Source organism: Schistocerca gregaria, chromosome 1 (assembly GCF_023897955.1).
Source record: "Schistocerca gregaria isolate iqSchGreg1 chromosome 1, iqSchGreg1.2, whole genome shotgun sequence".
Lineage (NCBI taxonomy): Eukaryota > Metazoa > Arthropoda > Insecta > Orthoptera > Acrididae > Schistocerca > Schistocerca gregaria.
In genome coordinates this window covers 1,069,751,726-1,069,823,814 of record NC_064920.1, presented here as the reverse complement: position 1 = coordinate 1,069,823,814, position 72,089 = coordinate 1,069,751,726, and the positions used below count along the sequence as shown (strand labels likewise).

The following is a 72,089-nucleotide window of genomic DNA, read 5'->3' as shown; positions in this document are numbered from 1 at the left end:
AAGACTCTGGTCTAACTTTACAATATTTTTACCTTATTTTCAAACCAAGTCATATTTTTATAATTTCATTTATCCTTGTAAGACCACATCTTCCTGCTTTGTACTCAAGTAGCAAACTGAAGATTCTATTGTGAAGTTAAATTTAGATCACAGGGCCAAAATTCAGCAAATATGTGTGTGTGCAAAAAGTATGACAAAATTAAAATGGATGATCCTACATGTTTTATCACCACATCATCATAGATCATTCTTGATGTTCGTTATTTCCACTGCATTATACACATGATCATTTCCTCCACTGATTTCATTAAAGTATCTTTCTTAGCATGATTGCAACTTAAGGACTTATAACTGCAAGCAATGAAAATCTGCTATATCTACTGTTTCAAAGGACTAGAATGACATTTGAATTGCAAATAATAACCAAAGAAGATTAAGAACAAACATAAGATCCCTTTTACTCATTGACTTCTTAATCCTCAATACTAACTACTACTCTCAAAGGTAATATGTGGTTAACCAGCTACCAGCTGTCCATTGCAAACTTATCTGCACAAATACACTAGACAATTGATACAAAACCGTTAATGAATAATGCAGTTATCAATGAGAACTTACAACTTCAATCAAATGATGAAGATTCATTGAATACTTGTGTACTAAAACATAAAAAGAGTGTAAATTTTCTATATGTACTGTACAAAATACATTTATATACATTGTAAGATCCTTATATGGATAGAAGCCCTTTATGTTACCTGTCTCCACATTTGTCAACACATAGCTACAGTTGTGTGGCATATCTACAATTTTGTAAGGTCCTGCATACAGCATTTGCCACTTCTTATTTCTCTTATTTGTTAAGAACGACATAGGGTGGTTTCTAAATAAGAATAAGTCATCTACTTGGTAGTTAATTGTCTTTTCCACAGTCTTTTATCATATCTTGCTTTCCTCTGTTGAGCACAACTAGTCAAACTGACTAGAGCTTCTCTCACTTTTTCTTCTCTTGATTAGTTTGGCCTTGGTAATTTTGGCAATAGCATTAGACACTCATTGGATTCAATTACATGGATGTGGTAAGTTATTGTACATGCTTTCAAATACAGGTACCAATTCAGACCACCTCATATGTTGTTTAGAAGCATGTTGTTGTTGTTGTTGTTATTGCGGTCTTCAGTCCTGAGACTAGTTTGATGCAGCTCTCCATGCTACTCTATCCTGTGCAAGCTTCTTCATCTCCCAATACCTACTGCAACCTACATCCTTCTGAATCTGCTTAGTGTATTCATCTCTTGGTTTCCCTCTACGATTTTTACCCTCCACGCTGCCCTCCAATACTAAATTGGTGATCCCTTGATGCTTCAGAATATGTCCTACCAACTGTCCCTTCTTCTTGTCAAGTTGTGCCACAAACTCCTCTTCCCCCCAATTCTATTCAATACCTCCTAATTAGTTATGTGATCTACCCTCTAATCTTCAGCATTCTTCTGTAGCACCACATTTCGAAAGCTTCTTGTCTAAACTAGTTATCGTCCACGTTTCACTTCCGTACATGTCTACTCTCCATACACGTACTTTCAGAAACTACTTCCTGACACTTAAATCTATACTCGATGTTAACAAATTTATCTTCTTCAGAAACGCTTGCCTTGCCATTTCCAGTCTACATTTTATATCCTCTCTACTTTGACCATCAGTTATTTTGCTCCCCAAATAGCAAAACTCCTTTACTACTTTAAGTGTCTCATTTCCTAATCTAATTCCCTCAGCATCACCCGACTTAATTCGACTACATTCCATTATCCTCAGTTTGCTTTTGTTGATGTTCATCTTATATCCTCCTTTTAGGACACTGTCCATTCCATTCAACTGCTCTTCCAAGTCCTTTGCTGTCTCTGACAGAATTACGATGTCATCGGCGAACCTCAAAGTTTTTATTTCTTCTCCAAATTTTTCTTTTGTTTCCTTTACTGCTTGCTCAATATACAGATTGAATAACATCGGGGAGAGGCTACAATCCTGTCTCACACTCTTCCCAATCACTGCTTCCCTTTTGTGTCCCTCGACTCTTATAACTGCCATCTGGTTTCGGTACAAATTGTAAATAGCCTTTCCCTCCCCGTATTTTACCCCTGCCACCTTCAGAATTTGAAAGAGAGTATTCCAGTCAACATTGTCAAAAGCTTTCTCTAAGTCTACAAATGCTAGAAACGTAGGTTTGCCCTTCCTTAATCTAGCTTCTAAGATAAGTCGTAGAGTCAGTATTGCCTCACGTGTTATAACATTTCTACGGAATCCAACCTGATCTTCCCCAAGGTCGCTTCTACAAGTTTTTTCCATTCATCTGCAAAGAATTCGCGTTAGTATTTTGCAGCTGTGACTTATTAAACTGATAGTTCGGTAATTTTCACACCTGTCAACACCTGCTTTCTTTGGGATTGGAATTATTATATTGTTCTTGAAGTCTGAGGGTATTTCGCCTGTCTCATACATCTTGCTCACCAGATGGTAGAGTTTTGTCATGACTGGCTCTCCCAAGGCTGTCAGTAGTTCCAATGGAATGTTGTCTATTCCGGGGGCCTTGTTTCGACACAGGTCTTTCAGTGCTCTGTCAAACTCTTCACGCAGTATCGTATCTCCCATTTCATCTTGATCTACATCCTCTTCCATTTCTATAATATTGTCCTCAAGTACATCGCCCTTGTATAGACCTTCTATATACTCCTTCCACCTTTCTGCTTTCCCTTCTTTGCTTAGAACTGTGTTTCCATCTGAGCTCTTGATGTTCATAGCATAGTTTAGAAGCATAAGTGTGCACAAAGCAATGTGTTCCACTGTGCTTGCTTCTGGGTGGAATCTAGCAACTAGAATGTACAAACTTGGATTTTTCTAGATTGGCTGTTTACTCAGCATCATCAAATTTTCTAAATACTCTAAGATGTCAACATGTTCTTCACACATAGAGATGGCCACTAATAGATCGTCAATGTACAAAGTCATTCTGTCAAGTAGATCTGGTCCTAACATTATATCCAAAGGGGTTATAACTATTCCCACACTCACATTGGGGCCAAAGGGAAGTACTTTTAACTGATAATGTCTACCTTCAAAAATAAAGGCAGAAAGTGTGACCTGCCAGTAACTGGATTTTAAATCCAAATCAAGGTTATATACTTAACTACATAGAATTTATGTACAGGTACGGTTCATTGGTTGATTTAGGGGAGGGGACCAAATAGTGGGGCCATCAGTCCCATCGGATTAGGGAAAGATGGAGAAGGAAGTCAGCCGTGCCCTTTCAAAAGAACTATCCTGTCATTTGCCTGAAGTGACTTAGGGAAATCACATATGGCAACAAAGATGGTTCTATTATACCGAGTCTTATAATTTTTCTTGTTTCTTTGGTAACTGCATCTTTTTTCCATGAGTCAGAGGACATAACCTTTAATTACACCAGGCTTCTCAAAAGGGGGGAAAAAATTAAAAACATCTAAATGATTGTTTAATAGCTGAGTGAATTGCTTTTCTTGCTCCATATCTAAATAATCCGATTGTTGCACCTTGGACTTAATCAGATGTATCCCACCAAGAGCATCATCTTCCATTGTGTCAGAGTAGTAAAATTCCTAACTGTTAAGTCGGTGCTAATCCGTAGTATTTGCAGCCCCCTGCACTGTACTTGGATAATCTGACAGTATTTGCCGCGTGTCTCCTTGGTTCGCACAAAAAGCTAACAATTCTCCTACCTTCATTCACTATGCTGAATTGTCCATTGTGCCTTCCTCTCACGCAAGAAGCCACACCCCAGGGTACAGGTCACCATTAATCACTTAACCACAAGAAATGAGCATTTTGTCGCTTCTTTTCCAAATTCCTGCACCTGCTACTTAGTAGTTTGTGCCTGTGCACAAATGGCTCTAGTCAGCTTACAGTCGCGCACTGGATACGTGGGCAATTTTTCTGATTACTTATGGCTTTAAAAAAATGATAGCTCAGTACACTGGTCGTTGCTCCTGTGTCAATATATTCGTCCACAGGTATGCTGCCAATACGTGCTTTGACTATTGCTTGCTTTATCTCAGCTCCAGTGCTCTTGCACCTACGTGGTTCCATTAGTACATCTTTCTGCATATCAGTACCATCATTGTACCTCAGCATTTGTATATTCTCATTATTGTCAAGAGGTGTGCCCTCTCTCTGCCCATCGACCAACAATGGGGAGCTTATTGCAGTCAATTCTAGTTTGATGACCACAAGGGGTCCAAACAACTTTCATTCTTCATCTTGACAATTCTTACATTATGATTCACATCAGGCCATGGTGGTTGGTTGAGGTTTGCGTTCTGGCCTGATTTCCTACTGTCGATACACATATTATTATTCTTGGTGATAGTCCTGTGCTCTAGATCCACTGTACTGGATAATTACTGTTATTGTTGTTATTATTATTCCACTGATTTCTGTTATTTCTCTTCCACTGTTTACTATTGTTATTGTTATAACCTGGATTAAATCTCTCAGTACAGCACTATTTTCTGTTGACGATGTACATGACCATTTCCATTTTGCCATCCACCATTACCTTGTTGTTGCTCATATTACTCTCATTACCATTTCCTTGGTTAGAATGAGCATTTTGGTTTTCCTGTTTGCTCAGAGACAACTGATTATTCCCATGCTCTCTGTTTGCTTTTGCCTCTTCCTGTGTCATGTCAATGACGTCTAACATAGGAAGATACATTTCTAGATCATCTTCCAGTACATTTATTAATTTATTTTCGATGTGGCTTGGTAGTCTTAAATCCAATATCCTAATCACACCTCGATTCGAAATTGGTTCGTCCCAGTACCAGTCTTATTTATACATTTCTCAAAATACTTTTCGTAAAATTCCCTGCTTGGGATCATATATCTCAGGGCTGTAGACTTCCATTCTAAGTCTTTCTAATATTGAATGTGACCAGTACTTCGCTAAAAATGCTCTTTCAAATTGGTCAACAGTATGACACCTATCTATCATCTCGTTTTCCCATAGTACTCCATCACCTTTTATATGGGAAACAATGAACTGGATTTTTTGTTTCTCTAGCAGAGCATTAGGTAGTATATTCCTAAATCCATTGATAAATATAACACGATGCACAGACTTCCTTTCTGTATTGATCATTTGAAATTGTCCATGCTTGATGAGGCTTTCTTCTATCACCATGTTAGGTACAGACGAAGCCCCCATAACATTAGCAGTTATTTGTGGTTCTCTTTGTGGGCTAAAACTCCCTGTAGTATTTTCATATGGCAGTTCATGAGTGAGTGCCAAAAACAGTTGCTGAATTGCCGTAGGTATTGCTACCATTGCAGTGCTACTTTCAGGTTTCATTTCAAATTGGTAATATGCTGTACCACGTCACATTATTAGTGTGTTCTACATCAGTTTTGCTCACTTCAGCTTCATTGTTGTTACTGAAAGCTGTACCATTACTTGCTTGCTGTATAGCATCTTTTAACTTACTGTCAATCTGTTCCACAACTTTGTTATCATTAAATTCCGTTTCTACCTTGTTTGCTTGTTGAGAAAGGTGGTTTCCTTCTCCACAAGCTCTAGATTTTCTAAACGATTAGTCAACATTTCCATGTCATCTTTAATAACTGCATGGACAGTCTACAAATTTTGTACATCATTCACAAGGTTACTGACCAAATTTGGTAGCTCACAATACACTTTTTTTCATTTCAGATACATCTATTTGAGCTTATTCAAACTACTTGTTAATCTGTTCGGCAAGTTCCTTATCCCTTCCAGCATGTCACAGTTCTTGCATGTCGCAGTTCTTGCAGCCTGCTACTCATTAGTATATGTGCCGGCTGACTTATCTGATCTACATTCTTACTAGTCATCGGTAGAATGAATTGTAACTGATTATTGTCACTAGCTCTCCGCAAAGTACTAGCTGCAGTAGTGACTAAACTTCTGTTTGCTACATTGCTTATTTCTTGCATGTTTTCATTCACCCCTAAATCTGAAGTAAACTGTGAACCCATATTCTGTCCAACTCTAACCATAACTGATCAGACTTCTGTAGGCAAGCCAATGAGATAAGAATATATAAAGAGAATAAAATACTGGCTTTGCATTTACTTTTTGTTGGTGGGCTCACTTTTATCATACAAGGCACCTAACAACTTATATATTTTAAGATTCTTTACAAAATAGTTAAGGGTTTTGTGGCCACTTATTGACAAACTGCCTATTGGCTTCTGTCTCGGGTTCTTAGGCCAACATTCATCTAATGATTTTAATGACATTTCACCAACACAAGTGGCTGGCATTGTGAAAGCTTCATCCTCCATTGCTGGTGGTGAACTGGAGCCGAGCTTGTGGCCTCAGACTATTAAGTCCCAGGTTTTAGCCATCCCTTGTGATGTGATGGTCACAAGGGATGGCAAAAACCTGGGACACAGTGTGTATCGAAAGCCAATACACACGGACCAATACCTGCCCAAACTATCAAACCACCACCTGAGCCAGAGGCATGATTAATACTCTCGTAATGCGAGCAGGACAAATATGTGAGCCGCAGCACCTCAAATGCGAAATGCAACACCTTGAAAGTGTTCTGGGGAGCAACGGGTACTCCACAAATTATATTAAAAGTGTAACAGAGCCAAAAACTTGCCAAAGTAAGCAGTCAGAAAAAGAAATGTCATGTATGGCCTTTCTGCCATACATCCCCAGAGTGACGGCCTTATATTGCGCAAACACAGCATAAAGACGATTTTCAAACTGACAAGGAAGATCAAAGAGTGTCTTAGATCAGCAAAGGCATGTCGGGAATATCCCACATACCATGCACATGCAGAAAAGTTTATGTCAGTATGACTGGATGATCAAACAACATAAGCGACATTGCAGGTTGGGGCACATGGAGAAATCGGCTGTGGCAGATCACGCACTGAGTGAGACCGACCACATAATAAAATTCGTCAACACTGAAGTTCTGGTTGTAGAGAAGCACTATCACACCCACTTGTTCAGAGAAGCAGTAGAAATACAAAAACACGTGAATAGCTTCAACAAGAAATAGGAAAGCCTTAAGATAAACAGATCCTGGCTTCCCATGCTGCAGCGAACGGCCGTCGCAGGTAGCAAGAGGAGAACCACACGAAATGACTGCGGAGAAGCCCTCGGATGTTGGCGCACCAGATGCATATAGTCTGCGGCCGCGAGCTCGGCTCCAGTTCACCAGCAGCAATGGAGGGTTAAGCTTTGACAATGCCAGCCATTCATGCTGATGAAACGTTAGTAAAATCATCACATGAATGTTGGCCGAAGAACCCGAGACAGAAGCCAATAGGCAGTTTGTTAAGGTTCTTTCCTTCCTAGTCAAGGCCAAAGCTGCTGTATCTAACTTGCATCTAAAATATTGTAAATACTGACAATGTAATAAAATAAACTCTTCGCTATGCACGCTATGATTAAGTTAAATTCTTTAAACTGCTTTGTGGCTGCTGCTGTGGAAAAAAAGACGTGAAATATTTCATAATATTTTAAACTGCTGCGTAACAGTGGTTGATTGTTGCACACCAGTGGTGCTCTGAATCCTGGCGGCAGTGTGGGGAAGCTGGGGGGAAAAACATTGGGACAATTTCTGTCTTTAAAGTAAATTCTTTAAAACTTCTCTTACAGAATATGTGACACACACACACACACACACACACACACACACACACACACAGAGAGAGAGAGAGAGAGAGAGAGAGAGAGAGAGAGAGAGAGAGGAGGGGAGGGGAGGGGAGGGGAGGGGGCAATCAATGTCCCTCCCCCCACCCTCAATAAAGTGCAGATACTCTCCTATGTGGAACTAAAGACAAAAACAACATAGACTCCGACAGAATTCCACTACAGTCGAACAAAAGAATATGATTACCTAACCCTTTTAATTAATGTGGATATGCAACACACAAATGGTTACTTTAGAATAAATGCAAAATGAGCTTAACTGATAACACAAGATTTGATTAGTTTAGGCATTGTAAGGGAAGTAAGTGTGTTATGTGCTAAAAGGACAAGAAAACAAAGTAATATTAATTTGTTGTGATGTTATTTCAGAGCGACATTTTTCAACTGAACAAATTTTTAATAATTGAAAGGTAGAAGAGAGACATGTTCATACTAGGTACATAGGTTTATTTCATAACAAGGCATGTTCTCTATGTAAAGCTCCCATACTCGAGTCCAATAGCTGCAAAGTTAATTAAAACAGCCGAAAAGAGGAGCTTTACATCTGTTACCATGATGGGACAGTAATTTTATAATCTCATCATTTTTCCGGCTAACTGCAACACACTGGAATTATCATGTAGTAGGACACTTATGGAAATGTTAAAAGCCACCAGCACCTATATTTTTAACTTCTGTCACGTTGGGTTTTACATATGAGTGCAGATGGTCAGTTATTGATGATGAGAACGCTCACAATTCCACTATGGAGAGCCAGAACTACTTACCATGTCCTGACAGTACAGTGGCTGCAGACAACACTGGAAGAAAAACTAAACTAAATTATAAGGACCTTAGGGCATTAAAAATGACTGTGATCTTGAATAAGATGCTGTCTGCCATGAAATACACTGTTGAAATTCATGTGAACAGAGAACATAGAGGCAACAAAACCATGTCTTAGGGACAATGTAAATAAAACATTCGCAGTCCAGCTGCTATTTCCACATTCCTTGTAATACTTGAGAACGCCAGGATAAAATACAAGGGGTAAAAAACCTGAAGTACTGCCAGTCAAAGACCGACCAATTCATTTACTTTCACACAGTTGCTTATTTCAGAACGTTTTGTGTGTAGTAGTACATAGTGGCAATATACAACTGAGAATGACTTTTTCCAGCAGTGGAAATGGAGCAACTTTGGTATATTTTGGGTCGTCATAAGAGGTTTTCAGTGGATCCTGCAGTTGTATTGAAATGAATGGTAATTGGTAACATCTGCAAAACTGTTTTAGATGAAAATGTTTATTAAACAGCGCCATCAATATTTCTGCCAGGGAGTTGCTTCACCTAATATGATAATGTCCCAAAACTTGTGGCTGAAAATGTCGTGGATTGGTTTGCTGAATGTAATGATCAGATGACTTGTACTTCCTGACCTGTACCATCACCTTATATTATATCACTGTAGTTTGCACTTGTGCAGGGAAAAAAATTTCTCAAGAAATCATAAGTTAAAGAGGGATTTATCCCATTAACCACCGTTAAATTTCTACATATACATCAAACTCCAGTTTATGGTGAGTTGTAAGTGAACAGTGATACTCATTACATACATTTAAGCTTATATCTTGTCTGTCTGAAAAACTTTTAATCATTGCCACCTAAGTGTACTACTGTTAAAGTGCATTTTAACCAGTGCCTGTATTTTCAGTCTTGGATGCTTAAAGGATAACTGGTGCTGCTGAGGATAACAGCTGTTGTCCTTAACCCTCTGGGTTCAAATCTCAAATATAATTGGAACAAAGCACTTTGAAACTGTGAATTACACATCACATCAAATTTCTGTGTTTATATGTTGTGTGAAAAAAAAAGTGAGAATAATTTATGGCAAATTAAACACTGCATTGATAACTTAATGTTAATATTCCTACTAGAGTTCATGTGGGCTTTATTAAAGCCTTGCACAGGAAACTAATTCTTAAGCCTCATTTACACCAGAGTGACAACAATTTGCCAATCTCGGTAATCATTCAGTTGTATGCCTCCACCCCTAATAACCATCATACTGATTTAACTCAGTATAACACTAGTCATAGCCACAATACAAAACTGAGATATTCAGACAGGATTATTGTACGTGGTGAGTGCACAGTACCTGGAGACAAAAAAAACACGAACAAAATGTCAAAGTAAAAGAAAAAAAGCAGTTGTTTGAATTTGTATGTTAGCACGAAATGCATGCAGCTTTCCTTAATTCATTCTGAAACTTTAGACACATGTCAGTTGATGCTTTTTGCTGGCTTCTCATTGCAACTGACAAGGAAAATGTAAAAGTGGAACATCAATTACCAGTGAGCAACATAACCTGAAGAAAGGCTAGTTAGCATTTACACTATTAGCAACTGGAGACATCTATGTTAGTGATTGTTTTGCATATCACTAGTGATAACAGATATGTATTCATACTTGTTTAATTTCAATGAAATTCATTGTGTTTATTTTTATAAAAATGGAAAAACACAAGGTTTGCACAGATTTAGTCAGTTCCTGCCTGTAGGAGCATCTCATGAATTTATTTCTTTTCATTCAGCATGTTGCTGTGGATCTCTTCAGCCTCACAAGCTCTCAATATATCTGTATTATTCTGTCACCAACATAACATTCCCTTCAAACCACTCCACCACTCACGCTACACATGTCAACAATAGTAGTTCATGCAAAAAACAGTAGTGTAGGTGCCCCGGTGACCTACGGTGGACTGGAAGCCGAGTGGTGACCTCTCCAGTTGACAGGATGCTAGGAAATGACTGTGGACGCATCAGAAACACCAAAGAAACATTATTAATTAATGACACATTTATTCCTGCTCAGTACAGTGTGGCCCACGTAACACAGGCTGGCTATGAGAGCCGTTCTCGTAGTGTACTCTATCCCACCCCGTCTTCTTCCCTGCTCCTCCTGGTGGCTCGTCCGCGATGGACAAGCGGAACGGGCTGCAATCCCCCGGCATCGTAGGCTCACCCGGTTGTGACGGCGGATGCACAGGGCCTAGGCCAGGCCGCACAATCTCGACGGCGGCTCACTGATGTGGTCAGCATTGGTGGCGAGCAAGTCTGCCGCAATGTCTGCTAATCCTGGGTTGATGATTGACAGTGGCAGCAGAGAGGATCAGAGCTGAAACTGTCCCCTCACGTCTGCTGCTGGATGGGCCGCCCATACTGCAACATCTCCTTAATAAAGATTAACATGTCGGTCACCGAGCTGAGTGCTACGCAACGTCCCAGTACACATCTAAATGCAAGTCTAACTGCAAGTGCTTTATTGTTATCAAAGCTGGCATATTTAAAGGAAGCACGAGCGACGTCCTGACGTCATGCTCGTTTGTAATGAACGCATTCGTTCCACTTATGCTGCTGATTTATCTGTCATACTCGCCCCTTAGGTGCTCTTGTGACAGAGTTACATGTTGTTACGGCCGACTAACGCGATGTTATGAAATGCAGTACAGCTGATGCTATACCTCTGTCTTACACTCTACGGAAGTCTAACACAAACCGCGTGCTAAGCAATTCTCTCTTGCCTGTTGTGTGTAACCAGGCCACTGCCCCTGCGTGACGACACATTCCGATACATGTGCAATCCTCTTACCTCTTGGCTAACCTAATGCCTCTGGCTCTTGGCATAGGCCACGAAACTTTGAAAATATTCCACGTTTCCAACTATTTACTATTCCGCGACACTACAGTAGACTAATGTTCTGCATGCTGTTAGCACTGATGCGCAGAGGATGTGAACTTCCTTTGATAGTGGAACATCAGTGAGAAACAGTTGATGCAAACTCAATACAGCTGAATGCTGTTTGTTCGCCTACAGTTTACACCAGGTAAAATGCTCATTTGCTGACGCTCCTTAGTCTGTGTTTACTTCAGTGCAAACTAGGCTTTAATAACACCTACTGACAAAGCAAAGAACACATCAGTTGCCTCATATATCAAGTAGTACATAAGCATTTTTCTTACTATTTAGTAACTCAATGGAGAATGCGCACTTTCACATGTTAAAAATAAATGACCTCTACAATTACTATCTCCGCCCCCCTCTCCCCGCCCCACACATGCCTTTGAGCACCAGTATAAAATATAATTGTTTTTGACAAAAGACAAAATTAAAATTGGCACACTAAAGCCCGTTAATGAATTATTTGAGTTAGCAAGCTGCAAAACTTACTCAGCACAAAGTTTTTTTAAATTTTTTTTATGGATAATGTTTATATTTCTGTACTTAATTTAAATGAGAATTATGATATGTTGTATGGTATTGTTTGAGTTATTAATCAGTTTGAGACCATAGCACATGAACTAAAATGTAATGTATAAAGCGGATCTCAACATACACATCTACATACATATATAGCAAGCCACCATAGAGCGCATGGCAGAGAGTACTCTATACCACTAGTCATTTCCTTTCCTCTTCCACCAACAAATACTGCGAGGGAAAAGTGACTATCTACAGGCCTCTGTATGAGCCCTAATTTCTCGTATCTTATCTTCGCAGTCCTTATGTGAAATGTATGTCGGTGGCAGTAAAATCATTCTGCAGTCAGCTTCAAATGCCGTCTCTCTGAATTTTCTCAATAGTACTCCTCGAAAAGAATGTTGCCTTTATTCTAGGAATTTTCATTTGAGTTCCCGAAGCATCTCATATTACTAGTGTGTTGATCAACTTCTGGTAATAAATCTAGCACCCAGCCTCTAAATTGGTTCAATGTCTTCCTTTACTCTGACCTGGTGCAGATCACAAACACTCAAGAAGTACTCAAGAACGCATCGCAGTAGTTACCTATGTGTTGTCTCCCTTACAGATGAACCACACCTTCCCAAAATTTTTCCAATAAACTGAAGCTGACTGTTCACCTTCCCTATCACAATCCTCACATGCTTGTTCCATTTTCTATTTCTCTGCAATGTTATGCCCAGATATTTAAACGACATGACTGTCAAGCAGGATACTACTAATGCTGTTTCCAAAAATTACAGAATTGTTTTTCCCACTCATCTTCATTAACAATTTTTTCTACATTTACAGATACCTGCCCTTCTTCAAACCAACTAGAAATTTTGTCTAGGTCATCTTGTTCCTCCTATAGCCACTCAACTCTGACATCTACATGAACATCTATATTCATACTCCGCAAGCCACCTGGTTGTGTATTCAATGGACTGTAAGGAGTTATGTGCAGAACTGTATGATGAAAGTCAGTGTCACACTGGAAAAAAGTGTAATATTTGAAAATTCAAGAGTTGAAAGTTGAGATGTGTATCCTATGGTGAAGCTAAAGAAGCTTTCTACACGTACATCTACATCCATACTCCCCAAGCCACCTGACGGAATGTGGTGGAGGGTACCTTGAGTACCTCTATCGGTTCTCCCTTCTATTCCAGTCTTGTATTATTCGTGAAAAGAAGGATTGTCGGTATGCCTCTGTGTGGGCGCTAATCTCTCTGATTTTATCCTCATGGTCTCTTCGCGAGATATACATAGGAAGGAGCAATATACTGCTTGACTCCTCAGTGAAGGTATGTTCTCGAAACTTAAACAAAAGCCCGTACCGAGCTACTGAGTGTCTCTCCTGCAGAGTCTTCCACTGGAGTTTATCCATCATCTCCGTAACGCTTTCGCGATTACTAAATGATCCTGTAACGAAGTGCGCTGCTCTCTGTTGGATCTTCTCTATCTCTTCTATCAACCCTATCTGGTACGGATCGCACACTGGTGAGCAGTATTCAAGCCTACTCCCAGATAATTTATGGAATTAACTGCTTCCAGTTGCTGACCTGCTATATTGTAGCTAAATGATAACGGATCTTTCTTTCTATGTATTCGCAGCACATTACGCTTGTCTACATTGAAGATTCAATTGCCATTCCCTGCACCATGCGTCAATTCGCTGCAGATCCTCCTGCATGTCAGTACAATTTTCCATTGTTACAACTTTTCGATATACGACACCATCACCCGCAAAAAGCCTCAGTGAACTTCCGATGTTACGCACATTGTTACAACCTCTCGATATACGACACCATCTCCCGCAAAAAGCCTCAATGAACTTCCGATGTTGTGCACAAGGTTATTTATGTATGTTGTGAATAGCAATGGTCCTATGACACTGCCCTGCGGCGTACCTGTAATCACTTTTACTTCGGAAGACTTCTCTCCATTGAGAATGACATGTTGTGTTCTGTTATCTAGGAACTCTTCAATCCAATCACACAACTGGTCTGATATCTTGCCATACACCACAGTATCATCAGCAAACAACTGCAGATTGCTGTCCACTCCGTCCGTCATATCATTTATGTATACAGAAAATAACAGTGGTCTATTACATTTGCCTGGGAATGTATATAAGACATGAATCATTTTATATAATGTTTTTCAATCATAATCAGTGTATTTGCAAAAGCCTTCAATTTTATGACTATAGAGGAAAAAGTAAATAAAAGTTCAATGATCAGTGCTTACAAACACACAAAGACTGGCTGCTAAATAGTCGTCACTTGTAACATTTGAAAACTTTGTGTTCAAGCTCCTTAATATAACTTCCTTCCGTACACATGGTCCACATTTTGTACACTAAGAATACACACTGACTTCAGATCATAAGATTTTCTTTTACAATTGTACTGAAATGAAAGGCTGCAATAGATATTTAAAAAAATGTTTTATATGTATGCTGCAGTAAGTAGTATAAATATAACTTGATCATTTCATTTTATGAGATTTCTAGACCATTCGTAGAATTCTTCTACTGTTACATGAGCCTCTTCACACTGATTTGTTCTACAAGAATAAATAGCGTTTTTCATTATATACTGTATGTGTGTCCCTAAAGCACTGCTTTTTACCAATGCATCTGATAAATTAGTGGAATATTTAACTTTACTTAGCCCCATACCTTTAGTCATAACACATTCATGTCACTAAGTATATGTGTCTGAACCAGTTTTTTATTCCACTAATTAATAATAATAATAATAATAATAATCATAATCATAATCATAACACCATCACCATTTATAATGGAAAAATCATTCACTAAATACTCATGAGGTGTTAATGGTATGATTCTGATAGAATATTAATGATATCATTGTTAACATTGTCAGTTTTAGATACTTAACCAGTGTGATTTGGTATGTAAATCAAACATAAGCTCACCAGACAAAAAAATTAATCACTCCAACACACAGACACAGACGGATCGTCACGCCTTTACAGGTGGTGCAGTGATTGAGTCATGCACTCAACAGTGCAAGCACTGCCTCTCAGTGAGCATGAGGCAGTAGTGATCAGTGAGACATTTATGTCTGAAGTGGACACTGTACATAAACATGGGTAAATGTAAGGGTATGACACAGTGGCAAAAAGAGGCAATTGTGTTTGGCGATGCCCATGGTCATGTCGTGAGTGAAGTTACTGAATTTGTTTGTATTTCACAGCAGATTGTTGAACATGCCTACAGGCAGTGGTGTAACACCTGTGGTCACAAAACACAATATCAGAGTTGTGGTCACAGAACAATCCTGACTGAGAGGGATCATAGACCTGTTTCAAAGCTTGTGAATGAAAATTGCTCCCAAACCCAGCAGGAATTGCCTCAGGCAGTGAATGAAGGTCCATCCTAGACTGTCAGTGAGAGAACCTTCTGACAAGAACTGTAAGAAATCAACATTCAGGGTCTATCACCTCACAAGATGCAACTGCTCACGCTGGCACATAATAATAGCAACAGCACAGCCCATCAGGCTGAAAGTGTGTGCCACTGGTTTTATGAACACTCCCCACATTATTACATCTTGCCTGTCCTGTAAAGTCACCTAACCTGCATCCCATTCAAAATCTGTGGGATATAGAACAGCACGTAAAATCCCAACATCAGCATCCCCACATCTGGTGGAATTGCAAGATCAAATCCTCGGGAAGTGGCTTAACATGGATGCTCTGTACCCGCACAACCAGGTGGTCTCACTTTCTAATCAAATCCAGATAGTTTTCAAGTCCAGACATGGTATTAGATGGTATTACATTTTGCTTCTTTTGTCCAGTGAACTTGGTAATCTGCAGATTTCTCCTGTGGCATAAACTGCTCAAAGAAGAAAAATTTCATAACTGATAGTAGCTTTCTTTCACACACACCTTTCAGTGTAAATGGACATATGTTAAAGAAAAGAGCTAAAATGAAACTACTATAAATAAAGGTAGAAAAACGAAATTGCTTTAACATGGCAGCAGACAAAAGTATCACAAAAATTTGGTGCAAATTCCTTGTAAGAGAAAACTTGCACATCATTCCAAAGTAACTGCTGTTATTTACACTTCAACTGTACACTTGAATTATATGAGTAAATATCAACTTTGAAGCGATCTTGTAACAGAAAAAGTGTCACACAGTAAGTTTATACAAACACATATCTTATTTTGCTGGTAGAAAATGCTGATAATAATTTCGTGTAAATTCTATCATTAGATCCTGTGTACATTCTGGCAATTCACCAACACAGACACCAGGGGATCCAGAGTAGCGCGTAAATGATGGAACAACTGTTTCTGGCGGTAGTACGGTGTCATCTTCAATCATGCAGCAGTCTTTGAGAACACACCGTCTGCCCTGTAGAACACAAACATGAACTTACTTTTCTGTCTTTCGAATTACATTTACAAGTGAAATGATATACAGAAAAAGCATACGTGTGATAGATCATATGAAAAAAAAATGCAGACCATTGTCACTTTAAAGATAATTGGACAGATGTACAGAGCTATAAGCCTAGACTTGAAAAAAGATGCAGACCATTGTCAAAAGATCATTGGACAGATGTACAGAGCTATAAGCCTAGACTTAGTATGTCAGTGTTATGTAGAACTATGGGATCGCATATTATGACCTTTTTGACCTGCCAGGGTAGCCAAGAGCGCTAACGTGCTACTTCCTGGACTTGGGTAGGCTCACCATCCCCAGATCGAATCTGGCCGGTGAGGGCCGGTGTGCTGGCCAGCCTGGATGTGGTTTTTAGGCAGTTTTACATATCCCGCTAGGTGAATACCGGACTGGTCCCCACATTCCGCCTAAGTTCCACAGCTCACAGACATCTGCACACCTTCAGACTATTCCGTGGATACACTGGACACAGACAGATGGGGTACACTACTTCCGTCGGGGGGAGGGGGGGGGGGGGTACCGGGCGGTGGCAGAAAGGGCATCCAGCCACTCCTTAAAATTAATATGCCAAATCTGATTAACCATGGCCAACCCTGCTTAACCACAGAACAAGGCTCAAGCGATAGATACATAAATATTACGACCTTTTTGGAGACTAGAAATCTCATCTGTGAGAATCAGCATGTAGCTATCTTCTGAAACTTGGAAAGCTATTTTCAAGGGATCCAACAATCCAATGGATAGTGGTGCCCAGGCTAATATCATGTTCCTTGACTTCTTAAAGATGTTCCACACAGTTCTAGTGAACAACATATTATAGAACACTGGATCAACTTCATCACTGGACTGCAGAGTTCCTGACAGATAGAACTCAGCACATTGTTCTTAAGGGGTAACTCATTTTATGTGAAACTAGCTCTGCTTTTACCCAATGGGCAGTTTAAAGTTTTTATTGTACAGAATATATGTAAGTCACCTGGTGAACACAATCAGGAACTCTGTGAGGTCGTTCATGGATGGTGCTGTTGTACAGACACTAGAAGACATGCAGAGAACAAACACTTCGTGAATGGATTGGCACTTGACCTTGAATATTCACAAATGTAACATACCACACACAAATAGATGCAAAGACTCATTATTATCTGATTACGTTGCTTGAGACAGTTACAATGGCACAATGCATCTTGAGCAATTTAAACAGCTGTAGAAATATTAAACCAGTTGTAGGAAAAGCACATGACAGACTGAAATTCAGATGGATTCTAAGGAAAGGTAATTCATATATCTTACAGTGCCCTTGTTTAATCAAATCTTGAATACTGCACATCACTCCGGGACCTTTACTGGGTTGGATTAACAGCAGAGAAAAGAAATATTTGGAAAAAAATCAACAGATTTAATCACGGGTTTATTTAGGAAATGTGTTATCATTGCAAAGACACTGAAGTGGCTGGTTCTGCAAGAGAGGCACTGTGCTGCTAAAATTCTGAGAATGCATATTACAACCAAGTAACACATTACTTTCTCCTGCCTGTCTCTCACAGAAGGATCACATCAGTACCTACAGAGAAATTAGTCCTCAGCTGTCTATCACAGTGACTTAGAAACAGTATGGTCAAGGCTTTGAACTGTACTTCTTCAGTATTTTAACCATAATATGTCTTGATATGGTACGTAATTTAACCATAGGAAGAGCAGTGAAATGAGATATAAGGAATTGGTACTGATACCTGTAAGTACAACAAACTAAAAGTATGTTGGCAATGTAAGACTTGGCTACCATGCCTTAGTTGTTACATTGCCGTGCCTCTCTCTATGCAATGGGTGCTGAATATGAAAAGAAACTCAACATTTGCAGATTTAATTTTATTTTATTATTTTGTTTCTTATGGATGGACACTTTTTACTGCAGTCTACAACACCAATACAGCAAAGTGTGAATATGTGTAATCAACAGAAATCATTTGATTAAAACATTATCTATTGTACTTATAACAAACTAAAAAGTGAGGTGAAATGCTGCCTTAAGTGCCGACATTGAACTCTCAATGAAATCATTTACTGACAACTGTAATGGCATAGGTTAGGTTTACAGTAAATTATATATATCAGTGTTAATTAGTCATCCACAGCACTGACATAGATCTGACAACAAAATCACTTTCAAAGGCCATCTTTAGGTTCACACCAAATGATGTGGTGCAGTGGGAGTTCACTAATAGAACTGCATTCAAACTGACCTTGTATTCTGCCACAGCTAATAGGTAAACATGCAAACGTCTTACAACTTCAACAGCTGTCAACCAGACTATGGGCAAGACAGTGCTGAGCTGTTCTAACACTCAACATCACTCAGGACACAGAAAGCTTAGACTACTATGGGAGTCCACTGCATTAAAACGGAACTAATTTGCAGCATTTGTATTGAACACATACAGCTTGAATGAGGATCTAAGCAAATAGAGATAGGTACAAAATTCATTTAGTGTTGCTCTCTGAGTTTCTTGTGGCTGTGTGCATTACAATCTCTTCTTGGATTACGAGTTGTGTCACTTTAATTTTAAAAAAAAAAAACCTGATGATTTATTCAAAATGACACAGTCTGTAGAGCAAGAAGAGTGTTGAAATAATTCTGGTGAAACACACTAATTTTGTGTAATGTAGGTAACACAGTCTGTATTCGTTTTGTTAAGCCATAAGAGAGTGGGTTGCTGGGAGTAGAAGAAACAAGTTCTGTTCTGCACACAAACTGGCACAGGAAGAGAAATGGTTCCTGTCTCCCTCAGACAATGCCTGTACTTTAGTCTTGTACAAAACATCTCCTATCACTTTTCGAAAAAGAGTTGCAGGTAATGCGCTCAATGGGGTAGGTACTGCTTCAGCACTCATTCTGGTAGGAAACACATTACTCCACCCGAACAGGCCTTGGAGAAGGTCGAATGATACTGACCAATCACAATCACCAAGTCACCCTCAGCCAACAGGCATCAGTGGATGCAGATATGGAAGGGCATGTGGTCAGGACACTGTCCTCCCTACTGTTGTCACTTTTCTTGACAAGAGTAACTACTTCTCAATCAAGCAGTTATTCAATCGGCCTCACAAGGTCTAAATGCACCCTTCTTGCCAAAAGTGCTTGGCAGATTTGGACTGTCACCCATCCAAGTGCTGGTCAAGTTAACAGCACAGAGCTACCACTACAGTCCTCATCATGAACATCGATATGGCAATTTTTAAAATCAATGCATTGCCTCACTCAGCTTTCACTCTTTATTCCTTTTCTACACACGGCACAAAGGACCTGATACATTTCAATTGGTTTGCAGTTTTTTGCCAACAAAAATAGGATCACAGAACACACCTCACAAAGGGCAGGATTTTCTATTGCAGCGCATATTTAACACATCACAAGTAGCAGAGACACAGACCACATGCTACCCCCACTAGATGTGTACTGAGTGTAGGAACATTACGGCATCAACATGGCGGCTGTAGCTCTGACCAATGCCACACTTGACCATACCGTCTGTTACTTTATGGATAGCCCTCATATTATTCTTCCATGGAACTATGTTAAAGACAGAATTATAAATTTCAGCACACACTGGTCATGGTCTGTTTTCGTACATGTAATGTGTACAAGAAGATGTTTTTGCCCTGTTAATTAACTTTAAATAACAGCCACAATTGTTGGGAAATTTTGAGAATTCAATTCTGCTCTAGTGCACCAAGTACAACTTTCATGCTATATTTGTGCCCCATTTACCTATTTAGACCTAGTTTCTTGACAAAACTTTGGTTTCCTTTCAGTTTGTGTTCATAGTAACTTTCTGATACTACCATTAAGCTTTCACTACAACAATTTTGTGATTGTCATTTAACCGAGTTGGGCACTAGTGACCAGCTACACACCATTCATAGTTGTTCCTCAGCCGCCACATGCTTACTATGTTTTGCATGTGCATGCAGAGCCTTGTCAAGTGTGACTGCCTGCATACTGGCAACACCGTCTCCAATTACTGCAGTCTGTCAGTCACAAACATATTTTATTCAAGATATAATTTGCAGTGAATCTTTCTGATTCAGCATTGCCTTTTGTAACATACATCTGAAAGTTGGGCCCTTCACGTTTTCAGTCCCATAGTTGAAAGCTTGCTTTTGGTTGTATATTTACTAATAAGTTACTTGTTACATTGGATAAACAAAGCTATGTTCTGTACCCATTAGATATCTTTTAATCAAATTTACATTGAGAATAATAATCAAAATGATGAAATTAGAAAAATTCAGACCCAGAGTTCTATAGATGGTATTTCATCTGTAGCACCATGCACAAGTTGAACAAGAAGAGTAAATGACAACAGTACACTGTACTTCCTGCATCACAGCCATTTGCTGACTTGCAGAACACAGGTGAAGGTGTAGGTTAGCCTGTAAAGTTTTTATTGAATGCTCCACTCCCAAATTCTAAATCTATAGAAGTTGGGAGACTTTGGTCACATAATGTTTTGTATCTAGCCCCTGCCAGCATTAGCGATCAGGCAATGCTGTGTACAGCAGCACTGTAATAGCCACTGTTGAAGGCCATTTTACAGTTTGCTGTGCTGTAATGAGTTTGGGCTGTTAGTACTGGAATAGGTGATGAAGTAGTATCAGTCCAATGTAGGTATTGCCTACAACACTTTTTGGAAAAGAAAGCTCATTATCCACAGTGAGGACAGAGGCTCAGTACAAAGTCAAACTACAGGCATTGCCTGAGACAGACAGGAGACGCTATCTCTGCACTATACCTCTGCCTTGTGCAAGTCCTGTGTGTAGGATAGGACATGTTTTTCCACTCCCCTCCCTCTAATAGTATTCAACTAAAAATTACATACTGTATTTCCTGTCCTCCTTTGGGGACACCACCTCAATGTAGCACTGTCTGTTCTCTAGATCCGGAGGGCTATCCAGCCTTAGCTTAGCTACCAGAAGGGTCACCCAAACCGGACAGGCCAAAGGGGAGGAGCCAGACAAAGTGTGTCCCACAACGGCCTATTGCTCCCCCTTTCCTATCCCAAACCTGTCCTCACCATGTCCTTCTCCTGTCATTTCCTGTTATATGTATAAGACATCAACAGCAGCAACAGCGGAGAAAAGAGTCTTTCCGAACGGTGAAGCTGCCGGAAGAGGCACCTGTTCTCTTTAGGTACAAATACAGTACAAGTAGTGACTGTACCCCAGAGGTGTGGCTACAGACAGCATCTGACTCATAGTTCGTGGCTGATTTTATGCTAGGCAACCTACTGCCTATGTGGAAAGAAATGAGAAACTACCACATTACATTCCCAAGCAGTACATGGTATGGCTCTCCATGTGAAAGATTGCGGATTTAAAACTTCCCTCATTTGGATCCCCTCGAGGGGAACACATTGAGAGTAGACATATTGAAAGGGAGAAAGGGACAATGAAGGAAGGAAAGATAAGGATTGGTACGTGGAATGTGAGGACACCACTGCAAGCAGGAAAGCTAGAGAATGCAAAACAGGAGATGAAAAGGAACAGATTAGATGCCATTGGTTTGTGTGAAATGAGATGGGGATAGAATGGGGAGACAGAAAGTCGAGATTATAAACTCTTTTACTCAGGAGAAATCAAGAGTGGTGAAAACGGAGTAGGAATATTGATAGGGCAAAAGCTGAAAAATAAGGTAATGAAGGTACAATGTATTGATGGAAGACTGATGATGATACGACTGAAGGGTAGTTCAAAAGATTTGGTGTTAATACAGGTATATATGCCAACCAGACAGCATAGAGATGAGGAAGTGGAAGAATATTACGAGAAAATACAAGAACTCACTGAAAAAGAAAATAGAAATGCCTGCATTATCATCAAGGGGGACTGGAGTGCAGTGGTGGGTGAAGGAAGAGATGAAGATACAGTAAGAAAATTTGGATTAGGAATAAGAAATGAGAAAGGTGAATGACTAATTAGTTTCTGTAAAGAAAATTCATTAGCTGTGGGTAACGCATTATTTGAACACTACAAAAGGAGACGTTACACATGGATATCAAATTTGAATAGGGAAAGATTTCAGATGGACTACATCCTGACACAAAAAAGGTTTAGGAACTGTTTGAAGAATGCCAAAGCTTATTCAGAAGCGGACATAAATTCAGACCACAACCTAGTAGTGGAGAAATAAAAGTGAAGTTGAAAAAAGTCTGGAGAGGTAAAGCAAAATAAAGGCTAAACACAGAAAGACTCAAAGAGGTAGGAAAGGCATCAGATTCAGAAAACAGATTTATGGAAAAATGGGACAGAGGTAGTGTTGATCAGTCGCGTAGCGTGGTTGAAAAGGTTGGGGAGACTCTGCGGTGAATATAGGGACACACAATGGTACAATAAACAATAATTTAAACAAATGAAACAAAATGCATCAAATAAAACAATAACAATTACTACTACTACTAATACTACTACTACCACCACCACCAGTACCACCGCCACTAATAATAATAATAATAATAATAATAATAACTTGTTCAAAAAACGATGACACATTTGTAGAACTCCAGCAGCAAGAGAAGAAGCACTTATATTTTCTTGTACACAAGTGCAATGCACCTGTCTATTCTTTCCACGAATAAGTCTATAACTCGGTCTACAAAGATCTAATCACAGGATAGTTCTCCAAAAAGTGTCTTTTCTATTGCTAACATGCTCAAACACGACAGCCGGATGTTGGACATTGAATTCCTTAAATAATTCTTCACTCGTTTAAGAGTACTCATGCTTCATTTACTGCTTGTTGTAGTTATGGGTAGGGTCAAAACCAAACACAGGAACTTTGTTGTCTCTTCATAAACGGAGTCTAAATAATTGTTGACAATGTACTTTAAGAGGATTCTTGGAGATAATGTTTTTCCCCATCAGCGTACGTGTTACACAGTTTATTTTCAAGTTGTTCTTGTTTGAAGAAAGGATACTGTTCTAATAATTGAAGCAGTTTCAACCTTGGGAATTCTTTTTGATAGTTCAGGAAACACTTTTCATTCAAAAGTTCAACAAACTCAATTTGAGGAAAGTCTTGAAACCTTCTTTCCATCTGAACAATTTGCAAATCCAGTATCTCGTAACTTAGTGTCCTGAGAGATGTTTTTTGACTGTCGCAGAATGATAAGTTACAATTCAAACACAAGCTGCATTTAATGCATTCATCAACGAATGTTTCCATTCTTAATTGTCGTAAGTTTCTCAAAACAATTCTTATTTTTGTCATGGCAAGCAGTTATACTAACAGATTTTGACTGAATAACATTAAAGAGATGATCAACATAAACAAAGAACCCTCGGTAGAAGCAAAGCAAGTAGACAAACGTAGGATCATCCATCCGTAATTTCATTCTCACAGCAAAGCTCAAAGATTCTGGGTCCCACTGAGAGTCTGTATCATCAAATATATAATTAAAAACACTACATAGCCCTGAGAAATGACTAGATGTTGTTGAAACTGCCCTAGAATGAAAGTTCCAGCGAGTGTTGCTCGCATGTGGCAATTTAAATCCTTTCTCAATTAGCAATACAGTTCGTTTCGATGATTTGCTGAAAACCAAATGGCATGCAGTAAGATCACTTACAAACAAGCGTACTTGTCATATGATTTTGGAAGCATGTAACTGTACCAAATTCAGTTGGTGTGCATAACAATGAATAAACGGCGCATAGGGACAGAACTGTAGTCCTCTTTCTCTGCCCACCGTTACAGAAGCGCCATCATATGTTTGACTAACCACTTTTCCTTCCACATTCCATTCTTTCAATGCTGCATGAATAACGTTTGACAAACCTTCAGCAGTTTTATCTCCAGAAACATCATAAAACCCAACAAATCTTTCCTCAATTTTGTCTGCAATACAGTACCTGAATATTATACTCATTTGAATCTTGCTTGATACGTCTAATGTTTCATCAGCCTGAATCGAAATGAAAGTGCAATTCTGAATTTGAGATTTTATTTTCTCATTAACTGCCAGAGTTATCATTTCTATTACATCATTCTGTATATCTGGAGAAGTTCCTTTAAAGGTTGAATATGATGACAGATGGTCTTGGATTAAATGCTCTCCTTGAGTTAGTAAATCCAACAATTTCAGATAGTTACCTTTGTTGCTGGAAGATTCGTCTTCTCAATGGCCGCAAAAGGCTAGTTCTTGTTTACAAAGAAATACAATTGCCTGAATAAGATGAGCCAATACTCTCCTACTGGATGCAACTTGTTTGTTGTATTTTATTGCTGTCAGACGAGCGACTTCAGAAAGAGCATGCTCAATTCTACTTTGCCCAATGACTGAAATCATTCTTTGTTCAGTAGGTGATGTTTTGATATCTGATGAATTTGTGCTTTCCTGTCAAAGTTCTTTATTGTACAAATGCCCTCATTTCATCATTCCTTTTCACCACCAAACAGAAGACATATATAACAATCTAATATATTATTGACTGCATTCGCAGTCAGCCAAGCATACTTTTCGTACCAGGCTGTCTGAAAAGTGTGTTTTTGTTTGGCTTCACTTAAAACTTAACTGAGTATAGGAGTAGGTTGTTTGTCCTTCAATTCTCACTTTTTTTCATACGTTAATGTAGAAAAAGGTGTTTTTAATAAGAATTCTATAAGGTGTTCAGTTGCTGGCTCACTCATGTTGGTTACACAACAAAAATATGCACTAAAATCATACAAGAATGACTGTGAACACAAACTGCGTGACTTCACTTCTGTGTTAAAAGCCAGCATAGAAGCGGCAGAGACTAGTCTCAATACCTGCTGGCAAGTGCAGCCTAACGGACTTCATGGAAGAGGGGAAGTGGAAGGGAGCCGAGAATTCCACTAAAGCTCAGACGCACATAGCCAGGTAAGAGAAGGGAGGCAGAGATTGAGAGCAGTCAAGTCTCAAGCAGGCAGATACACCAATACTCAGGGTGCAGCGGTGCAGGCTACAAAGCTGATGTCTTCACACATTTAGTGCTCTTAGTAGAAAGTTGTTTATATTTTTGTTATGAATTACTATTGCACCTTTTTAAGCATGAATACAGGGGAGACTAAGTCTCCCCTCACGCTACGCCACTGGTGTTGATGAAAGTGTTAATGACAAATGGATAAAAATGAGGGAAGGACTCATGGACTCTGCCAAAGAAGTACTAGGAATTAGAGTATCCCATAGTACTAGGAAAGAATGGATAACACAAAACATGTTGAAAAAGGTGGAAGAGTGGAGGAAGTGGAAAAATGTAGGAACTGAAGAAGGCAAAAAGAGGTAAAGGAAACTGAATAATGAATTAAGAACAGAAGCTAAAGAAGCAAGGGGAAAATGGATGAAATAGAAATGTGACAAAACAGAGAAAATGGAGAAAGAGGGAAAGTATGAAATGATTTAAAGACTGGCTAGTGAGATAGTTTTTGAATGTAAAAGAAAGAGGAATGAGATGGAAATAGAAAGAGCGGATGGTACTTAAGCAGAAGAACCACAGGAGGTTTTGAACAGATGGCAAGAATATATTGAATGTCTGTATACGGAGGATGAAATACAAAGCGAAATTAAGGCTGAAGAGGAGCAATATGTGCCGGAAGTTAGAAAGAGATTCACCATCTTGGACGCAGAAGTAGAAAAGGTGCTGAAGGAGATGAAGAATAGGAAGGTATGTTGAATTGATGATTGACCTGCAGAACTGTTGAAGAGTCTGGGAAACAAGGCAAGAAAAGAAATAGTCTACCTCTGTAATGAGATATATGACAAAGGGGAATGGCCTGAGGACTTCCTTGCAACAGGTATGATACCAATCGAGAAAAAGAGAAACACTAAAAAATGTTAAGAGCGTAGGACCATCAGTCTAATGTCTCATGCAGCTAAAGTGCTGCTGAGGATGTTGAATAGGAGACTATATGGCATGCTGGATAGAGGGATTCCAGAGGAGCAGTTCAGATTCAAAAGAGGAAATGGAACAAGAGATGCTATTGGCCTGTTAAGAACTATAGGGGAAAGATATATGGAAAAATATAGAGAAATCTTTGCTGTTTTTATATATTTAGAAAAGGCTTTTGACAGAGTTCAGTGGAACAAGCTGGGGGATATTCTGAAGAGGAAAGGTGTAGATTGGCAAGAGAAACAACTGATACAGAATCTGTATCTACACCAGAAAATAAGGGTAAGGATTGGAAATGAAATGTCAGAAGGATGCAGCAGTAGACGAGCTGTTAGGCAAAGTCGTTGCCTTTCCCCACTGTTGTTTATCGCATATCTTGAAGAGATTATTGCGAAAGGCTTAGATGGGAAAAGGGGGACATGTATTGGTGGAAAGAGCATAGAATGTATAAGATTTGCTGATGACATGGTATTAGTGGCAAAAAGTGAACGGACAATGAATAACAAGCTGAAAGATCTGAATGAAGCTTGTGTGGAATATGGGATGCAAATAAACAAAGCAAGAACAAAGCGTACGATCATCAGTACAAGAAACAGACTGTCCAATATTAAAATAGGAAAAGCTACCATTAGCTAAGTAAGTGCATTTACATATCTTGGAAGCACAAAATTATAGATCTGAGATGTCACCAGGAGGTGAAAACTCAAATTACCACAGCAAAGGAGGCATTCAACAAAAAGAGGAGAGTCTTATGTGGCAAATTAGAGAAAGGTCTAAGGAAAAGACTTGGCAAATGTTTTGTCTGGCGTGTGGCACTATATGGGGCAGAAACATGGACTCTGAGACAAGAGGATGAAGAAAGGTTAGAAGCATTTGAGATGTGGATGTGGAGGAGAATGGAGAGGATAGGCTGGATGGAAAGAGAAAGTAATGAAAGAGTACTGGAAAGGGTTGGTAAGAGAAAATGTCTGCTGAAGGTTATAAGAGAAAGGTAAAAGAACTGGTTGGGACATTAATTGAGAAGTGAGTGCTTGCTAGCAGATGCTTTGGAAGGACTGGTTTGTGGGATAAGACTGAGAGAAAGAAGGAGATACAAGATGATAGATGACATAAAGGGACGAGGAAATTATGCAGATCTGAAGAGGATGGCAGAAGACCGGACAGCCTGGAGAACTACTATGTGAAAACCTGCCTTTTGGCAGAACACTAATGATGATGATGAATTTCCTGTAACATAAAAAAAATTATTGTGTTTCATTAGTAATTATTTCAATATGGAATAACTATATTTGCTTAGATCTTCATTCATTCTATACATGTCAAAAACAAGTTTGATTGCAATGGACTGCCAGATTAGTCTGAGCCCACTACATCCTAAGTGCTGTTGAGTGGCGCAGCAGGTCAGCACTGACGTGCCCAAGGATTAGCAGACAGCTGTAGAAGTTTTGAGACATCATTTATTTATTTTCAGAAATACTTTCCAACATACACTGAATCCTTAGTTATGAAATTTATTGAAGTATGCCAACTATTTGGAAAACAAGCACTAATGTAAAACACTACGCTGTCAACTAATATTTGCAACTTTATACCATACTCACAATAACACAGTTTTTGCCGATGTAAACGTATGAACCAACATTTGCTGCATTTACCACTGAGCGTTCACCAACGAACACGTGATCACCCATGTGTATTGGAAAAAAGGCCACACTGTAATTAAAGTGGTATTTATTAGTTCACTGAATTAACAATGATTCACACATATGTATATGCTACTGTTATAAACAGATGATCAAGACATACCAAATTTACAAAGATCTTAAAAGAATACGGAACATGTTTTCATCCTATGACAGTAGTGTTCAATATGACCAAGAAGTGAGGCCTTTTAGTGTTCAGTGGCTCTAACACGAGCTCATGAGAATCTGTGTACCACTTAGCTCCAAATCAATTTTAACATCATAAATATCTCATACAAGACATAATATATGTCACTGATAATGAGCTGTATGCCAGAATACCATTCTGAAAATTATATATATCTTACATGCACATCGTGATATACAGCAAGATGTGTTTTAACAAATACTTAAAAATTGCAGCACACCAGGCATACAAGATTTTCATAATATGTATCATCTGGAACTAATAGTCTAAAGTAGTCAATCAGATGTCAGAACTTTGTCGCACCCTTAGTCATCATATCAGTTGTAGATCTATTAAGGTATTTTCCACAAATATTTTAGTTCAGTCAGTCTTCTCTCTAACAGAAAATGGTTTATGTGACCCTTATAGTAGCTTATTTTTGACCAATCTATCACTCCTTTATTGTCACGCAAAAGACGGATAGCACCATCTTCAAAAAATGGAGATGAACTCATTAACTTTGCAGTTATAATGCCTTTAGACATGATGAAGTCAACGCCAGGTGCTGAAAGAACTACTGTTCGTTGTTCCTGGCTGTTCCAGAACATGATTTCTCCATATTCTGTTCCATTTTTTTCATCTTCAGAATCTTCTGCCCAATCTACATCACAATATTTAACCATGTGGAGGCCATCTTCTTTCATGACATGCTCTTTCATGTCTTTGATCACTTTGAGATAATCCTAAATAATCTACACTGCTCATCATACCAGGATTATTACTGGATGGACTTATATAACAACAGCATATACACAAGATTCAGTCTGGTCACAGAACTGTGCATGTCTGATATTACAAACAGGTTCTCTATAAAGATGATTCTTCATTGCTCCTCTTCGGTCTTCTGTTTCAAAACCCAAACAATGGGCAAGGGGTTGATTTTTGCATTGTGGTACTGAGATAAAATTACAGTATTTCATCCTGTGCTTACCCAGAATTTGCTTCACATAATGAGCCCTCTCTCATAATGTCTTAGCAGGTTCCAATTTCCCCAGGATCCACAAATTCAAATTTTTCATCCAGATTCTCTTAAAAATTGTTCTTCTGTTAGGAATCATTAAAAAAGTCTGTGTAAACTGCAATGTGGACATTTTCTTTGTTCAATTTCCATTATAAACACAAGGATCTGCACTTGATCTCTTGAAATTCAGAGTTATCAGTAGTACGTCCAGCATAAGTCTCTAGCAACGGCCTCCTCGGCTCAAACCACAAATTACCTTTTTCAGTGTGTAGTATATCTTTAATTCTTTTAGTAATTAAACTGAATTCCATAATTTTCCCAAGAGCATGCAGCTCTACTGTATGGTTAAAAGATGATGCATCCTATTGGCTACAATATTCCAGAGGTAAAATATTTCCCAAATTGTATCTCCACGTGGGGACTACTCAGGAAGTCACTATCAGCAAAAGCAAAACTGGCATTCTACAGGTTGGAGCATGGACTCTTGGATCCCTTAGACAGGCAGGTAGGCTAGAAAATTTAAAAAATAAAATGGATAATGTAACGTCTCTTAGCAAAACACATATTACATGTGGTTAAAAAAAAGGAGAAAAGAATAATTGAACTGGATGATTGTAATTGTATGGACAACGATTGTGTGAAATTTATGTAATAAAGAAAAAGGAGTATGTGTCATGTTTCGTTCTTGTCTAGAATTATGTACTGATTTTTCAAAATAATATCTGTGTCGGTGAGTACTGAATTTGCCACAGACGATACATATTAAATATCAAACAAAGATAAGAATATGTGACCACTATAAATAGTAATCACCGAACATTAATTTCTGTCATCTTCTTGTAGTTACGTGAGTAGGAAGAGCCTGTGACGTTATATTGTATGCTTGCGTAGCATTCTTTTGTCAAGATTTGGAAAGGTGTGTAATGACTTAATCTGTTTAAATGTTTTGAATAGGGTTACTTAGTGAAAACTTGCATTATGATTTGTAATAAGCTTGCCTGACATTTTATCCCATCCCTTTAAAACATTTTCAGTTATTTAAATATTATTCGTGGTGCAGAGCTGCACTACAAATGAACGAGCCACTGCCGCGGCGCATTCAAACAGCATTAAATGAAACCAATCATACCGCAAAGAAGCGGGCAGGTCATAGTAAATTAAAATTATTTCTTTCAGCTTCCAGAATTGCAGAGCAGAGCAGCAGATTTTATGTGTTTTACTGGTTGACCCGGGCTGCTGATAATATAGTATTAACAGTGCAAAAAGATAATTTAACTTCATAACATAAAAGAAATCTTGCTGTGCGTAGTTCTGGTCTGGCAAATCTTATAGTAAAAACATCTTTTTCTGTGATAATAGTCTCATGTTCTTGTGTTAGTCGTGGTACTTATTGGTGTTTTACTGTTAACAAAAATCCACTGCAAAAGTTTGATGTTGAACAAACATTGCATACAGTAATATCAGTACTGATAACGAAATAATTTTCAGTAACCTTCTCAATAACTGTAAAGTCAGGAAGATATGTTGGACTTTATGGCAAGTTACAGTAACGAATCATGATAGAAGGTTGTATACGTGGAAGAACCCTGGAGATACTAAAAGGTATCACATAGATTATATAATGGTAAGACAGAGATTTAGGAACCAGGTTTTAAGTTGTAAGACATTTCCAGGGGCAGATGTGGACTCTGACCACAATCTATTGGTTATGACCTGTAGATTAAAACTGAAGAAACTGCAAAAATGTGAGAAATTAAGGAGATGGGACCTGGATAAACTGAAAGAACCAGAGGTTGTACAGAGTTTCAGAGAGAGCATAAGGGAACAATTGACAGGAATAGGGGAAAGAAATACAGTAGAAGAAGAATGGGTAGCTCTGAGGGATGAAGTAGTGAAGGCAGCAGAGGATAAAGTAGGTACAAAGACGAGGGCTGCTAGAAATCCTTGGGTAACAGAAGAAATATTGAATTTAATTGATGAAAGGAGAAAATATAAAAATGCAGTAAATGAAGCAGGCAAAAAGGAATACAAACGTCTCAAAAATGAGATCGACAGGAAGTGCAAAATGGCTAAACAGGGATGGCTAGAGGACAAATGTAAGGATGTAGAAGCTTATCTCACTAGGGGTAAGATAGATACTGCCTACAGGAAAATTAAAGAGACCTTTGGAGAGAAGAGAACCACGTGTATGAATATCAAGAGCTCAGATGGCAGCCCAGTTCTAAGCAAAGAAGGGAAGGCAGAAAGGTGGAAGGAGTATATAGAAGGTTTATACAAGGGCGATGTACTTGAGGACAATATTATAGAAATAGAAGAGGATGTAGATGAAGACGAAATGTGAGATACGATACTGCGTGAAGAGTTTGACAGAGCACTGAAAGACCTGAGTCGAAACAAGGCCCCCGGAGTAGACAACATTCCATTAGAACTACTGACGGCCTTGGGACAACCAGTCCTGACAAAACTCTACCAGCTGGTGAGCAAGATGTATGAGACAGGCGAAATACCCTCAGACTTCAAGAAGAATATAATAATTCCAATCCCAAAGAAAGCAGGTGCTAACAGATGTGAAAATTACCGAACTATCAGTTTAATAAGCCACGGCTGCAAAATACTAACGCGAATTCTTTACAGACGAATGGAAAAACTGGTAGATGCAGACCTCGGGGAAGATCAGTTTGGATTCCGTCGAAATGTTGGAACACGTGAGGCAATACTGACCTTACGACTTATCTTAGAAGAAAGATTAAGAAAAGGCAAACCTACGTTTCTAGCATTTGTAGACTTAGAGAAAGCTTTTGACAATGTTGATTGGAATACTCTTTTTCAAATTCTAAAGGTGGCAGGGGTAAAATACAGGGAGCGAAATGCTATTTATAATTTGTACAGAAACCAGATGGCAGTCATAAGAGTCAAGGGGCATGAAAGGGAAGCAGTGGTTGGGAAAGGAGTGAGACAGGGTTGTAGCCTCTCCCCGATGTTATTCAATCTGTATATTGAACAAGCAGTAAAGGAAACAAAAGAAAAATTTGGAGTAGGTATTAAAATTCATGGAGAAGAAGTAAAAACTTTGAGGATATAAAATGTAGACTGGCAATGGCAAGGAAAGCGTTTCTGAAGAAGAGAAATTTGTTAACATCGAATATAGATTTATGTATCAGGAAGTCGTTTCTGAAAGTATTTGTTTGGAGTGTAGCCATGTATGGAAGTGAAACATGGACGATAACTAGTTTGGACAAGAAGAGAATAGAAGCTTTCGAAATGTGGTGCTACAGAAGAATACTGAAGATAAGGTGGATAGAGCACGTAACTAATGAGGAGGTATTGAATAGGATTGGGGAGAAGAGAAGTTTGTGGCACAACTTGACTAGAAGAAGGGATCGGTTGGTAGGACATGTTTTGAGGCATCAAGGGATCACAAATTTAGCATTGGAGGGCAGCGTGGAGGGTAAAAATCGTAGAGGGAGACCGAGAGATGAGTACACTAAGCAGATTCAGAAGGATGTAGGTTGCAGTAGGTACTGGGAGATGAAGCAGCTTGCACAGGATAGAGGAGCATGGAGAGCTGCATCAATCCAGTCTCAGGACTGAAGACAACAACAACAACAACAGTAACGAAAAAATGTTCCTTTAATAGAAAGCCAGATCCAGAACAATAAGAACATAATCTATTTTGTTTTGTTGAAAATTAATGATCCAAAGAAAGTCACAGCACAACATCACTAAAAGGTATTTAGGGGCTCTTTTCGTAGCAACATATTTTATTTCATATATTAGTTGCTACGCAAGTAATAATAAAACAAAGCAAATAGTAGAAAGCCAGCGAAAATAAGTTGAAGTTAATAAGACTTATGGTCTGGTGTGTACATGGTTACAAATACAAAATCTGACAGGGGTAATGCTGGGGTAGGTCTAATGATGAATAACAAAGCAGGAATATGGGTAAACTCCTATGAACAGCAAAGTCAATGCATTATTGTAGCCAAGTCAGACATGAAGCCAACACCCACAACAGAAGTACAAGTTTATATGCCGATTATATCCCCAGATTATGAAGAAATAGAGAGAATGTATGATCAGGTAAAAGAAATTATTCAGATAGTTAAGAGGGAGGAAGATTTATTTGTGCTGGGGAAACGGAATTCAATAGGAAGAGATAGACAGATAGTAGAAGTATATGGACGGAGTGCTTGAAATGAAGGAGGAAGGCACCTAATAGAATTTTACACATCACTAACACTTGGTTCAAGGGTCATTAAATAATACTGCATTTAAGGAAGAGCCTGGAGGGGTGGGGAGCTTTCAGATTGATTATATAATGCTACGGTAGAGATTTCAGAACCAGATTTTACACTGTAGGACATTGCCAGGAGCAGACGTGGACTCTGACCACAATTTACTTGTTATGAACTACAGATTAAAACTGAAGAAATTGCAAAAAGATATGAAATTAAGGAGATGGGACCCTGGTAAACTGACAGAACCAGAGATTACTGAGAGTTTCAAAAGGAACAGTAGGCAACATTTGACTGAAATAGGGGAAAGGACTAAAGCAGAAGAGGAATGGGTAATTTTTAGAGCTGAAACTGTGAAGGTAGCAGAGGTTTACAAACATAAAGAGAGCAGGCCTAGTAGAAAGCCTCATATATTACAGGATTTAAATGATGAAAGGGAAAAATAAAAAAATGCAGCAAAAGAAGCAGGCTAGAGGAAAGATACAAAACTATAGAAACATTTATAACTTGGAGAAAGATAGATAGCACCTATAGCAAAATTACAGATTCATTTGGAAAAAAGAGATGCAGCTGTATGAATATCAACAGCTCAGATAGAAAACCAGCACAAAGCAAAGAAGGGAAAACTGAAAAGCGGAAGGAATATATAGACAGCCTACACAAGGGAAATGAACTAGAGGGCAATTTTATAGAAAGGGAAGAAGAAGTAGATAAAGATGAGATGGGAGGAATGTACTACAAGAATAATTTAATAGAACACTGAAGGATGGATGGAGGGCTAACCATGATAAAACTTTTCTACCTGGGGTGCAAAATTTATAGACAAAATACCCTCACAGACTTCAAGAGGAATGTAATAATTCCAACTCCAAATAAGTCAGATGCTGACAGGTATGAATATTACCGAACTATCAGTTTAATGTGTCATGGTCACAAAATACTAACATGATTCTTTACAGAAAAGGAAAAAAACACATAGAAGCCAATCTCAAGGAAGATAAATCTGGATTCCGGAGAAATATAGGAACACGCAAGGCAATACTGACTCTACAGCTTCTCTTTGAAGATAGGTTAAGGAAAGGCAAGCCTAATTTTCTAGCTTTGGACAATGCTGACTGGAATCGTTGGTTGTTTGGTTGGTTCATTTGGGGGAGGGGACCAAAAACTGATTGGAATACTCTCTTTGTAATTCTAAAGGTGGCAGGGGTAAAACACACAGGGAGAGAAAGGCTGTTTACAACCTAACAGTAACCAGATGGCAGTCATGAGCGTTGAAGGGCATGAAAGGAAACCAGTGGTTGAGGGTAGAGAATGGAGTGAGACAGCTGTAGCCTATTTCTAATTCTAATGTTATTCAATCTGTACACTGAGCAAGCAGTACAGGAAATCAAAGAAAAATTTCGAGACGAAATTAATGTTCAAGGAGATGAAATAAAAACTATGAGATTTGCCAATGACATTGTAATTCTGTAAGAGGTATCAAAAAACTTGCAAGAGCATTTGAATGGAATGGACAGTGTCTTGAAAGGAGTATATAAGACGAACCTCAATAAATGCAAAACAGGGGTAATCAGGCATTGCAATGGAATTAAATTAGGAAATGAGACATTACAAGTAATAGATGAACTCTGCTATGTGGCCAGGAATCATCAATTTAGTGTTGGATGGAATTGTGGTGGGTAATAATTATGGAGGGCACCCACGAAATGAATACAGCAACAAGATTCAAATGAATGTAGATTGCAGAAGTTGCTTACATAGGACATAGGAGCATGCAGAGAAGCATCAAATCAGTCTTTGGACTGCAGACCACAACTACAACAATTTTCATCAACAAAGTAACCATAAAGAATTGTAGTAATTACATGCTAACAATCAATATCTTATAGCAAGTCCAAACAATCTGAGTAAATTATACATTATCATTGGTGCATTGGTTTCATCAGATGCTACACCTTTCTTTCAAACACTTTCTTTGTTGATAAGATTCACTTTACACTTTATAGCATATAACATGTCTTTGAAATCTTTCTTGGTTTTTTGAAAAATCAATCTGGCATTGATTGTGACCCTTCTTTCATATGCTGTTTTCTCCATTTGACACCAATTACTCATGTATTGCTTGAAGCCATGTGTCAGAATCTCCCAACTGTAAAGCTTCATCCAGCATCAATGAATCAAAGGCAGACAAATAACTAGAATAAAAAATTTAAAAAAATAGAACCTACTCATCCCTTTTGATAGATCTTCACAGTGACTAAATTAGCTGAGGTGACTCAACATTTTTACTATCTGAATTCTTCTAAGTTGAAAATTCCTCGCAGATTAAAACTGTGTGCTGAACTGAGACTTGAACTTGATGATGACGATGATGATGAGTATTTTAGGTGAGCGGCAAGCAACATCAGTGCCCTGACAAAACGTCAGCATGCCAATCTCATGGGTGGGGACAAAGGCTATTTATAATGTATTAAAATCTGTCTCTCTTCCCTACCAATTTAGGGATAAGGCCCGACACTTCACACAACGTTACCACTCTTGTAACACTGGAATCAATATTGGTGAGGATGGTGGGCAGATCTCCATCAAGATTGAGGGCTGCCCTGATATCTGTATATAAGGCACAAATCACCAAAATATGCTGAACTGAAAGTGGGATGCCACAAACCTCACCTCCCAGTGCAGGAGGAAGCCACATGTTAAAGGGCTATGTCCTATGTGCAGCCTGGTAAGCAGAACCTCCTTCCAGCGGTGAGGCTGACATGAAGCCTGCCATGCCTGTGTGGTCAATTTGAGTGACTACAGTCTGTTTTCTGTCATCTTAAACAATTCAGTCTCCCACTGATGCATGATGCGTCTGTCAGACAATGAGATCACAGCATGAATGGGATGGGGCACTGACAGACGCCACCATCATGACATGCTTCCTTGGCTGCTTTGTCAGCCATGTCGTTTCTCTGTATCCCAATGTGGACAGGTACCCAGCAAAAGATCACCCCTTGCCACAGTGTTGGAACCACTCTAAGGAGCCACGGATGAGCTGAATCAACTAGTGTACTGGATATATCTGGTGAAGTGCTTGTAGTGCACTAAGCGAGTCGGAACAGACAAGAAACCTTAAACAGTGATGTCTGAAACCTCTCCAGTGTCACCATAATGCTGTATAGCTCCGCATCATAATTTGTAAACTGTTCCGGAAGACAAACTGTCAGGAAAAACAGCAGAACAACCGAGGACATTCTCTTGCTGCGATCCATCTGTATAAACAATGATAAAACTGTGGTACGTACCTAAAATGGAAGAAAACAAAGTTGTAGACACGAAATCTGAAGTATGCGTTTTCTTGTATCACATCAAGATTAAAATCACTTTGAGCTCTGAAGAGATCAAGGTGGCAACATGTTCCATTCCTGGCTGTGTATTCAGAGGTCTGACAGATCTGGATCTTTTAGACAGACAGCAGCACTTATCCCGAATGGCTTGATCGCATGGAGCCGATTCCTTGCCTTTCATGGGCAAGTGCTCTAAGAACTAAGCTACCCAAGCATGATTCATGACCTATTCTCAAAGCCTAATTTCTAACCGTACCTAATCTCCTACCTTCCAAATTTCACAACAGTTCTCCTGTAAAACTTGCAGGTCTTGCTCCCCTTGAAGAAAGAATACTGTGGAGACAAGGCTTAGCCACAGCCAGAATAAGTTTTTCACTCTACAATGCAGCGTGCGCTGATATGAAACTACCTGGCAGATCGAAACTGTGTGCCGAACTAAGACTCGAACTCAGAACCTTTGCCACTGCTCTATTGATTGAGCTACCCAAGCCTGACTCTATAATTTTACAATCTTTATGTCTTTTACTATTTATATTCTATGTTTAACACTTTTAATATTTCAACACACTAATTCAGTTTTAGTTATTTTACTTCCACTTTTATAATATACTATTTTATCCCTTTTAAAATTTTAGACATCCATTGGTCTACATTTTTTAAATATTTTAATGAAACTTTTTTTCACATAATTGATTTTTTCCAATATTAGTAAAAGATCCTCTTTAATTTAAACTACAGTTTAAATGCAGAACTTGCAGCAACATAATTAGAGGTAAAAAAAGGTAACACTTATGTCTGACTGCTACGAGGATGGAACACTACCAATTAAATTTATACAACAATTACCATAGCTAAGAAAGGAAATGGTGATGATTGCTCAAATTATAGAGTATTAGCATTACTAATACATGCTTCAAAACTTCTAGTCAGTACTGTTAAGAAAATATTAAAAGTTAAACAACCCAACATCTAGGATGAGACCAATTTCGATTTACGAAATGAAAAGGAACCAAGCAAGCTTTAATGGCACTATGAAGAACTGAGATGAACAATAAAACTTATGCCACACTCATTGACCTCAAGAAGGCTTTTGAGTAAGTGGACTGGAAGGTACTGTTTGGAAAACTGTATAAAACTGGAATAGGCTGGAGAGAGAAAAGACTGATTCTCAATCTCTATACAAAAACAAGAGTACATACATAGATGTCCATAGAACTAGAAGGAGACTAGGATAAGAAGACTACCCTCTCTCTCCATATTGATTTAACTTATTTTAGAATACATAATACAGAAAATGAAAAGCAGTACCACAGTGATCAAAATTAATCGTAAATAAATACAATTCCTTCAATTTGCTGATGATATAATAGTCTTAGAAGATTCTGAAAACAACTTCACCTATGTGTTAGAAATTTTGTGTGATGTCTTGGATATCCACAAATTGAAAATAAACACAAATAACACTAAAATAATGGTAACAGGTACATCAGACAGACAAGTAAGAGCAATCACTAATATAGGAAATAAAATGCTAATACAAGTAAATGAATTCTGCTATTTGGGAAGTAAAATAGCAGATGACAGGAGAAGTATAATGGATATTAAGGGGAGTTAGATTGGAATTTTTTTTCATATTTTTATCCCATTATAAGATTTGCAATTTTCCAAATAAAATGATATATATATATATATATATATATATATATATATATATATATATATATATATATATATATATATATATATATTTCTGTTTTATTTACATCATTATATATATACATTAAAAACAAAGATTCCAAGACTTACCAAGCGGGAAAGCGCCGGCAGACAGGCACATGAACAAAACACACAAACACACACACAGAATTACGACCTTTCGTATATATATATATATATATATATATATATATATATATATATATATATATATATATATATATATTTCTGTTTTATTTACATCATTATATATATACATTAAAAACAAAGATTCCAAGACTTACCAAGCGGGAAAGCGCCGGCAGACAGGCACATGAACAAAACACACAAACACACACACAGAATTACGACCTTTCGTATATATATATATATATATATATATATATATATATATATATATATATATATATTTCTGTTTTATTTACATCATTATATATATACATTAAAAACAAAGATTCCAAGACTTACCAAGCGGGAAAGCGCCGGCAGACAGGCACATGAACAAAACACACAAACACACACACAGAATTACGACCTTTCGCAACTGGCAGTTGCTTCGTCAGGAAAGAGGGAAGGAGAGGGAAAAATGAAAGGATGTGGGTTTTAAGGGAGAGGGTAAGGAGTCATTCCAATCCCGGGAGCGGAAAGACTTCCCTTAGGGAAAAAAAAAGGACAGGTGTACACTCGCACACACACACACACATATCCATCCGCACATTGCCTTTAAATATGTCTGCTTGTGTCTGTGTATGTGCGGATGGATATGTGTGTGTGTGTGTGCGAGTGTACACCTGTCCTTTTTTTTTCCCCTAAGGGAAGTCTTTCCGCTCCCGGGATTGGAATGACTCCTTACCCTCTCCCTTAAAACCCACATCCTTTCATTTTTCCCTCTCCTTCCCTCTTTCCTGACGAAGCAACTGCCAGTTGCGAAAGGTCGTAATTCTGTGTGTGTGTTTGTGTGTTTTGTTCATGTGCCTGTCTGCCGGCGCTTTCCCGCTTGGTAAGTCTTGGAATCTTTGTTTTTAATATATTTTTCCCATGTGGAAGTTTCTTTCTGTTTTATTTACATCGTCATTATATATATACATATATATATGATGTAAATAAAATAGAAAGAAACTTCCACATGGGAAAAATATATTAAAAACAAAGATTCCAAGACTTACCAAGCGGGAAAGCGCCGGTATATAGGCACAATAAATAAAACACACAAACACACACACAGAATTTCTAGCTTTCGCAACCGACGGTTGCTTCTTCAGGAAAGAGGGAAGGAGAGGGAAAGACGAAAGGATGTGGGTTTTAAGGGAGAGGGTAAGGAGTCATTCCAATCCTGGGAGCGGAAAGACTTACCTTAGGGGGGAAAAAAGGACAGGTGTACACTCGCACGCACACACATATCCATCCGCACATACAAAGGTGTGTGTGTGCGAGTGTACACCTGTCCTTTTTTTCCCCCTAAGGTAAGTCTTTCCGCTCCCGGGATTGGAATGACTCCTTACCCTCTCCCTAAAACCCACATCCTTTCATCTTTCCTTCTCCTTCCCTCTTTCCTGAGGAAGCAACCGCCAGTTGCGAAAGCTCAAAATTTTGTGTGTGTGTTTCTGTGTTTTTTTATTGTACCTATCTACTGGTCCCGCTTGGTAAGTCTTGGAATCTTTGTTTTTAATATATTTTTCCCATGTGGAAGTTTCTTTCTATAATATATATATATATATATATATATATATATATATATATATATATATATATATATATATATTATAAACTCACATGGGAAGTATTTTATTTTTTTAATGTTAACATTTTTACATGGATTACTTCAACATCTAATGAAATTGGTAGTTTTTTTATATAGAAGGCTGTGGACTGCTGTGTTATAAAGGTTAACGTGTTGGTCATGCCCAGAAGAGGATGGGCGCCAGGTTGAGGAAGTTGAAAAAAAATGTTTGAGAGACAAGAAACTTTCTGATGGTAAAACCATAAGAGGCAGGCTGACAGACAAAATGATTGATGAAATTCAGCTGTATTATGGAATAGCTATTAGAAATAACACTGAGGATTTGTTGGAAAGCAGTCAGTATGGGCTACCTTCTTCCACAGACTGTAAACTGATGAAAAACCAGTACACCATCTTTGCCCTTCTGGACCTGATTCATGGTGCAATTACCACAATGTCCAGTACTCAAACAATCATACAGCCATAAGCATTCCATCCCTGCAGCAGTCATGGATATCATAAAACATATTTACAGAGACCTGGCAAATCGTGTGTTACTGAAGAAGTATCTGCATGATCAGACTCAAAAACCCAGTGAGTCGTTCAATAATCTTATATGCAATCGCTTACCAAAAAATGTTTTTGTTGGAATGAAGACACTAAAGTGGGAGGTCAGTGATGCTGTTATTGCTTTTAATGATTGAAACATTGGTAGGGTGAAAGTGGTACAGCATATGGGAATTAATCCTGGAGCAGACTGCATCAGAGAACTTGAACGGATGGACAAGGTTCACATTGATCAAGTAGAGTATGTAGCACACTAAGGAGTCCAGAAAGAAGAAAAGAAGAAAAAACTTGGAAAAAGATCAAGAGGATGATATACATTCTGGTGAAGAGTGCTTCTGAGTGACTAAAAATTAAAAAAATAAGCAGATATTGAGTCACAGTCTTTTGAAAGTTTTGTAGCCATTTTTGAAAATTTACATTTTCTGTTGCATTTATCCCTAAATCTTTCTGTTGCATCTTCCACTAAATCTCAGAAACCACTTCAAATAGAGTATGCAAATTTTCAGGGAGTAATAATGTACATATCCTGAGTCTACTGAACTACAAGAAGAACATAATGTTATGTATAATTAAAATTATTTAGGATAACATACAAAAAAGTAGACAAAATTTTAACCGGGTAATTAAAAAATTGTATTTCCGAAAGCAGCGGCTGAAATGCAATTATTGTAGTTCAGTAGACTCAGAACATAGAGTTTAATGTCCTGTAAAGATTTCATGTCAATGGCTACAGTGGTTCCTGAAATGAAGGGAAGCCAAGTCACTAAATTTAACGTTGTTGGGATAGGGTGTTCCAACTCCCCTTAAAATGAAAACGACTATGACTAAAAGAAGCCTTCAGTAAGCAAGAGTAGCCCTCATTTAACAATGCACAACCACCTTCATAAAGAAATAAGGAATAGATTCAACAATACCTTTCCTTGGAGAATTTTAAACTATAAGATTGACTATGGGGGAAACAAGAAAAGAGAAAAATCGGAAGCAACAGTTATGCAGATGTGGAGAATCAGATAAAAGTGCACTTATGGTGATGGTCGCTTTTCTGCTGCACTGCAGTTGACTGCTATTTGTGTGGCAAATGATGGACAATTACCACAGTAAATGATGTTTCCGCTGCATTGCAGCTGAATGCTATTTGTGTGGCAAATGGTGGGCAATGACTACAATAAATAACAACTCTGATGATTAGACAAGATGGCGGCAGCAATGAGAATACAGCATCGATAAACATCAGCATGAAATTACATGGAGGCACAATCAAATATATTGTGCAGAACATTGTCATATAAAACAGAATATTCTGCAAAATTTTAACTGTACTCAGGTTCGGGCATAACCAAAACCTTGGAAACTGGGACTTTTTGAAAATATGCCACAAAGATTTTGAAATGATCACTGAGCTACAGTACAGAGCAGTCCATCACCAAAGCCAGTTTTCCTCTACCGGTAGTCACATTTGTTGGCTTCGTCAACTCACATACAAACTATAACATTGGAATATGAAACAATTTTCCAAAAAATCCTGTCATATTCCAAGAAACATACAATACAAGAAATACATACAAAAACCAATAACCAACTTTTAATCCATAATAGCCAGATCAATAATCATCAGCCCCCCCCCCCCCCCCATGGTACATAATGAATTTGTATCTTCTGCCAAAACAAGTCATCAGATCAGCAATTCTGACTGGCTACTGTATACTACCACCCTGATTAACTAAGACCAATGGAAACAAACTGCCAACAGCAGCACACAGAAGGAAACCCACTGACACTTTGACTGGAGAAGAGACAGAAAAAAACTATGGATTAAAAGAAAATCTAATTAACAAACACTAAAATATATTAATGAGAAGTGAACTTTGATTAACATAACACAAAGAAGAAAGACTAAAGTAACTGAACACGTAATTTGATATAACAACTTCATAAAAAACCATCTTAGAAAGAAAAATTATGGGAAAAAAATAAAGAGGGAGGCAAGGAACATTTATATTATATCAGGTGGATAAACTGCTGCAACTACAGCCAAATGGTAAAGATGGTGAGGGAGAGAGAAGAATGGCTTCATCAACAAGGCTTGCTGTTAGTGTATGATGATGATGATAAGATTGCTCCTCAACTGCCAGATGAATAGGAGAATTAACTTAGCTTGAGAGGTACACAGACGGATGGAAAGGATGTCTGGTCCGCTTACCTTTTAAACATGTTAAATAGGGTTGCTGACAGCTTCGTTGCTGACAGCTTCTTTATTAAGTGACACCTTTCACTGACCTTTTAGGTAGTGGTTCCACTGCCTCAGGTGTAAATGCCCCAGCCTCAGGAGTCAAACATTAGCATCACATGGAAAAAGTCAAACAGGATAGTACCACAAGGGATTGAAGTGCACTCCTGATTTTGAGTCAAATGAGCTTACCACTGCATCACCTCATTTTATGACAGAATTCTTATTTTCTAGGTTTGGATGAACACAGCAACCTTCAATAATAAAATAAAACTTTTATTTTAGTTATAGTTCTCAGAAGAAGTATGTACATACAAATTCTCTTCTAGCCAAGAAATAACACCCTATGAAACAGGGACACACTGGTAGATCATAAGTGAAGTGTTGGAAACTGGAATAGGGTCGATGTTGCAATTTTCTTCATGGCAGAGGACACTGAATACTGGAGCAACAACACAATTAAATGACAACGTAAAAATATGGAGGTAATATCGCCAGGCATGACTTAAACATGTACTGTTCATTTCTATGTCTGTAGCTATACTCCAATACTTATAAGCAGGAAATTCAGCACCAAGTAAGGTTATGGGAATGCCTCAAGGCAGTCAAATTGTAGAATGTCTTTTTCTTTTTCCTTAATTTTTTAAATCTTTTTTTATATTGCTTACAAAGAATATAATGAAAAGCTATAACCTTAATTAAACTTCCTGGCAGATTAAAACTGTGTGGTTCACCAGAAATCAAACACAGATCTTTTGCCTTACACTGACAATGTTATTGACTGAGCTATCCATGCATGATCCGGCTCTCACAACTTCCATTCCTCCAGTACCTCTCTCCTAACCCCACCCCCCAATCCAAAAACAACTTCAATGTTTCAAAACATTGCATTTCACTATCCTTGTTAATATTGTGATAAAATCCTGTGAATCTTTCAAGCAACTTTGAAGGCTAAATTAATTTTCCTCCTATACAAGATATATATATCAAAGTTGATAAACTGTTTCTTCATCTGATGTTTATAACCTGCATAGACAGTTAATTTTTCATTGTACATCACATGTAAACTTGTTTGTACTTGTACTTGACATTTCCCTTAGATCTCCAATAAAACGGTTAACATGTACAATGAAAGGTTAAGCAGCACATCTCAGAAACAGCTATATTTGCAAAAAAAGTTGTAAGTTCATTACTTAAGCTTACTTCCAATACAGATATAAAAGCTGATGACAGATCTGCCATTTCTCTTATGTACTTTTATCTACAAAAGACCTAATACTAAATTTTTATGAATGCACTAGAGCAATAACAGATCTACTCCAATGTGAATCGGTAATACTGTCAGCAATGTCAATTATGATGCTATGTGAAAGTTCATTTTAGACTTGACGATACCTGACCAATCAGTCCTGTTTGTGTCACTGCAAATTTAAATAAATATGCAGTGAAAAGAGTCAGGAACTTAAGACAAAATGTGAACTTGTCTCAAACTTGAATGAAACTTCTTGGTAATTCAGCAACCAGTGTTTAGTACACACTAATTACAAAGCTTCTGTATCAGAAATCATGAGTGTATTCAATGAATGTTTTCCTTTCATAACAGTTTGTGAAAAATCTAGTACAAAAAGCTCAGGTATAACTGAAATCATCAAGATCTCTAGCAACAGAAAGAGGAAATTTCACATGGAAGCAAAGACCAACTGTGATACAGAGTTTCTCATATATGTAAACAAATACAAAAGAATATTTGGCAAACTTATTAAACAGCCAAAGCAAATGACAAACAGTAAGCTCATCTCAAATGCCATAAACAAATCAAATGCCGTATTGCAGATTGTCACAACTCAAGTAGGTACCAAGAAAACTGCTGATTTTAACCCTAAACTAGAAACTGATGTGGAAACTGTTACAGACACCAAACAGATCTGTGCAGAATTAAATAGGTACTTTATAATTTCAGAGAAAATTACTGATCTGACCTCCACCTCAAAGATGGCTACATCAGTACCTCCATCCATATCAAACCTACTAACTACCAGCAATACCTCCACTTCGACAGCTGCCACCCGCTCCATACCAAGAAGTCCCTTCCATACCGCCAAGCCACCCACGGCCATCGCATCTGCAGTGACAAACGGTCCCTCTCGAAAAATATCGATGGTCTCACTGAAGCCTTCACAGACCGTAGGTAATTATCCCTCCAACCTTGTACCAAAAAAATATGCCTGATTTTTCCAGTCTACCACCACCTACCGAAGTCCTACCGTCCACCCACAGAGGAGAATTCCCCTTGTAACTCAGTCTAGCCAGGACTGGAGCAACTGAATTTCGTACTCCGACAGGGTTTCGATTACCTCTTGTCGTGCCCTGAAATGAGAAATGTCCTGCCCACTATCCCTCCCACACTGTTATTCCACTGTCCACCAAACCTATACTCATCCATACCTACACAACCCCTGCTCCCGACCCCTTACCTCAAGGCTCATACCCCTGTAATAGACCTAGATGCAAGACCTGTCCCATACATCCTCCCACCACCATCTACTCCAGTCCAATCACCAACATCAACTATCCCATCAAACGCAGGGCTACCTGTGAAACCAGTCATGTGATCTATAAGCTAAGCTGCAACCACTGTGTTACATTCTGTGTGTCCTTAGTTTTTTCTGAATTGCGCATGTGGGAACTTTCCCTGCAATATATCCTAGGTCCCCGTAACCCTCCTGGCCTCAACCTTCATTAGTCATTGTCCTCACCCATCCAGCCTCTTCCTTGTTCCCATTCCAGCATTACACAGCCGTCATTCCACCAAGTCAACCAGTCTTTTTACTTCCCTCCTTTTCCACTACCCCCCCCCCCCTCCTCCCCATCTCTCCCCTGCCCACCGTATATCCTCCCTACTGCACATAGCTGCCCCATCCTCTCTCCACCTCGTCCCTGTCTGTGTGTTCCCCAGAGCACTGCACTGTCTGCCACCCCTACCCTACTATCCCCACCTCAGGCTCCTCCCTACCCCCACCCAGTCAACACTCCAGTCATGTACTGGTGCTGCTGCTCGCAGTGTGGCTTCAGTTGCCTGAGACTGCAGTCATGTGTGCGCAAGCTGCATCTGCAAGAGTGTGTGTGCGTTTGTGTGTGTCGTCTATTTTTGACAAAGGCGTTATTGGTCCAAAGTTTTATTTGTGACAGTCTTTTTGTTGTTCCTATCTGTGACTCAGCATCTCAGCTGCACGGTGAGTGGCAACTTTCAATTTTCATAATATTGTTACATTCCATCTTGGATTTTCCATTGTTTGATTTCTCCACTCCTCATATAAATTCCAGTACAATGCAATACAGATCCGTAGAATTTAAATTTACTCGAGTTCTGTCATGATGTGGCTAACATCTTAAATCTGTGGGCTGCGGTAAAATTCCAACAAAAATAACACTAGCAATGTCATAATATTGCATCCCAACTCCGCCATGTCATAAATCAATTGTTTGACGAGGGCTGCTTTTCCGGCATGTTAAAATAAGTGGAAGTTTGATCTATCCACAAAAGGACAGACAAGATGAGAATTTCTGCCCAAATATTATCAATTTTTTAAATTAAATATTTGCGCAAACAGTGTGTAATCAATCAGAAAAATATAACAACTGGAAGAAGATACAAGCAGACATATCCCAGTGATCCATATTAGGTCCATAACATAAACGACATGCCATATACAACAACACTGAAACAATTCTGTATGCAGATGACTCAACAGCAGAAACACACTGTGAAGACAATGAAGTACTAGCACAGAATCCAAAACAAGCCCTTCAGGAACTTGAAACTTGGATAAATAATAATGCTATGAAACTGCATATTACAAAAATATCTACTGTATCTTTCAGGACCAAACAAACTTTGAACATAAATCACAGTTAAAATCCAAGGACGAAGACCTCATCACTGAAAGCTCTGTTAAATTTCATGGAGTTACTACAAAGTTAGTTTCATGTTCCATAGATCATTTTGCACAATAAATGTTAATGATGTAGAAAGAGTCATTTTACATTCACATCACAAATTAATTTGTACATTCTGAACATTTATAAGGTTTTTTCCCCCTCCCCTCCCCCCTCCAAAAAGGATAAAGATATACAGCCAAAACTTGTCATAGAGTAATCATGTGGATTGCTGAGTGAAGCGATTAAACAGTTTTGTTTATGCAACAAGAGCCAAAATAATGTAACTGACTTAGCTGTTAAGAAAATTGTTTATCATGCTTATTTTATTTCAGTTGTTAGACACAAAATAATTTTTTGGGTGTCGAAAAAGGAAATCTCTTCAGAATGTTCTAGCTACAGAAAAAAAATCATCTGAATTATGACAGAAACAAACAATAGCCAACCATGCAAACCATTACTCAAAAATCTTGACTTAATAACAATTTCTTGTATCTTTATACACAAACACTGCTCCTTGAGCTGAAAAACCCAGAACATTTTGAAGGAAGACATGATTATGACGATGTTGTGACTGATAATTTACATATGCTAGTACTTTTAACGATCATTTTCTAAATGTAGCAGCAGAAATAGGATTAGGTAAATGGTTCAGTCAAGAAGCAAGAGAATATATTAAAAATGTCATTCGACAAAACTTCAAACAACTAGAAGTAGCACCAACATCTTTCACTGAAATTAAGAGAACTATAAACATTCTAAAAATAAAATTGTTGATGGAATTTCAAACAGAGTTCTGAAAAGTTTTTATAACTTAATAACTCATGCTCTTAGTGATACATATAACACACATCACTAGGACAAGGAAATTTCCCAGACAGATTAAAATACACATTTGTTAAACGTCTTTAGAAGAAAGGTGACAAGAAAGACTTAAATAATTATTGTCTAATTTCCTTACTGACATGTCTTCCAAAATATTAAAAACAGTAATCTACTGAAGAGTAGTCTCATTTTTAGGGTGAAACAATTTACTTAGAATATCACACTTTGGATTCCAGGAGGTTTGCTCAATTGAAAATGTTATTCATACAGTCACTGACTAAATATTACAAGCCTTAAACAATAAAATGTTGCCACTTGGAACTTTTTTATGATCATTCCAAGGTGTTTTATTGAGTAGATTATGTTATATACAACTGGTCTGATCACACGTAACAAACAAAATGCAAAATTTTGTGCAGAATAACTCAAACAATGTTGGTAGAGTAGAAAATTTTAGTAACTAAGAAGTAATCATAAAGAATGTCCAACAGCATTCAGTTTAGTTGCACTGCTATTTCTTATATATGTGAATGATATTCCACTTAACATTCAACGAGTAGAACTGGTACTTTTGGCAGAAAATATTTGTGTTATAATATACCTCACTATAGAGAAGGCAATAGCAGAGATGGTTAACGATGCTTTTCAAAGATTATTATGTGGTTGTCTGCAAAAGGACTCTCCCTAAATTTTGAAAAAACATGCTATATTCAATGCTGTTACTAAATAGTTGTACCAATAAGTGCAGTAGCACATGAACACAAGCCAGTAAACAGGGTAGAATGCTAACTGTTAAGTTTACACTCATGCAGCCAGCAGCCGTTTGTCTCAGCTTAGTAAAGCTACAGCTGCCACTAATGACACACCAGAAGTGTAGCAAGTTACTTATTTAGCTTTCTCTGTGAGCCTCCATAGCTTAATTCTTAAATTCCTTGTGTGGTTTTGTATTTAAGTGGAGCAGTTTTGCATTTTAGTAACTGTGAATTGTAGACTCATGGAGTCTGTAGTGCAATTGTCATTTCTTTTGAACAGCCAGCTAAACATCTCAGTAACATGGTGCCTTCCATGGACGACACATCAGGAGAGTAGGAAGTTACACATTTAGGTTTCCCAGTGTGCTGTTATATTTAATTCTTACATGAGTAGTACTAGGATGGATAGGATGTGTGCATACTGTGCGAGGACACAGGAGGAGCTGGCCCCAGTTCGCAAACAGCTGAAGGTGCTTGTGGCCATTCTTATATGTCTTCAGGCTGCTACCTCAAGATGCAGTGGTGGCTGAGAATCTGGTGCATCACATTGGACATCTCAGGTGTTGCTTGTTTAGCCCATACACTCTGCTGCAAAGGCACTTTGCAGTATCCCCGACGTGAGGATCTGCATTCCCCATAGGATGGGTGACAGGTTGTAACACATTCATATCGCTCGAGTTGGGCAGTCAACCCAGAGGCTGGTTGTCTAGTCTCGCCAATTCACTCCATGAGCAGACAGCAGTGTCTGAGCAGGCACACAGGGTTAGGAGATTGCTAATTAATTATCAGTGTCACCAATGTTAGGTGCATAATAGTGTCCCGGATCCCTAATGTTAGGTGCATTATGGAGCCCTTATGGAAATACCATCCAGGGTTGGAAAGAAGTCCAATGTGGGCTGCTGGAGGGCCTCATCTGAGATGTGGAGGAGGCCCTGCCTGCAGCTGTTGAGGGTGTACAGTGCAGTTGCCCACAAGTTGTGGCTCACACTGGCACCAACGATGTCTGTCGCTTGGGTTCTGAGGCCAACCTCTGTTCGTATGGGCAACTGGCAGAACTGGTGAAGACTGCCAGCCTTGCTCGTGGGATGCAAGCAGACACAATTTGCAACAACTCACTGTAGCAGGACACTCTCCTCTAGCATTGCTTTTCCTCAACAGTAGTTGTTGATACCAATATTATTTTTCGAGTTTTGGACAGGTCAATATTATCTCAGTTGCTTTTCTAAAAACTTTCATAAAATTTTATACACAGTACGTTATATTTCAAACTAAAATTTATGAAAATGTATTACTTTATAAAATGTTTTTGTCTCGATGTTATAATCGATAAGTACTAGTTCTGAATGTACAGTTAAAAGCATTTTTTTTTTTTTTAGAAACATTTGAAATTACGAACAACTGGCACACTTAAAATTTCTCTTACTAATTATGCAATATTGTACTGTTAACTACATTTATTTCTGGATTCATTTATGTAATAATAATCGAAAGTAATAATGCAACGAAACTAGAAGAAATTCATTTGTTTCGAAAAATTGTAAACCCTTTGGAATATGGTTATTTCTGCAGAGTGTGAAAGTTGTAGCATGCCTTTGATGTGATCGGACGTATTTCTGTATTTTATGTGAACAATGTAATTTCGGCTTTGTTATTGTGAAAAATCAAAAGTCTATCAAATTTCATTAGACCAATTCAACCATGTGGATCTAAAATGTGACATTTTCAGCTTCACGAATCAGACCCCTAGACAAGAAGAACTGGAGCCAACTCTACATGAAAAGCTAAGTAAACTAGAAAGTTTACTGTAATCTTCACTCCTCTCAAATCTAGATAAAAGACTAATGTGGACAATAGATGGAATAAGGAAAGAGGGAGGAGATTACAAGCTTCACTACCTAACAAAAAAAGTATTCTTAACAAAGTTCCCAAATTTACTGCTATTCAGGAAAGTTGTCACACTCAAATTATTCTCAGAACCGAAAGCTGGCTGAAACACGAGGAAGAAAATGCCAAAATATTTAGATAGGCATGGAACTTACATTGTAAACACAGATTGGATGTCAGAGCAGGGGGAGTATTCACTGCAGTCGACAAAAATATTGTGTATATCGAGGTCAAAACTGAGTCTGGCTGTGGACTTATCTAGATGTGAGTAACAAATCTAGGCAAACTCAAGTAAATTATTGGATGTTTTTACTGGCCACCCAATTCGACTGTGACAGTTTTAGAATCATTCAAAGAAAGTCTACGCTGAGTAGAGCGGAAATATCTAGATCATGCAATATTAGTTGGAGGCGACTTTAACATACCCAGGATACATTGGAATGTCTATGGATTCATTGCAAATGGTATGGGCAAAGAGTCTTGTGGAGTAATTTTGACCACGTTTTCCAAAATCTATCTCAAACAGTTAGTTTGACAGCTTACACACAATGAAAATATTTTAGACCTTGAAGCTATAAACAGGCCTGACCTTATTGACAATGACAGTATAGAGACAGGGATTAGTGATCAGGATGTCACCACAGTGACAATGGTTACTGAAGTTTATAAATTCATCAAGAAGAGTAGGACAGTACTTTTGCTAGAAAGAGCAGGTAAGTAGTTGTTAGCGTTCCACTTAGGCGATGAATGGATACCATTTAGTTCCAATATAATGGACATCTAGAGGAATTATGGGAAAAGTCAAACTGACTGTAAATTGGCACTGGAGAAACGTGTGCCAAGTAAATGGATTAAGGACAAAAAAAGACCCACAGTGATTTAATAAAAAAATTCGGTAAATGTTGAAGAAGCAGAGATTGTTGCACTCTCCATTTTTTTTAAAAAAGTGCAAAATGTTAACAGGCAAAAGTTAACAGAAACTTGTGCACCTGTAAAAAGATGGATGCGTGAAGTATACAACAATTACCAACATCATACCACAGCAAAAGATCTTGCTGAGAAACCAAGAAAATTCTGGCCAGACACATGTAGCGACAGAAGACAACAAAAAAGGAAAGCTGAAGTTTTAAATTATGCTTTTAATAAATCATTCATGCAGGAGGATTGAACAAACATGCCATTGTTTGACCGTCACAAAGGCTCACACATGGAGTACATAGTAATAGGTATCCCTGGTGTACAAAAGCAACTGAAAGAGTGGAAAACAAATAAGTCCCAATTCAGTTTTACAGAGAGTATTCTACAGCACTTTACTTATGTTGCATTTACCACAAACCTCTCGTTCAGCACAAAGTCTCATGCAATTGGAAAAAAAGGCATAGATGACTCCTATTCTTAAGAAGAGTAAAAGAACAGACCTGCAAACTTGTTGTTGTTGTGGTCTTCAGTCCTGAGACTGGTTTGATACAGCTCTCCATGGTACTCCATCCTGTGCAAGCTTCTTCATTCCCAGTACTTACTGCAACCTACATCCTTCTGAATCTGCTTATTGTATTCATCTCTTGGTCTCCCTCTACGATTTTTACCCTCCACGCTGCCCTCCAATACTAAATTGGTGATCCCTTGATGCCTCAGAACATGTCCTACCAACCGTCCCTTCTTCTTGTCAAGTTGTGCCACAAACTCCTCTTCCCCCCAATTCTATTCAATACCTCCTCATTAGTTATGTGATCTACCCATCTAATCTTCTGCATTCTTCTGTAGCACCACATTTCGAAAGCTTCTATTCTCTTCTTGTCCAAACTATTTATCGTCCACGTTTCACTTCCATTCATGGCTACACTCCATACAAATACTTTCAGAAATGACTTCCTGACACTTAAATCTATTCTCGATGTTAACAAATTTCTCTTCTTCAGAAACGATTTCCTTGCCATTGTAAGTCTACATTTTACATCCTCTCTACTTCGACCATCATCAGTTATTTTACTCCCTAAATAGCTCCTTTACTCATTTCCTAATCTAATTCCCTCAGCATCACCCGATTTAATTTGACTACATTCCATTATCCTCGTTTTGCTTTTGTTGATGTTCATCTTACATCCTCCTTTCAAGACACTGTCCATTCTGTTCAACTGCTCTTCCAAGTCCTTCGCTGTCTCCAACAGAATTACAATGTCATTGGCAAATCTCAAAGTTTTTATTTCTTCTCCATGAATTTTAATACCTACTCCGAATTTTTCTTTTGCTTCCTTTACTGCTTGCTCAATATACAGATTGAATAACATCGGGGGGGGAGGCTATAACCCTGTCTCACTTCCATCCCAACCACTGCTTCCCTTTCACGCCCCTCGACTCTTATAACAGCCATCTGGTTTCTGTACAAATTGTAAATAGCCTTACGCTCCCTATATTTTACCCCTGCCACCTTCAGAATTTGAAAGAGAGTATTCCAGTTAACATTGTCAAAAGCTTTCTCTAAGTCTACAAATGGTAGAAACGAAAGTTTGCCTTTTATTAATCTTTCTTTTAAGATAAATCGTAAGGTTAGTATTGCCTCACGTGTTCCAACATTTCTACGGAATCCAAACTGATCTTCCCCGAGGTCCGCTTCTACCAGTTTTTCCATTCGTCTGTAAAGAATTCGCTTTAGTATTTTGCAGCTGTGACTTATTAAACTGATTGTTCGCTAATTTTCACATCTGTCAACACCTGCTTCCTTTGGGATTGGAATTATTATATTCTTCTTGAAGTCTGAGGGTATTTCGCCTGTCTCATACATCTTGCTCACCAGTTGGTAGAATTTTGTCATGACTGGCTCTCCCAAGGCCGTCTGTAGTTCTAATGGAATGTTGTCTACTCCCGAGGACTTGTTTCGACTTAGATCTTTCAGTGCTCTGTCAAACTCTTCACGCAGTATCTTATCTCCCATTTCGTCTTCATCTACATTCTCTTCCATTTCCATTATATTGTCCTCAAGTACATCGCCCTTGTATAAACCCTCTATATACTCCTTCCACCTTTCTGCCTTCCCTTCTTTGCTTAGAACTGGGTTTCCATCTGAGCTCTTGATATTCATACAAGTGGTTCTCTTCTCTCCAAAGGTCTCTCTAATTTTCCTGTTGGCAGTATCTATCTTACCCTTAGTGAGGTACAGGCCAATATCTTCAACTTGGTTTGCTGCATAATTCTTGAACATATTCTCTATCTGAATACAATAGAGTTCCTTGAGACAGAAAAACTTCTGTCAACAAATCAGTACAGATTTAGAAAGTATCACTTGTGCGAAACTCAGCTTGCTCTTTTCTCCCACAATATCTTGCAGACCATGGATGAAGGTCAACAGGCAGATCCATATTTCCTGTTTTCTGGAAAGCATTTGACACTGTGATCCACCACAGACTGTTAAGAAAGGTGCGAGCATATGGAACTGATGAACACAGTGAGCAGCTCTCTGCAACTGTTTGCTAGTGATGCTGTGGCAAACAGGAAGGTGTCATCATCGAGTGACTGTAGGAGGATACAATATCAGTTAGACAAAGTTTCTCACTGGTGTGATGAATGGAAGCTTGCTCTACACGTAGAAAAATTTAAGTTACTCAAATGGGTACAAAGACAATACCATAATGTTCGAATACAGCATTAGTAATGTGATATGTGGTACAGTCAAGTTGATTGAATATCTAGGTATAACATGGAAAAGCAATATGAAATGGAACGAGCATGTAAATATGGTGAAAGGGAAGGCAAATAGTCAACTTCAGTTTATTTTGAGAATTTTAGGATAGTGCAGCTTACCTATAAAGAAGATCAGCGATACAACACTAGTGTGACCAATTCTCTAGTACTACTTGAGTGTTTAGGATGCGCATCAGGTAATATTAAAGGAAGACCTTGAAGCAATTCAGAGACGGTCTGCTAGATTTGTTACTGGTAGGCTAAAGCAGCATGTGATTATTATGGGTATGTTCAACATGAGTATTACGGGGTTGCTTTGTGAACTTAAATCAGAATTCCTGGAGGGAATACGGCATTCTTTTCTTGAAACACTAGTGGGAAAATGTAGAAAAATAGCATTTGTAGTCATCTACAGAACGATTCTCCGGCCACCGACATACATTTTGTGTAAGGACCTCGAAGGTAAGAAAATTTAGAATTCATATAGAGGCATAGATATGGCCATTGTTCCCTTGCTCTATTTGCAAGAAAAGGTAATGACTAATAGTGCCAGAACGTACTCTCCACTATGTACCATAATGTGGCTTGAGGAGTATGTATGTAGACGTAGATATTTTTGGGTACCCATACTGATGAAAACTTTAACTAGAAGAAGCATAGTAATGAGCTTCCCAAATGATTAAATTCAGCTACTTTTTCTCTTCATATAATTACTAATCTTGGAAACAAATCAATCAACCTCCTGACACATTTTGCATATTTTCATCCCTAATGTCTTATGGAATCATTTTCTAGGTTAACTCGCCACTCAGAAAGAAAGTACTGATTACACACAAAAGTGAGCTGTAAGAATAATATGTGCTGTTCACATGCAGTTATCATGTGGGTAACTCTCCAAGGAGTTAGGTATTTTAATTGCACCATCACAATACATATGGTTCAAATGGCTCTGAGCACTATGGGACTTAACATCTGTGGTCATCAGTCCCCTAGAACTTAGAACTACTTAAACCTAACTAACCTAAGGACATCACACACATCCATGCCCGAGGCAGGATTCTAACCTGCGACCGTAGCAGTCGCGCGGTTCCGGACTGAGCGCCTAGAACCGCTTGACCACCACGGCCGGCACACAATACATATATTTGCTAATGAAATTCATTGTAAATAATCCATCACAATCTGAGGAGAACATTGTCCATACCTACAACACTACAGGAAAGAATGACATTCATGACTCATTATTGAAGCCGTCAGTGGCTCAGAAAGGAGTTCCGTATGCAGCAACAAATATTTTTGATCATTTGCCCAATAATCTGCTAACTGACAGGTAGCAAAGTAAGTTTTAAATATAACCTAAAATAATTTCTTCTGGGCAACTCCTCCTATTCCATAGATGAATTTTTATTTACAAACTGGAAAAATCTCTTTTTCAAGTGTACCTGCATGGTAGGACTAAAATAATAATGTGTTCCTAATGATGATGCTGATCATGTACAAATATATCGTAAAATGTTTCATTCCACATCATTTTGATAAAAGAATCATTCACATTATCTGTGGAACATATAACTAACTAAATATGAAACAAAGCACATTTCAGACTAGATGTTGCCTTGTCACTGACGAAGCCTACAAGGCTTTGAACTAAGCTATAAAATATGGTTGAAGTTCATGCACGACAAGCCAAAAACTACAGATCAAAATATTGTAAAACACTTAAAAAGCAAATGTTATTACAGTGTGAAATATTTCATAAATGAGGAAGACAAGTACCATTTTTACATTACAATCTCTGTGAATATACATATCTTGTTTTAATAGATGTAAGGGCTCTATTACGTATAACTAAAACTGCAGAAGCAAACACTTAAAATGCTACAAAAGGAAATTTTATTAATATGGAAAATTTTAAGAAAGAGGGAAACATGTAATAGCCATTTAGAGTTTTACACTGTAATCAATATGTATTTGTATGTGGTTCTTTTTCACATATGTATATGTTCTTTATGCATTCATTGACAAGACACCAACAATAAAGATTGGTTTCAATGTTATTTTTAATTCTTAACAACAATTATTTAAGCTAATAATCAATTTGCACTTACCCTTTACTGAATTTTTTGAATGGTGGTCGAATGACTGCATGCTTACTGATAATGCAATGCCGGCCTGCCCGTACATTAGCTAAATCTCCTCTAATTATGGCATCAGATTGAACAATTACTTTTCCACTCAGTACTATGTTTTGTGAGCCACACAAAACTGTCTGCCTGCTAACCTTGTTTCCTGATGCCTGAAAGTACAAGAGGTCTTATGTGAAGCCTTGAAATACCTTTGATTGGACTTTAATTATATTATCTCTTAGTTGGCAGTATGTGTTATATAGTGTCTCCACCATCCCTTTTAACTGTTCATATCTACAACAGTCTTCATTTTGTATTCAAATTCATTCATTAATTTTGCCAATTGCCAAACAAACTGTCACCTTCCAACCTAACTTAGACAACAGCCTGCACTACACATCAATCTGTCACCACAACCATCATCTCGAATGTGGCCACTATCACACTCAAAACTTAACCAGTAAGCCCGCATGCTTCTCTAATCTTCAAGCAAGTTGGTCATTGGAAAGAAATGGACATGTTATACATCTGCATGTTATTTCATTCTAATAAAAAAGGGAACAAGTTCAAGAGGAAATTCGGCAAGAAGAAAAGTTAATATACAAGTTCAGAAGGCAAATGGTTGAATCTATAATGACTGATTGATTCATCTGTTGAACAATACACATTGTAAGGCTGTTGTCAAATGTTTGTCAATATTTATTATAAAAATTATTTCTCATGCAGTTTTTATAGCTCATATACTTAGACCTAATTTTCTGATAATGTAATACATAGTACAATGATCATTAAGTTACTATCTGTAGTTACTTTAAGAATACATTTTGAGTATAGAAACTATTATTTAGTGAAATTTTTTTTCACCTTTGGCTAAAGTTGTGGGATCATCTATGTCTTTTACTTCTTGTAGCAGTCTACTGCACAATTTTATTCCATGATATAACACACTATACTGAGTTTTTCAATTGCTTCCTCTGATTATATGCAGAAAGTGTGTGGATTTTGTTTTATGGTCATGTAGAAGGATGTTTGTGGTGTACAGATTTAGAATTTTTCTTATACAGCGTGATTCACAAAGATATGCAAATATTTTAATGTGTTATTCTACAAGTAAAACTAAAGAAAAAAGTTCATATAAACATAGGTCCACAAATGTTTACTTACAGAGTTACGGGTAGCAAAAGATTTTGCCTGAAATTTAGCAACTTCGCTAATGTGAAGCCATTGCAAAACTGTACGAAATTAAAGTACAGCACAATGTCCATTTATTTTCTTGTTATTGATCTGGTGAATTTAATAAAACATGTCCCAGACATATATATCTACAGCAGTTTTCCAGAACATCCATAGAAGCAAAGACATAATTTTGAATTTTTTTTAATTTATTAACTACTTGGCACAACTTGTTTTTCAATTCCAGACAACTGCACAAAGTTTTGAGCAGAAAAAGTAGAGAATTTAATTTTGGAAAAATGATGGTAATAACATTAACTGAAACTGTATGAATGTGTCAGGTAATCTGCATTTATTAATACCATAGCATATGTGAATTCGTGTTAAACCGGGAAAAAAAGCTTAGTGTTAAGGAAGTTGTACAGTGTACATACAAATTCACAATAAATGTTACAAAATGTCTCCATCCAGTTCAAGGCTCTATGTGTATGAACAAATTTTGTTGCTTGTTTCAGTTTCACAGGGTTGTTCTTAATTTTGTCTATTGCATTCATAATACAAGCAAGTATTGCAGATACATGTGTGGGACATGTTTTATTAGTCATCAAACCAGTAACAACAAAATAAATGAAAATCGTGCTTTACTTTAACCTCGTATAGTTCTGTGATGGCTTCATATTAGCAAAGTTGCTAAATTTCAGGCAAAATCTTTTATTAGCCGTAACTAAACATTTGCGGACCTATGTTTACATGAACTTTTTTCTTCAGCTTTAATTGTAGAATAACATGTCAAAATATTTGCATATATTTGTGAATCACTCTGTGTACATTATGTTGTGATAGATGTATTCACACAGAACTATCAGAATTTCTAGTTTTTTGAATAACTCTTTACAATGTGCCCTGTTTCTACTATTTGTACAGCTCTTTTCTGTATATTGAAAATAGTCTGCATGTTCCCAGCACTTATTCCCCAAAATATTATCCCATAACTTATGATTGAATCCATATATCCAAAGAAGCTACTTTGTGATAGGAAGAATGATCTCGTAGTATTACTCAGTTCTTTCAATTTGTGCTCCGTCATTGATTTTCCTACTCGGATAACAAAGAACAGCAGGACATTGATAGATAACTTTTTTATAGACCAAGATAAGTTTAAGGAGGACATAAATGCTTATCCTGTTGAGAATGGTCTTTCAGATCATGGTGCACAGCTAGTTACAGTACATGGCATAGCTCCATGCAGTATATCAAATCAGAATTTCAAAGCAGTGCGTTCAGTTAACAATATAAATACTGCAAACTTTAGGGAAAGACTAAAGGAGCTAGACTGAGATGAAGTGTATATGGAACCCGATGCAAACTTGAAATATAACTTATTTCACGATACATTTTTAAGGGTATTTGAAAATTGTTTCCCCAAGAAAATAGTTAAACATAATTCCAAGAAAACATATAAAAAAAACTTGGCTAACTAAAGGAATAAGAATATCTTGCAACTGTAAAAGAGAACTGTATCTAACAGCAAGAGGGAGTACTGACCCCGAAATTGTCCAATATTATAAAAACTATTGTGCGGTACTAAGAAAAGTTATAAAAAGTCCAGAAGCATGTGTATCATGTCTGAGATCAGTAACTATGATAATAAAATTAAAGCAATTTGGAATATTATTGAAAGGGAAACAGGGCAACCAAGAGCACAGGAAGACTTTAGTGCCATAAAACTGAATGACAAGTGTACTAACAAACAATCTGAAATTGGAAATATTTTCAATAATCATTTTTTAAATGTTGTGGAGAAAGTAGGATCTAGATCTTCACTAGAAGAGGCAAGTCTTCTAATAGAAGAGGCCATACCTGTGCAGTTTGAAACAACTGTATTTCCATGAACCTCTCCTTCTGAAATCAGTAAAATAATAAACTCACTGGAAAGTAAAAGCTCTTACGGAATTGATGACATTTCCAGCAACATACTTAAAGCTTGTTCCCCTCAGATAAGTAGGATTCTCAGCCACGTATGTAATATCTCTTTGGAGCAGGGTGTTTTCCCCGATAGACTGAAATATGCCATTGTAAAACCATTGCATAAAAAGGGGGATACGTCGGATGTCAACAACTATCGCCCAATCTCTCTTCTGACAGCTCTATCAAAAATTTTTGAGAAAGTAATGTATTCAAGAGTAGCCTCCCATATATGTAAAAATAAAGTACTAACAAAATGTCAGTTTGGTTTTCAGAAAGGCTTTTCAACAGAAAATGCTATATACGCTTTCACTGATCAAATATTAAATGCTCTGAATAACCGGACATCACCCTTTGGTATTTTTTGTGATCTCTCAAAGGCCTTTGACTGTGTAAATCATAGAATTCTTTTAGATAAGCTAAATCATTATGGTTTGAGGGAGGCAGTGTACACATGGTTTAATTAATACTTAACTGGAAGAATGCAGAAAGTTGAAATAAGTGGTTCATGTAATGTTAATACAACAGCTGATTCCTCAAACTGGGGGGCTATCAAGCACGGGGTCCCACAGGGTTGGTCTTAGGTCCTTTACTGTTCTTGATATACATTAATGACTTACCATTCCATATTGATGAAGATGCAAAGTTAGTTCTTTTTGCTGATGATACAAGTATAGTAATAACATCCAAAAACCAAGAACTAAGTGATGTAATTGTAAATGATGTTATTCACAAAATTATTAAGTGGTTCTCAGCAAACGGACTCTCTTTAAATTTTGATAAAACACAGTATATACAGTTCTGTACAGTAAATGGCACAACTCCAGTAATAAATATAGACTTTGAACAGAAGTCTGTAGCTAAGGTAGAATTTTCAAAATTTTTAGGTGTGTCCATTGATGAGAGGTTAAACTGGAAGCAACACATTGATGGTCTGCTGAAACGTCTGAGTTCGGCTACGTATGCTATTAGGGTTATTGCAAATTTTGGTGATAAGAATCTCAGTAAATTAGCTTACTATGCCTACTTGCATTCACTGCTTTCGTATGGTATCATATTCTGGGGTAATTCATCGCCGAGTAGAAAAGTATTCATTGCTCAAAAATGTGTAATCACAATAATTGCTGGAGCCCACCCACGGTCATCTTGCAGACATCTATTTAAGGATCTAGGGATCCTCACAGTATATATATTCACTTATGAAATTTGTTGTTAATAATCCAACCCAATTCAAAAGTAATAGCAGTGTGCATAGCTATAACACCAGGAGAAAGGATGATCTTCACTATGCAGGGTTAAATCTGACTTTGGCACAGAAGGGGGTAAATTATGCTGCCACAAAAGTCTTTGGTCACCTACCAAACAGCATCAAAAGCCTGACAGATAGTCAACCAACATTTAAAATAAATTAAAAGAATTTCTAGATGACAACTCCTTCTACTTATTGGCTGAATTTTTAGATATAAATTAAGGGAGGGAAAAAAACTAACTTAAGCATTAGTGTCATGCAATATTTTGTGTAATGTAATATCTTGTACAGACATCTTTCACTAACCTGACACGTTCCACATCATTACAAAGTGTCATATTCATGATCTATGGAACAAGTATTAATCTAATCTAATCTAATCTGAGACAGGATATATGGACAAGGATTCGCAGAGCCTAACATGCTGATGATACCCTCTTTGAAAAACTTCCCACATATTATGTCTACTTCCATCGACAATCTACATTCATCCCCAAGAATTTGGTACCCGTTACACACTCTAGTACATCACCGTTTACTTTTAAGGTAGTATAACTTGGCTTTTAACTTAATCAAAAGTTTATACAGTTTGTCTTCTTCACATTTAACATTAATCTTTTTTTTTTCGTGATCACTTGTGGACGTCTCAGCGAATTTCATTGGATTTTTCTGTTAAATGTGTTGAATTTTTATCTGTAATCACTGTGATGCTGTCATTAGCGCACAGTAGTTCTTCTCCATACCTGACTCTCTATGGGAAATTATTCATATATATGTAATAAGGAATGGGAATGTACATTAAAGAAACAAGTTTTCATCACTGGAGTTGCTCTTAGAGAACGAGTTGTATGCTGTGTATAGGCTATGAAAAGCTCTGACTTCAGCTACATGGTCACTCTACCCTTAATATTGTGAGAAACATCAGCACCCCAAACCGGACCTGCACAACATTATATTCTAGGCAGAAATTTATATTCACGGAGTTAATAGCAAAAATGATAAATTAATTTTTGATGGTAAAAACAAATTCTTTAAAAACATTATTTTTCTGTTTTTTCGTCTGTACACAGAGTCAGTAATTGTAAAATTTAGAAACAACATCTTTGTCTCGTAACCGATTCGAAACTGACAGTTGCCCCAATGCAATGGAATAAGAAAACTACAGTAACACAGGGCAGCCAAAATATTTACCGTTTCGACATATTCAGACTTGTTATAATATGTATCTGTCAACTCCATTGATTATGTTCGACTTCAGCAACACAACAAACACACAACAATCACTTCGACACTATTTACTGTCTTACACTGACAGTACACATATTTCGATACAAGATGAATCGATCCATCGATGCTCGCGACATTAATCGTGTATCATAAGTTGAGTCGATAGGGATCACAATGACAATAGTATCACAGTATTCATTATTTCACATTCACACATCACACGATTGACGATGGCCTGTTGGCAACAGTGACGGTGGTGTGGCAGCATATTGCTGCTACTGGACTGGTGCATGCACGAACCTAGTATGTTCCAAAATGTAACAAAAATGGATTTTCTTCTGTTGAAGAGACACATGAGGGATCAAGTGTTTTGGAATTGGCTAGCCCTTGACATAGCGACCATTTGTATGCCAACAGTACAGGGGCAAAATTTAAATATTGCAAGCTTCCTCCAGCCTAGTCAAACTGAACAAATCGGTGATTCCTTTGTATTACGAGTGATCTAGTGTGTGTCTTATGCATTTAAAAATGATATTTGTTCATGGGCGTTTCTGAGAAAACTGCAAAACCGGTTTTTTGCACAACGGGCTGCAATTATGTTAATAACTACCACAGCAAGCGGCTCAAATTTTAACTTTATATTCATTAGATATTTATCTAGAAACGCTGTTTTCCCGTTTTCGAAAACCTTCACATAATTTAAACCTCTATGAAACTTTTTCTCGCCGATACCGTCCAAATAATGACAAAGGAAAAAAATTACCCCCTGATACGCGTTCGCTGTTCATTTACGTAACGGATGTGACGTTCATTCATTTCTTATTTACTACTACCTGTATTCGCGACATATTTTGCAGACTGTTCACATATACCACTGTATGTACCTACAAAATTAAATCATTATACAACACACAGTTCAAGATATATGATGTCATAAACATTGTGAATGACCTTAACCAGAAAAACGCTCCAGAGAAGTAGTAAAACTTGTACCAAGTTTGCTGTTGGCGCAATAGATATTTCTTTTTTGGCTATAAATTACTTAAATTCCAAGAGACTACTTTATATTTGCCGTATATCAAACTCGTAAATTAAAAGAGACTCGACAAGCTTAGTCTAAAGTTATTTGTTCACTGTTTGGTAAAATATTGCATCAGGCCTCGTGCAGCCCCACTGTGTTTGCTATCCTCTACGTCTACATACGTACTCCGCAATCCACCATGCGTGGCGGAGGGTACCTCGTACCACAACTAGCATCTTCTCTCCCTGTTCCACTCCAAAACAGAACGACGGAAAAATGACTGCCTATATGTCTTCTCAGATCTGTGCCATTCCTCTGGCAGGGAATGAGCTAGATGTTATTTATAAGAAACCGGAAATCACCCTGACTACTGTCAAGTGATTGGAAGCACTACTGTCAAGTGATTGGAAGCTGCGGCAAATGTGTGTGTTGGGAGGGCTGTCGAGAGTTTAAGAAGCTCACAATCTGCACCACTGACCCTTGAACAGATTGTGGCACCCTGGTTTTTAGTCTTAGTGGAAGGCTTGAACCAGAGACTCTGAGTGTTCTGTGACAAGCTAAGCTGTGACTTCCTAGACCTGTGCCATAGGGATGAGAGTTGTAGAGTGCATTACAAATCAGAGGCAGCCAACCAGGCAGCTGATAGTGTGTGGGGGGCACACAAGGGTTTTTTAGATTAGGTGATTCTCCATCCAATCCAGATAATGATAGCTGTGGGAAACCCAGAAGTATCAGTGTAAGAGCCAAAAAAATACCTCCCACAGATAAGAGTATAAAAATCATAGTGATTAACTGCTGAAACACTCACAACAAAGTGGTAGAGTGTGAAGGGCTCCTAGAAAGCATTGAATCTCGTCTAATATTAGGCACATAATGCTGATTAAATCCTGAAACTGACAGCAGTGAGACTTTGAGGAACATTTAAGGGCATATTGAAAGAATAGAGAAAAAGGAAGTGGTGGTTGTGTATTTGTTGCAGTACACAAAAAATTCAAATCTACCGAGATAGAAATTGAAGCTCTATGTGAAGAGTGTTAGGGTAAGTCTCAGTATTAAGGATGGTCAAAATATTATAATAACATCCTTCTATAGAACACCAGATTCTCATCCTGATGTTACTTCAGAGAAAACTGGAGTTAGCTTGTACAAAGTTCCATAATAATACTGTAATCTTCTAGTCAACTGGGATAATTAGAGATTAGACAAGACAGCCTGTGACACATTACTAAACACCTTCTCAAAAAAAACTACGGAGAACAGACAGTTCAGAGCCCCACTCATGATGGAAATGTATTAGATAACAGTGTTGGAACTTAAATTGTGGCAACTATTTATTCACAACCAATATAAAAGAGTTAAATGTTTGTACCTGTTACTGTCCTTCAAAGTAGTCACTAGCGTTGTGTAGAACCTGTTGTCAGTGGTGTGGAAGGCGTAGTATACCGTTAGCAGAGGCTGTTCTGTTAATGGTGCGAATGGAGCGGTCTAAAGTTACGGTGATTCTCTAACGCATTACGTTCCTCCACGGCAGGCCGTAAATACACAGTATTACTGTTCATTTTTGGAGCATCCGACCAGCTTTGCAAAAGAAGTGGCGACACTTTCTGCACAAACCACCGATCATTTTGCATGACAATGCGCGGACGCATACAGCGCAAGCTGTGGTTGCTCTGTTCAGTTGATGGGACTGGGAAGTACTGTGCCATCCACCATAGTCCCCGGACCTAAGTCCTTGTGACTTTGATTTGATTCCAAAGATGAAGGAACCACTTCGTGGCATTCGCTTCAGAACTGTTCCAGAGATTTGACTGGCAGTAGACTGTTCCATTCGCGCCGTCAACAGAACAGGCTCTGCTAACGGTATACTACACCTACATCGCTGGCAACGGGTTCTACACAACGCTGGAGACTACTTTGAAGGACAGTAACAGGTGCAAACATGTAACTCTTTTGTAACAGTTGTGAATAAGTAGTTGCCACGATTTAAGTTTCAAGCCTTATATAATGGCAACATGATCATTCCACATCAATAGGACCAAGAGTCTCCACTTGACCATCTCCAAATCTAATGAAATTTGGCATGAAGGTTCTATACGGTCTTTGGTGACTACATACCAAATTTCAGTTCAGTATCTACAGTGGTTGAATTCTTAGGGGATTTTAAAGAAAGGCTACTCACCTCTGTATCATGTACGAAGGTGTAAATGTACCAACTTTGCTAGGCTTTTTTAAAAAGTTCTACCAAACATTTGGTTATTTGCTTGAATATACAGGGTTGTCTATTGCTAGTGACCGGGCCAAATATTTCACGAAATAAGTATCAAACGAAAAAAACTACAAAGAACGAAAATCGTCTAGCTTGATGGGGGAAACCAGATGGCACTATGGGTGGCCAGCTAGATAGCCTTGCCATAGGTCAAATGGATATCAACTGCGCTTTTTTAAAATAGGAACCCCCATTTTTATTAAATATTCGTGTAGTGCGTAAAGAAATATGAGTGTTTTAGTTGGACCACTTTTTTTGCTTTGTAATAGATGGCGCTGTAATAGTTACAAACATATGGTTCACAATTTTAGACGAACGGTTGGTAACAGGTAGGTTTTTTAAATTAAAATACAGAACGTAGGTACGTTTAAACATTTTATTTCGATTGTTCCAATGTGATACATGTACCTTTGTGAACTTACGATTTCTGAGAACGCCTGTTGTTGCAGCGTGATTATCTGTAAATTCCACATTAATGCAATAAATGCTCAAAATGATGTCCGTCGACTTCAGTGCATTTAACAATACGTGTAACGACATTCCTTTCAACAGCGAGTAGTTCGCCTTCCGTAATGTTCGCACATGCATTGACAATTCGCTGACGCATGTTGTCAGGCGTTGTCGGTGGAACACGATAGCAAATATCCTTCAACTTTCCCCACAGAAAGAAATCCGGGGACGTCAGATCTGGTGAACGTGCGGGCCATGGTGTTTCGACGACCAAGCCACCTGTTATGAAATATGCCATTCAATGCCGCTTCAACTGCGGGCGAGCTATGTGCCGGACATCCATCATGTTGTTAGTACATCGCCATTCTGTCATGCAGTGAAATAATCTTGTAGTAACATTGGTAGAACATTACGTAGGAAATCAGCATACATTGCATCATTTAGATTGCCATCGATAAAATGCGGCCCAAATATCCTTCTTCCCATAATGCCGCACCATGCATTAACCCGCGAATGTCGCTGATGTTCCACTTGTCGCAGCCGTCGTGGATTTTCCTTTGCCCAAGAGAGCATATTATGCCGGTTTACGTTACCGCTGTTGGTGAATGACGATTCGCCGCTAAATAGAACGCGTGCAAAAAATTTGTCATGGTCCCGTAATTTCTCTTGTGCCTAGTGGCAGAACTGTACATGACGTTCAAAGTCGTCGTCAAGCAATTCCTGGTGCATAGAAATATGGTTCAGGTGTAATCATTCTCTGCACTGACATTTTTGAGATTCCCGATTCTCGCGCAATTTGTCTGCTATTGATGTGCGGATTTGCCGTGACAGCAGCTAAAACACCTACTTGGGCATCATTATTTGTTGCATGTCGTGGATGACGTTTCACATGTGGCTGGACACTTCCTGTTTCCTTAAATAACATAACTATCCGGCGAACGGTCCGTACACTTGGATGATGTCGTTCAGGATACCGAGCAGCACACATAGCACACGCCCATTGGGCATTTTGATCACAATAACCATACATCAAAACGATATCAACCTTTTCCGCAATTGGTAAAGGGTCCATTTTAACACGGATCATGTATCACGAAGCAAATACCGTCCGCCCTGGCGGAATGTTGCGTGATACCACGTACTTATATGTTTATGACTATTACAGCGCCATGTATCACAAAATGAAAAAAGTGGTCCAACTAAAACATTCATATTTCTTTACGTACTACACGAATATGTAATAAAAATGGGGGTTCCTATTTTTAAAAAAAGCGCAGTTGATATCCGTTTGACCTATGGCAGCGCCATCTAGCGGGCCAACCATACGGCCATCTGGTTTCCTCCATCAAGCTAGCCGCGTTTCGTTCTTTGTAGTTTCTTCGTTTGATACTTATTTCGTGAGATATTTGGCCCGGTCACTAGCAATGGACCACCTTGTACATAGACAACTTTTTATGCTGAATCACACCATGGCAAAAATTAGGGATTTAGCCTTACCTAAATATAGATAGAAGCCTCTAAAGTGGAAAAAAAATTCGCCACACCATTCTGAAAGCCATGGTTTAACCGACCACTGCTACTTTTCATGTGAACCAATCACACCACAGAGTTATTCATATCTTTGATGACTATACAGGCTGTTCCAAAAAGGTACGGCCAAACTTTCAGGAAACATTCCTCACACACAAAGAAAGAAAATATGTTATGTGGACATGTGTCCGGAAACGCTTACTTTCCATGTTAGAGCTCATTTTATTACTTCTCTTCAAATCACATTAATCATGGAATGGGAACACACAGCAACAGAACGTACCAGCGTGACTTCAAACACTTTGTTACAGGAAATGTTCAAAATGTCCTCCGTTAGTGAGGGTACATGCATCCACCCTCCATCGCATGGAATCCCTGATGCGCTGATGCAGCCCTGGAGAACGGCGTATTGTATCACAGCCGTCCACAATACGAACACGAAGAGTCTCTACATTTGGTATCGGGGTTGCGTAGACAGGAGCTTTCAAATGCCCCCATAAATGAAAGTCAAGAGGGTTGAACTCAGGAGAGCGTGGAGGCTATGGAACTGGTCCGCCTCTACCAATCCATCGGTCACCGAATCTGTTGTTGAGAAGCGTACGAACACTTCGACTGAAATGTGCAGGAGCTCCATTGTGCACGAACCACATGTTGTGTCGTACTTGTAAAGGCACATGTTCTAGCAGCACAGGCAGAGTATCCCGTATGAAATCATGATAACGTGCTCCATTGAGCGTAGGTGGACGACGAAACTAAAATGAGCTCTAACATGGAAATTAAGCATATCCGGACACATGTCCAAATAACATCTTTTCTTTATTTGTGTGTGAGGAATGTTTCCTGAAAGTTTGGCCGTACCTTTTTGTAACACCATGTATATTGTCCAAATTTAATTAACATTGGATGCCCAGATTAAAAGATATGCATCTGCAAAGTTGGCCAAAATTTTCTACTTTCAAAGTTTACGGTATTTTTGGGGGGCCAATGTCTCAACTGTCTCTTCTTCAATCCTCTTTTTCTTTCTACAGCTGGAAAACGCATGCTTTAAGCTTCCAAAGAAATGTTGTTTAATTTCTGGATCTTTCAGTTTGACGAGTAAGAATACGTTTCCAAAGTTATTATTTTCGCAGTTTGAGAAGATTGAAAAGTCTAATATTTTGCTCATGAAGTCCCATAATTAATTACTTTTATTGGAGTGTATACGTCAGTTTCAAAGCAATCAATGAGATGAGGGATATCATGTTTGCCAGCATGTTCAGCAAAAGGGTGGCCCACTTGTTTTTTGGCCACAGTTTGTCAGTGGCCATTTGTGCCGACAGACAACTTGTTGGTTGTCATGCCTACATAGACTGCAGTACAGTGGTTGCAGCTTAGCTTGTAAATCAAATGACTGGTTTCACAGGTAGCCCTGCCTTTGATGGGATAGGTGATGTTAGTGACCGGACTGGAGTAGGTGGTGGTAGGAGGATGTATGAGACAGGTCTTGAATCTAAGTCTATTACAGGGGTATTAGCAGCGAGATAAGGGATTGGGATCAGGGGTTGTGTAAGAATGGAAGAGTATATTGTGTAGGTCTGGTGGACGGCAGAATACCACGGTAGGAGGGATGGGAAGGATAGTGGGCAGGACATTTCTCATTTCAGGGCATGACGAGAGGTAATCAAAACCCTGGCAGGGAATGTAAGTCAGTTGCTCCAGTCCCGGATGGTACTGAGTTAATAGGGGAATGTTCTTTTTCTCTTTATAAGTCCTGGTTTGCTGAATATCTCTTGTAGTTGGAGCTTGATATGTGACTATGCTGTATTCATTATTATTTATCTTGCCCTTCTTCTCTTTCATTGCCTGTGGAACAAAAAATATTTTGCTAAATAGTGGGGAACTGCTCGTACTCTCTGTGAAGTCCATGTTGGTTTCCTTTCTGTTTTTTCAACTTCTGAAGTTGTTGGTTGTATGCTTTGAAGCATTTCACAATCTTTTGGTGTTGCTGTGTGTGATGGCTCCTTTATTACATTTAATCCACTGTCAGTTGTTTCTGTTGACACATTGTGATCTTCCTATTTTTTTTTACAGTGTGTTTGCTCCACTGCTGCTGTTAATCCTGCATCTGCTTCTATTTTTGTTGATTCATTGTGGTCTATCTCATTGTTGGAATGTGATGGTCGAGTTTTTCCATATTCCTGGTTTTTTGATTCTACAAAAGATTTTTCTACTTCTGGCATGATGGTTGCTACTATGTTGTTTCTCATTACTATGGTCTGCTTTTTGGTTGTCACTCCAAATTTCATTCTCTGCATAGTTCTCTCTTCCTCTTTTGTTTATATTCAATCCTTGCCATGTGAAATCTTGTCTTCTTAGGAATCGGTTTACATCAAGTACTGTGGCATGATTGTATTGTTCACCTGCTTATACAATGTACTTGTTCAGCTGATATATGACATAATTTATCTATTCCCTGACTTAATGGCATGGAATTGTACACAGTACCACCCTTGTGTGTAACGTATTCCTAATTAACTCTTCTACAGCATTTCTGAAATTATAGAACTTCTTCCAGTTTATGCTGCCACTTGATCAAGCACATACTACTGCAGACATAATTAATAGTAACCTTAGACTTTTCACAAGTGATGCAGTTATCTACATCAAAATATAATCTGAATGAAGCTATACAAATAGTCAGCCAGACCCAAGGTTTCAATGTGTGCCAATGATTGTCAGCTTGCTGTAAATGTACAAAAACATAAAATTGTACAGTTCACGAAATGAAATAGAGTTGGGATCCTGTGAATATAGTATTAGTGAGTTACAATTGGAATCTGTAAACTCATACAAATACTTGGATGTGACACGTAGTAGGGACATGAAGTGTAAGAATCATGGTTAAAGCAGGTAGCAGACTTCAATTTATTGATAAAATACTAGGGAAATGCAATCAGTCTACAAAGGAGATTGCTTATAAAGAACTTGAATGACTCGTCTTAGAACACTGCTGAAGTGTGTGGGATCCACATCCAATAGGACTATCAGGGGATATTGGACGTATACAGGGAAGGACAGCACAAATGGTCACAGTTTTGTTTGACCTGTGGGAGAGTCTCACTGAAATTTTGAAGTAACTGAACTGGCAGACTCGTGAAGATAGACAGAAACTATCCCAAGAAAGTCTACTAACAAAGTTTCAAGAATCAGGTTTAAATGATGACTCAAGAAATACCCTTCAACTTTATACATATTGCTCCCATAGCAATGGGATAGGATTAGATTAATTTCAACACACTCAGATGCATTTAAACAATCATTTTTTTCCACACTACATATGTGAATGGAATGGGTAAAAGCTCTAATAAGTGTGCAGTGGGATTTCACAATGGTTCAAAGAGTATAGACGTAGATGTAGAAATAAATATGTACATGGGCAACACTGAGTACTCAGCCAGTATCAAAATAAAATGAAAGACTCAGCTGGGCTCAAAAACATTTACTTGCTTTTTATGGGACAATTTTAGGAATAGTAGGTTGTGTAGTAGTCTACTTCTTAAAATTAGCTGCACATTCAGATAAATGTCCAATATAATAAATCATTTCGAAGCACAATTTTGGTTATGGGTGATGTCTATGCAAAATTTACACGCATTTCAGATATGCCTTCAACTGAAATAATGGAAATAGATGAGCCACTAGTTGCATGAAGTTTTCATCACATATTAATATTTTGTTATTGTACTTCTAGCAGGTATTCTAATATGCCTGAACTGCTACTGGTTTGTCAAAAATGGCCTAAAAAGGGCCATAACATGCCTGAAAACAACTCAAATTACTGCCAAAAATCATGTAAAATTGAAAAGGCAGTAAAATAATTCTAATAATATTTTACTTGTTTAAGATACAAATAATAAGCTGGGCATTTCTGATGAATTACAATCAATGAGCAAAGCAAACAATTTTGTTTTAAGCTTTTATTATGTGCACCGGTACCGAATTTTAGTTTACATGTGTCAAAGTATATAAATAAACTGTCGAAAGTTAACTGATCTGTAGAATTCATTTTACAGAAATAGGGCAATGTGCAGGGAAAAAAAGGAAACCAGGGGGAAAATGCTCCTGTTACAGCACAAAAAGCTGAATACAGTCCTCTTTGAAAGATGTTGACAGAAAAGTGGGGAACCTCACTCCCCCTTCCTCAACAAATATATTGGCACAGAAACATATTCACATTTTTTGTGCTGAAATAGAGTAGCAGAGAGACAGTGGTAGTGCCAGAGAGAGAAGTCAGTGCAGTGACAGAGAAAGAGAGAGGAGTGAGTGACAGTGGGAGAAAGAAAGTGGTAGTTTAATGAGAAAGAGAGATGAATGAAGACAATAGCAGTCGCAGCCACATAGGGAGGAGATACTGATGGTCAGTGAAAGACAGCGGCAGTAAAAGACAAAGAGAGATGGATGGAAACATTAGTACTGGGAGCAAAAGAGAGAGGAGACAATGGGAAAGAAAACCAGAGATGAGTGGAGAGCATACATAGGCTTGGGGTCTGGACTTCTCCAGTCCAGCAGACACTTACCTAATAGTTACAGAGGTATAGGGGAAAAAGTAAGTTGGAGCCCCTCAGAATTTTTGAGCCGTCAAAGTATAGTGGAGATGGTGGCAGTCGGTAAGAAAATGCAGAGCATGTAAATGAGAGAGGAGACAGTGGCAGTGGGATATTCTGAAGGGCAGAGGGAGCCAGTGTAAGTGAGAGAAGAGAGTGCCAATGGGAGAGAAAGGAACAGTTTCAGACAGTGTCAACAAAAGAGAGAGGGCTATGTTTCACTAGCCACCAGTTTGGGGGGGAGGCCAATAACTTTTATCGATTTTCCACCATCAGCTTATAACCACAGGGCAGCACAGCATACTATAAGTGAGAAAGATAGAGACAGTGAGAATGGGGGAGGAAAAGATTGGAAGAAAGATGATGGCACTGGAACAGAGAGACAGT

General features: G+C 38.2%; 1 protein-coding gene across 1 annotated transcript; it reads right to left on the bottom strand.

The window, feature by feature from the left end:
- Window positions 1–15,978: 15,978 nt before the first annotated feature.
- LOC126281586 (dynactin subunit 5) lies at window positions 15,979–61,978 on the bottom strand. Its single transcript, XM_049980672.1, has 4 exons — window positions 61,817–61,978; window positions 56,221–56,408; window positions 27,952–28,063; window positions 15,979–16,393 (listed from the first exon to the last, which is right to left on the bottom strand). Exons 1-4 carry the CDS (start codon window positions 61,862–61,864, stop codon window positions 16,199–16,201), a joined length of 543 nt encoding a protein of 180 aa, XP_049836629.1. The 5' UTR covers window positions 61,865–61,978; the 3' UTR covers window positions 15,979–16,198.
- Window positions 61,979–72,089: the final 10,111 nt, after the last annotated feature.

Excerpts from the sequence above, each read along its gene's own strand:
- LOC126281586 (XM_049980672.1), bottom strand. The coding sequence starts at position 61,864 with ATGGAGTTGACAGATACATATTATAACAAGTCTGAATATGTCGAAACG. Across the intron at positions 56,409-61,816 it reads AGTCTGAATATGTCGAAACG|GCATCAGGAAACAAGGTTAG; the intron begins GTAAATATTTTG and ends TTGTACTTTCAG. Across the intron at positions 16,394-27,951 it reads TCGGCAAAAACTGTGTTATT|GGCAGACGGTGTGTTCTCAA; the intron begins GTGAGTATGGTA and ends TGTGTTCTACAG.